Here is a 72089-nt window from a genome sequence, read left to right as displayed (position 1 = left end):
TAAGTTGATTGAGTGAGTGCGGGGTTCTCATGAGTGCACTGGCCAAGTTGAAGGAATGGCCTAGGGTATGCTTACTGTCTTGATTTCTAAGGATAACCATGTGCATCCCCTATGACCGAGGAGTTGTCAGATTGGCTGCTACATAATGTCAACTAGTCCATTCATTTGCCATCCACTGTTCCAGCCATTCACAATTTGTATGAACACTATCTTGGACAGGTAAGTATGGAACTTCAACTGTCATTGGTGGGGTCCTGCAGATACATTTTGGTAAGTGATAAGGTTATCTTCTTCTGTACAACACAAATGAGTTGTTCTGGTATTCGCATCTGGATATATTACCATTGACTTGGTTCTGAGCCATACATGCCATATATCAACTGCAAAGGATATCTGTTCAATATCTGTATAGAATACTCAGTGAGTTGAATCTAGCTGACAACACCATCGTTCACCTTTCTCATGTTAGGATCCTTGTGTCCACCAGTGATGCACTCAGGTAGTGATATCCTGTACTCATTGACATGGATTCACACAATACAATCATTTAGCTGAGTAGATGGATCACAATAAACATAGAAATTCTACATGTGTACAAGGTGCTTTATTGACAGGTGCAAGTGTATTTATGAATTCTATGCAATGTCCAGTTCACAGACCCCATGAGTGAACGTTACCGATATGTGGTACATTCAGAATCCAGGGTTGAAGGACATGTCATGAGACATGCTTAGGAGTAGTGCCCATTAGTGAGGAGTTAAACATTTTCTAATTGGTATGAAAGAGACAATGACAGTACATAGCAGACAAGTCAACAGTGGTTGGGTGAAGAGGACACATTTTCTACTGTCATAACACTGGCATGACCTTAAGTCTAGTACTAAGGTGAAACTGTCCATGTGGCACAGACTGGTGCTACCAGGTGGTTTTCCTCATGAATGGTATTCCTTCCACATCTTCATCCTCTGGTGTGTGTGGGGCCTCCTGAGCCATTGGTAGTGATGTTGTGAAGGTAGACAGGGCCACACACACTTCAGGGTCAAGAGATGTTGAGTCAAAGCTCCTGGCAGCTGCCATTTGTGGGTACACATAAGACATCACTGCAACAAGGAGGAACTGCTGATTAGTCAGAATTGCAGCAACATCACAGTGGTAGGCAGCCATGTTTTCCCTGAGGGAGACCACTTACCGCTGCATGGACTCCAGGGTATTCTGCATAGCCCCCAGCCTTTTGTCTGTTATGCTGCTACCAGTTTGGGAGGGCAATTGTTGTAGCCTCTGCCTCATGACAGTAGCTATGTCAGCCAGGGACTGCAGAAGTCCACATATCGGGTAGTGGGTGCCTCTGATGGCAGCTGAGTTGTTCTTATTTGGACTGAGGCACATCTACACTCCCTCTAGGCAGCCTGCTATGGTCTCTATCCCCACCCACACTTGATTGGCATGCTCCCGCTGGACTCCTACCACTGTCCTCTGAAATGTGATCTTTGGGTCCTCGGAGTCCAGGGCTATGTCAGTACTGGCTGGTGGTGTTTGTTGGTAGCTGGGTGGTTCATGTGGAGACCCTGCTACTCTGTGTGTCCTCCTTGCGACTGGAGGTGGTGTCTGGAGGGATCCTAGGACATCCTGGAGAGTCTGTTCATTGATGGCTAGCAGCTGGTCATCCATGGCATTTGAATAATCCAGGACAGGCAGCTGGGCAGGAGGTAAGCTATCATCCTCGGCAATGAGATAGTGTAAAGTCAATCTTAGATTGTTGTGGCTGTTGACATGGCACATCATTTATTTGTTACTGGAGGCTCAGTGACATATTATTGACCCAACGTTGTAGTTGCACATTTTGGCCCTCATTACGAGTTTGGCAGTCATTGGACCGCCATGCCGGCGTCGGACCACCACCAGGCTGGCGGTGCAGACTGCCATAATGCGACTGTGGCGGTGATTTGACAGTAACACAGCCAATTCACTGCCAGTACTACCAGTTCCATCCAATCACCAACAACAGTGGTTGCCGTCTCCAGGCTGGCGAAAAGTATTTAACCCCCCACCATATTACAAATTAGCAGACCACCAGGATTTAGGGGACAGTCCAACCGCCACAAAAAGCCTGGCAGAAAAGACAAGTATTTAAGGAGACACTTACCTCCAGGGACACAAATGAGCCCGCGGTCGCCATGGAACTTGAATGCTGTTTCTCGCCATTCACCTACAGGACCAGCAACGGCGTCGAAGACGACAACCCTAAGTACACCCGCCTAGCACACACTGGAGGGAAGAGGAGAGCTACACACACAACACACACCTCCGGCACAGACTGCGACGGTGGCACACTCACACAAACACACACCCATACGGATACACACCAACATATCGACATGCATACAAACTACACACATGCACAACCAAAACACACACACCACGCCCAACAAACACACACCCAGATGCATAACAAATCTACGTCACCTCACATACAAACCACAATCAATAGACCACAAAAGTTCTGCAAACATCCAAGCACATTTGCAGAAAGGCCCATAAACCATTTACACTTGTCCACACAAACTGAATGGAAAAGGCAATATCCAAAACAACAACCAATTTGGAGGACTTAAACATCAATGCAAAGGCACACTTCAAATGCCATGTACACACAGCATACAAAGCTCTGCACATGTGCATCACAATACACACTGACACAAACAACACAACGAGCAATTACACAGCAATCCAAACACATAACAATAATTACACTGCCCAAGTCATGGATCCAGCCAATGCAGCTAAACAGTTACATAGCATATACCTGGCTAAAAACTGCACTAAATACATGAGTAAAATAAGCATGTAGATTGAAAGGCGGAAGAAAGATCTGTAATTGTCACCAACTTTGGTTGTTGGGCAGACGGATTGGAAAATTTTGAAGAAATAAATAACTATATGCAAAATAGAGCCATTGGCCAGTCCAAATAAACACAAGTGCCACACCCACGCAGGGCCAGGCAATTGGCCCAACTTGACTCCTGACAGCCTCATGGCCTCCACAGGGCAGGGACATCAATGGTGCAGGCAGGCACCTCATGGGTCAGGGGGTAGTGGTGGTGGCGGAAGTTTTGGTTTGGAAGGGGGGTCCTTGGGCTTTAGTTTGGGAGGGGGTGGGTGTTTGGGCTTAGGTTTTGATGGAGGGGGAGTGGGTTTGGATCTGGGGGTGGGAGTGAGTAAAAGTTTTTTGGAAGAGGGAGGCTTTTTGGCTGGGGTGGGGTATGGGAAACAGTAGTGGGTCATGGGAGGACTGAGAGCTGGAGGGACAGGACTTGAGAAGGGTAACATGATGCTTAGGGACAACATGGGGTGGGACTGGATCAGGGAACAGGTCAAGGCAGGCAAGGCAAAGTTTCTTAGGCTCTTAGGAGCAGGAGGGAGGTTCCTGGGAGCAGGTTGGGGAGTGGAGGTAGAGGGAGTTGTTGTAGGACGTGTAGGTGTGCTGGACTTGGATGCAGGGGTATGTAAAGTTTGCTTGTGTGAAGTGGATGACTGTTGGGTTGCTGAGTGGGGGTGTTTTTGTGTTTTTGGAGGAGGGGAAGAGAGGTCATGTGCGTGTATGTTGGGTTGATATCTGCTAGAAAGGTGGGTGTGCTGCATGTGGTCGTTATGGTGGTTGTGGTGAGTGCAGATGTGGTATATGGGGTGCATGTCTGTGGTGGCAGGATCTGGGAGTGAGGATGCAATGCTGTCAGGTGTGAGTGGTAATGTGACTGTGCTGTGGCTGTGAGGCAGGAGGTGGTGGGGAGACAGTCGAGGGACTGGCTGTTGTTTTGTTAAAGGATGCAATGCTGTCAGGTGTGAGTGGTAATGTGACTGTGCTGTGGCTGTGAGGCAGGAGGTGGTGGGGAGACAGTCGAGGGACTGGCTGTTGTTTTGTTTACTGGTGTGTGTTGAGTGTGTGCATGTTTGTGGTGTGACTTGTGGTGCCTGTGTTTGTCTTTGTGTACCTTGTCTGTTATACTGGGTGAATGCTGGTCTGATTGTGTGCTTGGGATGGATGAAGGGACAGGGGTCTGGGATTGGGCACAGGTAGCTGGAGGGGGCGATGGCAGAAGTAGGGACACTGGCTGCCATCGAAGAGGAGGCCAGAGCCTGAAACAATCTCTGTAGACCAGTCAAGGCACTGTGAATGTCTTCTAGGTAGGCATTTGTTTGCTGCACCAAGGATGCCAGACCCTGGATGGCATTCACAATGGTTGACTGCCCCAAAGAGATGGATTTCAGGAGATCAATAGCCTCCTCGTTGAGGGCAGCAGGGCTGACTGGAGCAGGGGCAGAGGTCCCTGCAGCGAAGGAGATGTCCACCTTCCTGAGTGATCAGGCATGGGTAACTGGGTGGGGAGATACTGGAAGGGCGGTGCTGGTAAGGGGGTGGCATACAAGGATTGTGCTGGGCTAGTCTCAGATGGGTCCTCCACCGCCAGGGAGCATCCATCAGAGGAGGAATCAGATTCAGATATAGCAGTTCCTGTCTCCCCCGTGGTGCTCCCCTCGCCCTCCAATCAACTAGTCTCTATCTCCTGGTTCCCATGGGTTGCAGCCTCCCTATTCGCCGGTGCCCCTACTCCTTCACCTGATGATGCTAATGTACACAAGGACAGAAGGGGACAAGGAGGGAGGGTGGGGGAGAAAGAAAGGGAGCATAGGGCCAATTCCAACACATCTATCACATATGACAATCATTTTACACAATTTAAAAAAGGTCCTCACAGAATGCAGAGCCTACTACCTGAACAAACGATTGCCTAATCATCACAGGGGACCCTGTAATACAAAGGCACCACTATTGCCTATCAACAACACTACACCAGACCCGCTGCAAACTGTCATGATTTACAAAACCATGGTTGGAAGTGTACTAAAGGACACCTACACTTACTCCATTACAGTGTCTGACCAACCTGCATTTGCCTCTACACACCACATAGAAATAGACTAACCTCTTTCATATTGTAACATGTCATGATTTTTTTGCACCGTGGAATGAAACTGTTACATGAAAGGAATTATTTACTGCTCTGCTCACAGGTATTGCTAACCTATAACATTTTGGGACTGCAGCCAAAACAAAACTTCATCAGAGTCTGGGGCAGTGAAAGTGCTAGAGGAAACAGCTCTACATGAGTTTCACTAGGTACAGTTTATTCCTAGGATGTAGCCCTCTACATATGCAGGCATCCATTGTTTTTCATAGCTACCTATGTAACATACAAATAAGCCTTAAAACAATGACGTTAGCTACATACCCTTGCATCGATTTCTTAGGCATTCTCCACTCATTGCCAACCTATCCAATCACTATATAAGTCAATACAACATAAAGAACACTCTGAGTATTCACCACCTTGTGGCAGCTGTGCTGCCCTCAATCGCCCATCCAAACCTGGGTAGGCCACTGCCAGTTTGAGGGTCATTAGAGGGGTCAGGGTCCAACGGGCACCCCTCCCTCGTTGGGAAGACGTCCCCAGCTGCGCTTCCACGATCTTCCAGACCCAGTGTAACAGGTCCTCCCACAGCTTTCTGCAGTGGGTCCTCTACCGGCTACGGATCCCCAGGGTCCACATTTCCTTGGCGATGGCACCCCATAGTCCCTTCTTCTGATGGGCGCTGAAATGCATGGGAGACACAGAGAGAAGGACACATTTATGTAGACTTTTCACCCAGTTACTGTCATGGACAACATACTGTATACATATCGCATTCATGCTAGAAAAGACACGTACCTATTTGCACATCATGCTTGTCTAACACAACACTCTCTAAAGGGCTTATAGCATACACACACATTCACCTACATGCAAACAAATCACCTCACCTATAGACATATGTTTCTCACCTGCTGATCTGGAGCCCCATAAAACTGTCCATGTCAAGTTACTCTGGTGTAAAGGCTGTGGCTGTATACTCTGTAGGACATTCCATTGTGACTTCCAGATACAGGACACAGCAGCTCATGCAGTGGAGGTTTTGATGGCTGAATTGTCAGGAGTGAAGTGAAATAGACTGTAGGAAATGGCGGTCACGGACGCGGTGGTCAACACTGTCACTGCGGTGATGATCATCACTGTTCCAAGTTCCCCATAGACATCAATGTTATCCACTGAGGAGTTACACAGCTGTTCCGACTGCCCACTGCCATGATGTCTAACGTCGGTGGAATGAGATCACTTCCATGTGTCCTCAGCATGCAGGACAGGCATCTGCCATTTTACACATCTAGTTAACATCGTACTGTATTTTATGTGAATCACTGCTCAATTTGTCAAAGTACATGCCAAGCACCAGACAGTGAATGTTGTTATTAGCAATTGTTTTGAGTTCTACCAATTGTTTTATAAACATTACTCTAGTCCAACATCTCACTGCTTAGGAACACAAAAACTCTATATGGTGTCACTAGATTTCCAATACTTGCTCCCTGAGTAGTAACGCTATGATGTGGTTAATGATGAATAGTAAACAGGATGTGTTAGATGTCAGATTTTTATTTAGTAGTATTTCATGTCAGGGAAGCCAAATAGGTAGCATATGAAGTGGAAATAACAGCATTAATGTCACAATAGGGGGCTTACAAAGTATATGTATTGTCTCACTTGTATTGTTTGCTATGTTTATATACCAACCAATGAGGAGGCTGAGGATAGCACCGGTGTACTGGCCCCTAGTCAACTTTGCAACCATGGAAGAACAACATATTTTACTCACGTACCATCTGAACCATTCGACAATCAGAGAACCGTGTACCCAATTGGAGCCAGATCTACTGCCTGCTATATGTCATCCTTATGCTATTCCGTCAACTGTGCAGGTGCTTTCAGTGCTCCACGTTCTGGCCACAGGCTCATTTCAGGTGACAGTGGGCTTGGCAGCAGGTATGTCTCAGCAAATGTTCAGTAATGGGATGAAGGATGAGCTGTCTGCCTTGCTAAAACATCTTGCCAGCTACATAAAATGTCCCTATAGTTCTGAATTGCCCACTGTGAAGGCAGATTTCTATGGAATGGGAAATATCACTCATGTGATGGGGCCATTGATGGCACCCATATTGCTTTGGTTCCTCCCAGGATAAATGAATAAGTGTACAGAAACAGGAAATGTTTTCATTCTATTAATGTTCAAGTGGTGTGTCTTGCAGACCAGTACATCGCCAAGGTGACTGCCAAGTTTCCAGGATCTGTGTATGACTCTTACATTCTGAGGAACAAGTGTAGCACACATGATGGCACAACTACAGAGAGAGAGGGCCTGGCTCATTGGTGAGTAATATTTGTGTGTTTAGTCACTGTCACTTCATCTATCCTTTCCCTTATCCTCTGACTATAGCATATATGCAATGGATGCTTCCACTATTCCTAGGTGCCTCAGGCTATCCTAACCTATCCTAGCTGTTGACACAGGTGAAATATCCCAGGACAGAGGCTGACAATCACTACAATGAGGCATATGGCAGGACTAGAAGAGTGATAGAAAGAACGTTAAGACTTCTGAAAGCAAGATTTGGGTGTCTGCACATCTCGGGTGGTTCCTTAGTCTACTCCCCTCAAAAGGTCTGCCAGATAGTTGTGGCCTGCTGCATGCTGCACAATTTGGCTCTGAGAAGAAATTTCCCATTACTTGAAGAGGAGAGAGTATCCAATGCACCAGTGGCAGAAGAAGGAACACAAGGCAGTGATGAAGATGGGGAGGAGGATGATGTGAACTCAGGAACTCAGACGATTCAGCAGTACATCCAATGACAGTCAGGTAGGTTTGATGGCATAGCTGATGATATCCTGAACTACACTGTGGCTGATAGTAGTAACCTTTCTGTAATGTGAGCACTGTTCAGTCTCAGTTAGTTACATCAGTACACTTTAGTGTACAGATAGAAATTTTTGAGCTAAAGTACTCCTGCCTTTGCTATGTTTATTCTGTATGAGTGTGTTTTTTTTTATAGTTGATCCAAAATGTTGTTTTGCTATGAATTCTTTGTAGTTACAAAGTGATGTTTGTGATGTACCTTCAGAACTCATTCCCTTACACGTCCCCTGAGTGAATTGACTATCCCTGACTGTTCCCCCAGCACTGGATGTCATTCAGGAGAGTGTAGTATAGAGAAAAAATAGCAAGGCTGTAACACTAGCATGTGTTTTGAGGCCAATACAGGGGTTGCGTGATGTGAGTAGTCCTGTGAAAAGTAGTGCATTGTGTATTATTTTGTTGATATGATCCCTGTTTTTGTAGATGGGGATAATATACAGGATCATGGAGTATAGCATTACTATGGTAGTAATGTGTATGTCATGTCTATTTTACACTTTTCCCAGGTGTTGTAGTGGTGACTACGGAGTTCCTATGCCTTTCTGCTGGCTGATTTCACAAAGATTGGTGGATAGGGAATAGTGACAAGCAGTTACACAGAGGAAGAGAACCCCAACCTGACAGAACAATTGATGAAATCTGATGTTTATTATCATTTACAGTGTCACACTGTAGTACAAACATTACAATGACAGATAATAAGTGTACAGATAACATAACTGTGTTAAAGTGTGTTTATTGTGATCACAAAAAGGAAGAGATGGTTCAAATGAGTGGGGTCATGGTGGTCAAAATCATCAGTGTAGTAGCCCAAGTGGTTGGTAGCACAGGTCTAGTATCCAGGGGCCATAGGAAAATGGAGCAATGACAGTAGAAAGTCAACAAGGTGTCTCAGTGGCACACAAGGGAGAAAGTTTAGGAGAGGCTCACTTCCTGGCAGTGGGGTTGGTTTTGGCTTCAGTCCCTGCAGGATGTCTGGTTCACCGGCCACATTTACGTGGGGGTTCCTCAGCTACAAGGGGAGGGGTGCTAGTGGCCTGTGAGTCCTCTGGCAGGGCCTCCATTCCACTAGCTGCAGCAGATATAGAGGGCTGGGCAGGACAGTGGCTAATGGAAGGGGCCTGTGATGATACATCAGTTGTTTTGCATTACTGACATTTCCATGTCCTGGTTTGCTGTTGACACATGCTTAATCAGTGGTATTTGGCATGCTTCTGAATGCAGGGGGACCTATGTGAAGGGTAATGTGCATTGTTAGGTTAGAAAACAGTGATGCATTGTGGGAATAGTAGTGCTCCGTGCTCAACATGCTTTAAGTGTACTTGTGAGTGAAGACATTGAGATGGTGTTACGGGACGGTGTGGGCATACAGGGGCACGGTATAGGTGGTTCGATGGTGGGAATTAGTGTGGGATGGGGTGAGTTAGGGGGATAGGGACGCATGCGATACAGGTGTACTTAGTGCCAGGGGAGTGTTAATGACTTACCAGTCTTCAGTCTTCCGGTGATTCCAGTGAGGCCCTCATGGTGCAGGATAGCCAACACCTCCTCCCATGATGTAAACTCCAGGGGAGGAGGTGGGGGTCCACTGCCAGTCTTGTGAATAGCAATCTGATGAAGTGATGCCATTGAACGCACCTTCCCCCGTAGATCGTTCCACCTCTTCCTGATGTCCTCCCTTGTACGTGGATGGTTTCCCACTGAGTTCACCTTGTCGGCGATCCTCTGCCACAACTCTATTTTCCTGGTAATGGATGTCTGCTAGACCTGTGCACTGAACAGCTGTGGCTCTCCCCTGACCATTTCGTTCACCATGGCCCACGACTCATCATCTGTGAAACGGGGCTGCTTTTGTGATGACATGGTGATAGTGATACTGCGGATGGTTTTTCATCTGCGTGGCGGTCTTTTGGTGGCCACCAGAAAGGTGGTCTTCGAAAAAGACTGCCAAACTCGTAATGACATCCTAAGTGTTGCATTGTGCATCACACATGTCTGGAGCTCACAAGGTATTTTGAGGCAGATTTAGGTGGCCCGAGTGCCACCTGAGTCTCACATTGATGATGCTCTGGTGGCGCAATGCCTTGTGCTGTATTTTCAAGATGGTGAAAAGCCACTTTTTGTGGCTTAACGCCACCTTCTCTATATAGCCCCTTCACACGAAGCACTTTGCAGGGAAGGTGCATGCAATGGTTGTTGCTGTGGACGTGAAACAGCAACACCCATTGCATTTTGACACTGCCTCAGATTTATGAGTTTTCCAAAACTGGAAGTAGGGCCAAAATCTAACACAAGTCCAGGAGTGGCATTAGCAGGGCAAAACAAGGAGAAATGCCTTTATTTCTCACCAGTTTATGCTGTTTCAATGCGTGCTGCATTCTGCTGGAAGAAACATTGCATGCCTAAAATAACTAGTGGTAAAATTACACTCATGGTTTGTGAATACAAAAGCAGTAGTAAATTTACTAAAACTAGTGTAAATTTACACAAACATGTATGGTTACCTTTGTGAATGGGGTCCCCATTTAAGACTTAAGTAAAGTAACGGCTGCCAGGTTTCCATATTTGCGTTCATGGTGGATGTTTGACAGATTTAGACTTTGATTTTTCAAGAAATTCACCCAAATTATTGGATCGCCCGATTTCTATCTCACTTCCCAAAATGCTTAATCTGGTGGCTTTTTATGCATAGTGCTATTTTATCAAATGACTTAGTCATGCTGATATTATTGGGGCGGTCGAAGACTACATTCGAAGTTTGTCAATCCCAAAACAGCAGTAAAGTTACTACAGCAAATGTCAAATTATAAAAAAGTATGTGTTTGCATACTTTACTACTGTTTTGGAATTCATAAGCTATGAGTGCAATTTAATTCTGAGCACTTTTACGAGCATAATTTTACTGCTAGTAAAATTACTAATAGTTAAATTACACTCATAGTTGGTGAGCAACAAAAAAGTTACTATCACAAGTGTAATCTTATACAAAATTGTCAGTTTACTTTTGTGAATCAGACCTTGAAACTGTAAATGCAGGTCGTCATACAACAGGTGAGGTACTATTAATTGGGTAATTGATTTAAAAATCTAAAACAATTGCCACTAAAAAGTAATTCCATCTCACCATGTACGATAACACGGACAAAAAGGATCGTTAGCTACTTGTCAACAATGGGCCTTATTCACAAAGTTAAACTTACAATTTGATGTAAATTTAAAAAAATTGCTACTCACAAACAACACGTGTAGTTTTACGTGTAGTGTCTTTATGACTGCGGAGAAATCTGCATATAAATAGACAGGACGGTATCTGCAGTAGTAAAGATACAACACATAAAAATACACCCGTAGTTTGTAAAATGCAAAAAAATAGTAGACTGACACCAAAAGTGGTGTTCACCTTTTGAATAAGGCCTAATGTTTCTTTTTGTTCTTTTTTCTTCTCTGTTTTGCTTCAGTGTTGTAATATGTAATGGTATTACTTTCATATAATTTAATGTAGTTGTGTGAATATTGGTGAGATACGAGGAATGTACCACTGTAGGGTATAATAACAAGATGGAGGAGAATACAAGAAAAAAGGTATACTGAAATCTAGAATTAGATTAGCCTGTCCAGCCCTTTGTTGGGCATCTTTTGGTGAAGTAGCTCAATATAAGCAAACCATAGCCATAAAAGACAGGAGAGCATGTTTAAGAGCCCCTAGCGTCATTAGAATGCCACTAATCATTAGTGTAATTTTTTTAGCTAATGGGGCACCAGAAGGCCAAAAACAGTGCGCCATATTTACAAAGTGGCGCCATCCATGCATGCATTGTGTCATTTTCTAACCCTTTGTGCTACATTATGCCTGCACCAGGCACAATGTATGCAAAGGGAGCGTTCCCCCGTTATGGGGGCAACAAAACAGCGTAAGAAAATCTAAGAGATTTACTTGCGCCATTTTTTTCGACACTTTTAATGCCTGCTCAGAGCAGGCATTAAAAGGAGGCTTTGCTTTCTAACAATGGGCCTCTGGGTGCTTTGCAGGATTAGCGTCAGCATTTTTTATACTAATCCTGCAAAGCGCTGGACTACCGTAAAATAATTCTGACCCTAGTTCCCTAACTACCGCCATGGTGCGCTGCATTTTAAATACGGCACAGACATGGTGGTGTTAGGGGGTGTTAATGGGCGCAAGAATATATGTCCCAGAATATATCAGACCGTAACACAGAAACTCAAGGACTGGTTCATAGTTGGGCTTTATGAAATGCCCTTTGTTGTGATGAAGGAAGTGCTTGGTGAAAACAACCTTTACCGACATATTATTGTGGGATATAAGTGGGAGGTTAGGGGAAACGCATCTACCACGTGTGGTAAATACCTCATCCTTGCAATGAAAGTCGGAAAGGCGAAGGCTGAAATCCTTAATCCTCTCACAAACTGTTAACTGATTTCAATGCTATGAAGATAGTTCTTAGAAGCCTTGAAGCTTTTTTGTCACAAGTCATTTTAACATTCCCCATTGATCAGGCCATTTTCTTCATCGTATTGTGAATTTCTCTTCCTTACAAAAAGGAAGCAAACATTTCAGATTTATAAAAGATTTCTTGGTAGTTTAGCAGTAAGAACCCCAAGCCTGAGGTACTGGTCCTGTTCGTAAATCAAGGTTGTGCAATTTGCACATCAATAGTTGTGCAAATGGAAATGCAATTTGCGGTGCAACTTATGGCCTAATATATCGCCTCCCAAATTGTTCATGTGCACAGTGTCTCAAAATGATCTGTAAAATGAATAATATTTAAGCAGGTCGCATTGTGACTCCTTGTCATTACCTGTAAGTTAAGGGACGGAGGTCTACATTGTACAGCAGGCCTCCTCACAAATACTTGCATTCCCCATGAGGAAACATTGGCCTATGTTTATGAAAAGTTTGTGCTGTATTTGCCTCATTTTTTGACACAAAAGGCATGCAAACTTACAAAATATAGGCCCGTATGTTTAGTTTTTTAGCGCCACATTTCCACCACCTTTTGACGCAAAAGCGGCACAAACTTACAAAATATAACTGTATTTTGTAAGTTTGTGCCGCTTTTGCGTTACAAAAATGATGCAAATGGGGCGCCAAAAAAAGTATAAATATGGGTCATAATTATAATTTGTAAGTTTGCGCCACTTTTGCATCAAACAATGGCCTAAATGTGGCATAAACGTTTCATAAATATGGCCTTTTTTTTAAATAGCCCAGGTCTAATAAAGAGACCAACGCTGCCTTTAGAGAAAAGGGTTTTTCATACAATAACGCATCAAGGGTAGCCAGCATTGCTTGTCTGAACCCCTGACCTCTACCCAACAGGATTTCCATTGGAGACACAGACTCATGCCGGCTGCTTGCCTCTTGAAAATAAGATACCACCCCCTTTGTGATGTTGGGAACCGGTCAATGTTTACATCTGCAACCGTGGTCCCAAACCCCTGGTAAATCCATTCTATAAGAGCAAAATGAAGGAGGATCCCCACTCTAATTTGCAATTAGCAAAGGATCTCAAATATCCTTTTGCGAGTTTCACAGAGCTTTCTCAATCATAAAATGGCTGTTTGTAAATAATAAAAAGGTATCATATCTCTACAAACCCTGTTAGTATTCAAATTTCAGGTTTTGTGACCGCAAAATAACATACACAAGGCCCCAAGCGCTCATATGTGAGCCTTACTATCCATTATTCATTATGTACTCATTTCATTCTGACACACATAAGTTATATATTTATTTTGCTGAATTGTCCTCGGGGTCATTCATCTAGATGCGATATTTGCCTGCTCTGGTTTGAGTAGCATTGAGTTTGCTGATCACTAGAAAAGCACCTACACGGGGATTAATCATTTACAACACATACTGGTGCTGATTATGTGATTGTAAATAGGCCAGTTTGCTCATAAGCTTACTAAAGAAACCATGCGTTCCTGTGACTTCATTGCAGAAAACATATTTTGATATTGATTGGGAGCTTATTGTATGCCAGACATGTTCGAACTTGGTTAAAGAGGGACAGATGCCTTTAATTATATGCAAAAATACATGTACATTCATTAAATCAAAATGAAAATTAAATACATAATTAGTAGTTGTCCTAAACCATGGAACAGATTACGTCCTTTTAGACCTACACTGGGTACACTGTTATTTGCATTGTATGTTATTAAAATCAGTTCAGAGCTGGACATATGACAATCTCAGCCCCACAACTACTGAGGATGTTACTGAATGCAATAGTCAAACACACTTTCTCTGACAGTGTAGAAACTCATCCTTTTGGGCTCTCTCTTGATGTTCTTCTGCCAGCTGTGCAATGGCAAACAATGCTTGGAAGAAGTTTGAGATTTCTTGGGCCAAGACGCTTCAGAGCAGCAGATAAATGTATCATAGGTAAACAGGTGCAGGTGCAAATCTGAATATTATAGAAAAGAAGGGTCCTATCATGGTCTTCATTCTCCTCAGATATTCAGAATATCCACATAAAACCACATAAGATAAATTTAAATACATTTAATCTAAATGAAAAACATGTATATTGTGTTTATGCCAGAAATCCCAAATTAATGCAGCATTCCTGGACCTACAGTTGGTATCCCCGGTTTGTAACCGTGAATGAGTAAACATTGGCAAAGCTAATAGTTATCACCATTTTTGTAACTGCTTCTTCATTGATAGGTGAGTTTGTGAATATTTATGTTTATAGATTTGAGAATGTTGAAGAAGGGATGAAATGGATGAAGGATTGGATGATTCGCTAAAAGCAGGGGTCGATGAATCATAAACACACTCAGTAAGGATTCATCCATCCACCCTTCTATGTACAGTCCTTTTTTATCCATGAACACATCTTTTCAGGCAGCCATCAATCCATGAACTGAGTAATTCATTAAACCTTCCATCTCTCAATCAGCATTGCCCCAAAATCACCATGTACCACCAATTTGGGTCATCCCCATATCATATGGCCCCTACATCACCCATATCTGGGCACCAACATCACCCAAAACTGGGTGACACAGACTAGGGACCTGGTGGCATCAATCCACAAACAAGGCCTAGACACTGAACAATGGACGATTATTTATTTTATTTAGTCATTCAAAAATTTATAGAGGGCACAGTTACCCAAAGGGGTGTCCTGACCTGGTCATTGAGCTAGCTCAAAGAGAGTGATGAAAACACAATTGATCATCAACATGATGGGGTTGGGCAAAAACAGATTTTTAAGGTTGAGAAACTAGGAGAAGACTATGATCAAGGGCTCAGGGTATTTAAGGTAGGGAATTCCACTATAAGGTTACCAGTATGATGATGACATGGTGCACATACATCAGCTGAAAAACTGGGGATGTTTTAGTAGACCTGCAGAGGAAGACTTGAGAAAATAAGATGGAGTTTGTGAAGTTTTTCCCACTCTATGCTTCGCTTACAGCACGTAGTTCTGAAAAACCCCAGGTAGCCGAGCTTCTTCCTCATTCGCACTTGCCAATATTAATTTGGCGAGCATCAACAAGGAAAATTACCACCTCCCAGCAAGGTTTCTCAACGTGGGCGGTCGTGGATGGTTGCTACCGCCCGCATTCTGATATTTCCATTCGCATTGAGGAAGTTGCCCCTCGAGTAGAAAATCTACTTGAGCAGCAGAGAAGAAGCTGCGCCCTCTTTCGCTGTGCGTGGTGCCAGTCGCACTGATTTTTCAGCGTGGGACAAATACCTGGCACTAAAAATTAGTGTGAACAGCGTGACCTACCTTAGTCCACAGAACTCCACGTAATACAGATCCTTCAAAAGGGCATTGTTAAAATGTGGAGTCAAGAAGAGTTCATTTCCCACTAATTTTGACATCTTCTGACAAATTTACACACAATTTGACATGAGTTTACATGTTTCATTTCCCGTTGGTTTGTCAAGTTACACCCATTGCACTGATCCAAGTTTTGATGCAGGACAGAGAAGGGCTGTGCAGTTAAAATGGGGTGAAAATACTATGCGCCTCATTTACAAGAAACTGACGCATCAGCTCTGATGGGTCATTTTTTCTGCGCTGCTTAACGATTCCCTAACTACACCATGGATGTGCTGTATTTATGATACAGAGCTCCATTGCACATGTTTTTACAGATGTGTAAGAAATGTTGACGCATCTGTGGTGCTAAGCCAATGCATTGCTGGACTAACGTAAAAAAAATTACGTTACTCCAGCAATGTGAGGAAGGCTCCCATAAGAAAATGTCCTGTGTGAATTTTAACGTCTAAAATTCTCATACCTGCCAAGGTTTCATATTGCTGTGTGACATTTTCAAAATTTCAGTTTAATTATAAGTGACATTTCAACGACTATGAGTGGCACTTTCTTGCAAGCAAAATCAATCGATGAAGATGAGGGAACAAAATAAATATCGTAATACATCGAGAATCGTATACCTCCTGTTGTACACCAGTGCCACATTGTGGAATTTGTTAAACACTACTCTGAGCTTACCTAGCAATGCGAGAAACTGGAATAAGAAAGTTTACCACACTTCAGGACTTGTGTGACAATCTCAGGTATTGCGGTAATGCAGGAAAATGACCGGAATTTTGTTATTCTAAAGAGAGATGCATTTCGGTTGGCACTGCCAGATGTGTGACGCAGTGACATCACAGAACAATGCAGTGAAATGTTGCAAATTTCACTGCTTCAGTTCTGCGTGGCTTTTACTGAGGGGAAGCCTACCTTGCATACACTGTACCAAGCAGAGGTATAATGTGACACAAGGCTTTACAATCCGACGCACTTGGCCCAAAGTGTCAGTTTGTAAATATGGATCAGCGTAACGCACTTCTTAGCACTGCCGCTGCATTAAAAAAATTACACAACTGCAGCGCAAGGGGCTTGTAAATAAGCCCCTCTTATTTGTAAATAAATTTGGCGCCATTTGATGAATTTACACAAATGTGGAGATACAAAATTGGATTTAACTTTCATGTGCACCTGGCGGTTGCCCCCATGGCAGCTTGGTTGCACAAAGCAAACCACCGTTACACATGAATAAACGCTGTGTGCGGCTGTGGTTTGCCCCAAAGTGTGTTCGTTTTTCAAGTTCTGGCCTGCGGCTAGAAGCTGCAGTCAATGCCCGCTGCACACAGCTAAACTGCTATGCAGCACAGGAGGGGGCCTGCTGCATGATGCACGATGCAGAGCCTATATCAATAACTGCCATCTCTAACACACCCACCTTATATCCACACGACCACTCGTAAAACACTCTTACCTTGTCATATAACAAATATCGTTAATGTGAAGTTATGCTACACAGGAATGCATTTAAAAATAAACTCAGAAACTCACTTGAAAAAACAGCGTTAAAGATTAGTTATAGTTTAAAAATTAGATCGAAAAAGCGATGAAATTCTAATTATGCTAAGCATATGCTGTGCTAATTATGCTATGGAAAACCATAGTTTATCACTCAAATCATAACTCACACGCAAAATTCAATTGTTGTGACCTCACAATGTTTAGATCAATTATTAAGGAGATCTCATATTCACCCCGAAAGCTAACTGTGAGGCATTATGTCTTCTTGGTAATCAGGTCCGTTATTTCACTTAGGAAGTTACCTGTTATCTCAAGGTGACGTCTTGAACACTACATTCTTCTTGGAGTTCTAATGTTTCCTTTTTAAATCAAGTGTCTCCTCTTGTCAAATAATAAAGGAGGCACCTTAGTTTTCCTTTATTATATATTTCCATGATAAGAAAGCAACATATTTTGTTGTTTTTACTTTTGAAGCAACATTTTCCCTCGTTTCTGGTCTTCGGGGAGTGGTTGAGGTGTAGCAGCCCCTTTTTGGCAGCCTGCCCTGAGAGGCCTGGATTCTGCCCTCTGCTGCCCCACCTCATTATACAGTATGAACCCGGTCCAATGGCATCACTACTTCCCAGTGTGAGCTGCCCCCTCTTCCACAGATGGGGTTGAAGCCGAGACCACTATTAAACACTATGAGGCAGATTTAAGAGCCCCTAGCGCCACCCTAGCGCCGCCATGGCATCATTTTTTTACGCTAAGGTGGCGCTAAAGAGGTATTATCCCTGCTCCATATTTACAAAGTCGTTCAACGCATGCATTGCGCCACTGTGTTACTCCTGGCGCCACATTATGCTTGCACCAGGCATAATGTATGCAAGGGGGCATTCTAGCGCTGGGGGGGGCATATAAATTGCGCAAAGGAATATGTGAGATTCCTTTGCACCATTTTTATCAGCATTTTTTAATACCTGCTAAGTGCAGGCATTAAAAAGAGGCTCCCGTTGATTGCAATGGGTCTCAGGATGCTCTGCAGGATTAGTGACATCAGTTTTTACAGTAATCCTGCAAAGTGCCGGACTAGCGCCAAAAATTATGACAGTAGTCACCCTAACTACAGCCATGGTGGGTCGAATTTTAAATACGGTGCTACCATGGTGGCGTTAGGGGGCGCTAAGGGGTGCAAGAAAAGCTGGTGCCTAGTGTTGCTGCACTAGGTGCAGAGCCACTTTTCATAAATCTGCCCCTATGTGACACAGACGTATTTCTTCTCAGTTGGGGTAGATGTCCTTCTTGAGAATGGTTCCGTTACTTTTGCCTGAGTCTGGGAAGGACACAGGTTGTTGCTTGGATCAGAGACAAATGGCATTGATCGTATGGGTGCAGCGCTGGTGTCCCACGTCACATGCTGAATTTCTCTTTGCACTGGACCTTACCTGTAAGGAGGAGCATCACAGTCTACCCCAGCAGTGGTCAGTGCAAGCACCAGGTGTCTGTGGTGCAATATCATCTACAGCCGCCAGCCCTCCTGTTGCTTTGGTGACTGCTGCCACCATATCAGACCGCCTTCCAAAACAACTGGCAAAGGCAACAGGTCTGGCATTAATGAGATAATGTACCAAAGCATGGGCGTGCACGAATGAACTCAGTGCTGACTCTGGGAAACCTGTGCAATTCTGTGCTTGCTAGGTTCACCTGCTTGGGATGGTGTCAATGTTATTTTTATAGCTCTTTCTACCTGGATGGAGACTTGTTAATGCCCTCAATGACTGAAGGAAATAAAGAGAGAAGGAGGTTGTAAATCCTGTTCTGTGCTTGGATCAGCAGGTGGTTAGTGGGCAGTGTTCATGGCGGATGCTGACATTTTCCATTGATGCACCAGGGACCAAGATACTGTTTCATTTCAATTCAATACCCAAATCACTCCCTTGACTCTAAGGGTAAGACAAATATATTTTAAGCAGAATATGAGCCGGATTTAGAAGAAGGTGTTAAAGAATGAAATCCTACAAATGCTCTCACTGACTCATCTACCCCACAAGTGTTCTGATGACTCTGTGTGCACCAAGTGTCACCAAGAGCACACAGTGACCCTGCGGGCAAAGTGTCCGATGAACGGTTCTGGAAAGGTGGCCACCTTATAAACCATGCGGTCTTCTAATGTCAGGATTTAAACGTTTTTAAACTTCAAATTTAAGTTTCTGTTAACCTAGTATGACACAATATAAATGTTAAAAACAAAACAGGCATAGATAGCACTTCCCCCCTGGGGTTGGGTGAACCGGACCCTTATTTCATATAATACTTGGAACAACCTCCCACCGAGGTCAGGATCTCAGTCTGTGCAGCTAGTAGTGCAAGGGGCCTCACACTTCACCACTTCCTGCTGAGCCACATCCATCTACATCCAGGAACTTCTTTGTCACAACCTCAGCACATTGGACACGGATAGTTTATTCACACTTGTGTCTTTGAGAATGTATTCTGCCTGCCTGGAAAGAAGTGCTTATATTTGCATTAATTATCTTTTTCAGGGAATGCTTAGAGGCTGGTTATATTAGAGCGTTACTAAATATTCAACAGGAGGGGTGATTACCTATGGAAAATGCTGCCCCGGAGGCTTAGGAGGGGCAGAAACCTGGTCCTATATAACCAGGGTGTCTGGTAGGCAAGTGCAAGGAGAGGAGGAAGAGGGAAGACCTGCTGGTGAGTAATGTGCATGGATCCTTGCATAGTCTGAGAGAGGGAATAGATAGAATTAGATGTGCTGCTCCTATGTTCATGGCGTTGGTAGTGCCCTGCCACTCTGACTACACTGGGGCACAAACACACATAAATCAGGCACATCACATTAATGCATTTCACACACATCCACATAAGCCTAACTCACATTCAACCATGCTGAAATAAATCACACTAATGCAGACAGACAGGCACATAAGTATTTGTAAACAAACACACACACACACACCACATATATATGGAATCGAATTACACAGATACACGAGTGCGTGCAACCCACACACACAACCCACACCCACACATACAGACACGCACATATACTGGGAGCCCGATTTAACTCACGTTTTTACTCAGTGCTTAATTTGTAAATAAAAACGTGCCGGTGTCCGAAGCCCTCCTTTTAAACACGCGGCTGCTGCAATTAAATGTGCGAGCACAGAACACTGAGGGAGCATAATCCTGAAGCCATATTAGGCCTCTTCAATCCATTTACAGCCCTTCCCTGCCCCCTCAGCTCACTCTTGCAGCTTTTTGCTTTCTTCCTTTGTGGCGCGTTTTCGTTTTTTTTCTTCCTCCGTCATCCCCATTTATGTCTTTTGCTCGCAATAAATGCTGGAGGAAGAAAATTAAGCGCCGGCCCTCAAAAATGAGTGCCGGTGCTCCGCACCGGAAACAAGAAGCACAAATTAAGCACTGTTTTTACTCCATTTACTCCTGTCAGGTATGCACAAAATGTTGCATAGTGAGTGTATGCACAAGTATGTATATTCTACGGTAGTAATCGCTGAGCAATGATGGAAAGGGGCAAACCGATACATTGTTTTCCCTGAGATTTTGTGAAGACCCACAAATGTATGAGTTTGTGGGCATTCAGTATTCCTCTACAACCCGTTCTCACCCTGGAAGTGGTTAGCGAAGGGTTGAAATAAATTCTTCTCGAGGGTGGGATGGACAATGGGAATATCAACAAAACCCCATGAACGATGTAGGGAAAGAGATTTATCCACTTAGAAAATGCTTTGAACATGGATATAAAGGACGGTTTAAACAAGCATTGCAAAGCCAACAGGTCTGTCTATAAAGTGCCGAAAGTTGCAAACAGCTTTTATCATGCCAGTGTTTGCATGTGTTAGTGTATTAATGACAGATAGACATTGAGCTGCAGATTCTGTGCCATTTACTTTGTTGTGCACACTGACATTAGTGCAGTTTATCAAACTAACAACTACTTGGTGATACAGACAGAGTAACACAACACAGTGTGACCCACAAGTATTAAGTGACACACACACACACACACCCAGAGTTACATTAACATACACTTGGACACCAACACATGATGTTTATAACAGTAATAATAATAATTGTGCTGGAGGAGGGAGAGTGGGACAACTGAATAGGTGAGAGAGGTGCTTTGGACCTCCACCCCCTAAAACATGGTGAAAGTATGGGAATTGGTGGCTGGGAGGGAGGGAGCTTTAACTGTGTGTGTGTGTGTGTGTGTGTGTGTGTATATATACAAGAGAACACGCAGGTGGGTACGTGCCCAATTTTGTGACATTGAAGGGCCACACCAGTCTCAATGCATGTGTGTATGTGATTGACCAGGGATGATTGTATGGATTGAGACTGAGTGTGGAAAAGTGTAGGTGTTTTCGTGTGTTAGTGTGTAAAGCAACGTTGGGAGCGCATATGTTGGAATTAGGCGATTGTTTGATTTGTGAATAAGCTTCATGAACACGGGAGGTGTGCCTGAGTAACCAAAGGTGTCAGTGAGTGTAAGTGAAAGTACAGTTGAGTGTCTATGAGCGAGTGACTTTGGTTTCAGGTTGATTCCACAGACTGAAGGTTCCCACCTGCTGATCTGTCGCTTCATTTCGCCTTGTAGGACAGAAAGACAAACAAGAAAGGCAGATTTCCACTTCCTTCAGAGAAAAAGAGCTGAACTGAAGGTACATTTATTTTACACATGCTTCCTTTTTATGCCTTTATGCAACTGAGACATAAAATAAATAAATGGACCCATTTTTTGCTTTTCCTGTTTTATTTACAAGTCACAGCGCATGATCAGTTTTTGCTGAAAGACAGAAATAATGGCCCATATTTAAGAACAAGCATTTGCAATGTAATAGGTCTCGCATTTGCTCGACTTAGAGCTATTAGCATTGGAAAGTCCAAACTGGACTTTTATTGCCACATAAATTGAAAATGAAAAGTAATACAGTTTTACATAACCAAGCCGATTTAAAGCGCCACGCCATGAGCGTGAAGGAGCACACAAAAGGAAACAGAAGTTTGCTCGCAATCAAACATATCGGCAATTATTAATGTAACAGGGTCGATGCCATGTAAAGCACTCAACTACTGCCCAGCGAGATCACGCTGGGTAGGAAATAAAAAGAAAAAAGTAGTCCAGAAGCCATGCCAAAAACATGGAGCCTTGTATGTTTTCAGTAGGTGGCCGGTGCTCTTGAGGAGGGCTAAACCCTGGAAAAGGCATGATGTATAAATGGCTTTCACAAATGAAATCAAGCGATTTTCAAAAGGCAAGCCCACAAGCCAACGAAACTGATGGGGGTGCGGTAGGAGTGGTTAAAAGCCCACAGAGATTACAGCAGGCTAGATCGCCTGCATGCGCGACCCTAAAAAAATGCAACAGTCGCCAATCGTTGACTAACAGAACTTGGGCATCGTGAGAAGATTATCTGCAGGACAGTATCTTCTTAATCAGGCAGGGAACACACCTGTAAGTGCCTTATATACCAGGCAAAAGGACTTCAATACGGCGCTCGCTTGTCAACCAGTGCAGTTGCTGGATAGGAGCATCACAAGTTGTACATGGTGCATTAAAAACAATGCAAACAGTTCTATTCCGAACTACCTGTAGGTTTTGAAAACAAGGGAAGGGGTAGGTTGGGGGACGAGGGGACAGAGAAATGGTTCAAGGGAGAATAAAGAGGAGAGTAGAAAGAGAATCGATGGATGGAAAGAGACTGCACAAGGAGCTGGAAGGTTTCAGCATTTTTGCCAAAGTAGGTTTTGATTTTCAGTCCAGCTCAGGGTGCACTCGAAAAGTTATGCAAGATACTGCATGGAAGATACAGCGAACTATATTACGCTCTGAAATTATAGTTTTACAAGTTTCATAGAATTTCGTGAAAAGAACATCACACAAATTTGCACGTCTGTACTTTGAATATGGAAGGTAAAGAAATCTCAAAAATCTCTAAAGACAATTATCCAAAAACATAGCCAACATCCATGCCTCGCCCTTACCCGAGGACCACGATGCTAACCCACATGCAAAGCATTCCCTTCTTTACTTCACAGATATGTCACCATATTATTAGAAATTCCCGTGAAATGCTGTGGTAGAACCAGGCTCAACGTTTCTCAAAATGATAGCTGTCCTGCCAACTTGGTATTCCATTTATTCGCAAGATCAGAGTCGCGCCGTTCCCCTTTGAATTTTGCCTTTACTTATTTTCACTTCCTACAGTCAACATTTTTCCATAGCCGAAGGGTGAGCACTTTACAGCATATAGCTAAAAGGAATCATTTCTCTGGATGGCGTCCAAGTGTTTAGTACCCTCACACTGGATTATTCAGGCTGACAAAAGCACGTTTCCATAGAAAATAGCCCTGCAGCGCTGTTAATATCAAAGCCGTTGGCACTGGAAGGGGCCGAACAAAGCTTCTAGAAATGAAAAATGCATATTATGGCTCCTAGGTGAACTGAAAGGTTATGTGCATGGCAAATCCCTTGGGCGGGGTACAAATTCATACCTAGGGGCTTGATGCAAAGAACTGCGTTCTTTTAAGCTAAAATCTCTGTAAATGCAACCCATTCATTAAGCTGAGTGCAGCTGTGGCTCACCAACGGCTGCAACAAAGGATGCTGGGAGGGTTTTCACACAGCTGTACTGTATGGGCTGCTCTTACCTTCACACTGACCTCATTGTAGGAGAGAAGCTTCAGCTGAATGGAGCCAACTAAAGCCCCTGATTTCTAAAACCCGTTGCTTGCTTACTGCCGGGCATACAGGCAGAATGCCGTCAGAAGAAAAGCTAATAGCTCTAACTCGAGCAAATGCGAGACCATTTTCTCCGAAAATGCAAATGCCTCGGTGAAATGTGGGAATGTCCCTGGCATGATGCAGTAGTCTTGTGTTTGCTCGAGTTAGAGCTCATAGCGTTGTAAATTACTGACTGGACTTTTATTGCCACACAGACTGAAAATAACAAAAGGAAAAGAGCGAGGGTGAGCTGGCCCTGGAAAAGCCCCCCTCTGCTGTTGGTTTATGTTTACAGAGGGAGCTGGTGGGGAGGAGGGACTGAACAAGCACCCACACTGTTGCGGTGAAACAGGCAAATGCCAAAAAACATCCTTTACAGAAGAGATAAACAGGACATAGCGTAATTACACAGTACCTTGTGCTGCTCCCAAAGTGAAAAAAGGCAGGACAAAGAGGCAGAACTGACCACTAGCAAGCAAGGAATTTTGAAGGACACTGCAACTAACAAATGGAAACGCTGAAACTCACACTATAGTATACTCAAAGTATACAGCAGGCAGAACGCTAATGCTCGACCTAAAAAGGGGTGCCTCTGCTATGGTGCAGCACTTTTCTTGCACTTCCCCTACCGGCACGTAGCAACACCAGGGTTGCACCAGATTTATAATTAGTGCATCATGGCGTTCGTTACTGCAATAGTGTCAAACACTATTGTGGTGCTTTCCTGCACTAGTGTAAAAATGTTTGACACTAGTGCAGCAAAGTGCAAGAAGGCCCTTATGTTACTATGGGAGCGCCATTTTAACCTCTTCTCTTGCAGGTGTTAAAAATTGCACCAAAAATGGTGCAGTGAAACCTTTTAAATTTCACTGCGCCATTCTTGCAGGCCTCCTAGCACCGGAAAGCCCCCCTTGCATGTGGTGCAAGAGGTCACAAAGTAGCGCAATGCATGCATTGTGCCACTTTGTAAATATGATGTGGCAGAAAAGCCAATTTAGCACCGCCTTAGTGTAAAGAAAATTATTCTATGGCGGCGCTAGGGGCTCTTAAATATGCCCCAATATGTATAAAAATAGCACTTTCATATATTTAACGAGGGACACATAACCTCCTCCTACTCGTCCCATTCCTCAGTTACATGAGTGATATGCTAGCTTTACACCCCCTTGTTCACCCATCCCTAAGCCTTTTTCAGTTCGAATAAATTTATGGTAGCTCTTCCCATTAACCCTTCTCATTCAGTTGCACGTCCAGTTAATTTTTGTGCTCTTCTAATTCTGGGCTTTTCAGGAATGCAGCAAGGGCGATCCCCCTCCTCAGTGGGGATGCTGGAGCCCCCTTTCCAGCAATTGTTTGAGCGAGAACTCGTTCTTTTCAGGTTGTGAAATTTATTTATGTTATCAGCAGGAGCTAAGTATTATTGCACTCTTCACTCTGGGTCATATTTAAGAGCCACATTGCATCACTTTTCCTCCACGCAATGTGGTGTTGCATGTTGACGCAAGCCCTAAGTCAGATTTATGAAGCCACTCAAAGCACACTGTGCAGTTTTGCGTGACCTCACAAATTGCTGCATTGCCTTACTCTGCAAAAGGGAGGTGTTCCGTGGACATTGAGGTAGGTGTCCCCACACATCTCCCATGGGCTTTGATGCATTCCCAGATTTACAAAGACTTGTAAACCTGGGAATGCATCAGAATCATATAGCCCCCCCCCCTTAGGGCAGACATAACGATGAGAAACATCTTTATTTCATCTGTTTTTTCCAATTTCCATGTGTGCTGCATTATGCAGCACACATAGAAAGAGGAAAACACCTTCATGGATTGTTTCTGTGCAGGAGAGTGCCCCTTCTTGCACAAAAACAATCCTTTATGCAACGGAGGCACCCTTGCACTATGGTGCAAGGGTACCTGGATTGCGGCTAGGTTGCAAAAACAGCACCAGCAAAGGTGGAAAGGACAGGAATGCACTGTATTTCAAAAATACATTGTATTCCTACCCTTCCCCTGTGGCTCAGGGGAGCAGAGCAAGGTAGCTTGCTGCGTTACCTTTCTCCACTACTCCATAAATATTCCCTTCTGTTTGACTGGGGACATACCCCCTGTGAACAATTCTCTGGTCCATTTATTTCTACCAGATTTGGTACTGGGGTCCGTTTCTTTGCCCTTGAAAAATGTTGCATTGGCCCACCTTTGTTCTCTAGCTTCAGTCAGTGCCCCAGCCTGCTCTTGTATTAGCCACAAGCATTTGCCCACTTTTGTTCTATTAGCCGTGGGCTGAACCCCGCAATGAACACGTTTTGTGACACAGACCTTGAACTCATATCTCTGAGGCCACTGCAGCACACATAGAAAGAAGAAAAAGCCTCCCAGGATTATTTTTGTGCAGGAAGGTGTCCATTCCTGCACAAACAACAATTGTGCTAACACAGACACAGGCGTTAGGGTGCCAAAATGGTGCCAGCGCAGTGGGAAAGGACAGGAATGTGTCATATTGCTTAAATTATGCACATTCCTGACCTTACCCTTTGACGGAGGGCAGCGCAGCAAGGTGAGGGGCAGAAGATCTAGGTCCCCTTTATTCTATGGGAAGGAGCTGCAAAACATTGTCAGGTCACTGCCTGACATTTATAACCACCAACTGAAGAAGTTCTTTCCTGTCCCTGCATCGCCTCCTTTTTCATACTGGCAATTTTTCTCAGTTTCCTCTGCATACTGTATCTCTTCTTGGGTGTCTTTTGAGTATGATGATGAAGAGACTGGGTTTGCCATAGAGTCTCCCACACCTAAGGGGAAATAACTTTCAGAAGGAGGATCTCAAACCAAAAATTCCTTAACTTTCCTCAAAACTGCAATTGTCAAGGTTTATGGAGAGACTATGTCCCTCATTACCATTACCGCTGTGGGCCTGGTGGTAAAGACCGCCGTATTACGAGTTTGGCTGAAGCCATGCTGCCACAACACTGTCAGTACCACCAGGGCTTCAGACCGCCGGACCGAAGGTAAGCACCTTCGGCCTGGTGGCAGACGTAAGCCTGCCGGCAGTATTCCAACCCACCAAACCGCCAAGCTTTTTGTGGCAGAAGCTCCTCCATGAAAACCCCGGTGGAAACGCACCACGTGACCGGAATTTTCATTCCTGTCGCCGTCACACGCACCTCCCAGCCCCCTATACATACACACTACCCCCACACCCCCTTACATACACTCATCCCCTTCACATATGGCCCCCACCCCCTTTACATATACACTCCCTCACCTCCCTTCACAATCACTCACACCCTACCCCCCTTTACATACACACTCCCCCCACCCCCCTTTACATACACGTACCCCCTAGCCCCCCCCCCCTTTCAGGCAGTCCACTTACCTGTCTTGGTGAGGTAGTCCTCTGGGAGGGGATGGGTCTTTGTGCTTCCACCGCCAGCACCGCACCGCTATGCAAGGACCGTCGTGTCGTATAACATATTGTAATATGGTGGGCGGAGTCCTTGCTGCATGAAGGTGCTGGCAGTGGAATGAATCTCAGCTGCCGTCAGCCAGGCCGATGGTGTCGGATTTCCGCCTGTAAATGGGCAGAAATCCAGACCTGGTCAAAACACAGCAGTCTTTGGACCGCTAACACTGGTGGTCTTTTGGTGGTCTTGACAAAAGACTGCCAATGCCATAATGACCACCTATATCCTTTGGGTAAGGGGGCAATAGAGCTACATCAGAATGTAACAGTGGATCACTTAGCAAGTCTCCTAGAAGAAACCTTCCCTGCTTTCAGTGGATTTGATATTGTCAGACCCAGTCGACAAGAAGGTAGAGAATGCCCTTAAAAGATCAAATTCAGGTATTACTCTTGCAATGAGGTTCAATATGTATGCAGTCTTTTCCTCCCAGTCACTTGTTAAAGACTTCCAGGCTCTATCCCCTAACATTCAGGAAGGTGAGGATTACTCTCAACTGATGGGGAGGATGAAGATCAAGTCAAGTATTTCTCTGATCTGATGTTGGACAACTTATGAATCTCAGCACTGTATCAGTAGGGGCAGTAGCTGTGAGACACCATCTATATTTCAGAAGCTGGAAAGTGGGTACCATCTAGAAGAATTGTTTTTAAGGATGTCTTATCCTGGCAACAAGCTGCTTGAAGAGGAACTAGAGGAGATATTGTGGACTCGCAGAAGTACACTCAACCATTTCACTACACACAGACATCTGGTGAGAGTGGTAGGAAGAGATATGGCAAATATAAGAAGAAGAGATCTAACATTTACAACAAGTCAGGGTTCCAAACCAAGGGTGCCCAAATTCCTACCTCCTCTTGTCAATAAAGAAGTAGGGGTGGATCTAAACAGAGCTCCTGACAAAGTCATGATCCTCCAGAAAAACCAATGGAGGCCAGCGTTTTCTTTTTCAGCAGGCAGCTAGGTTCTCCAAATCATTTAAGTACTTCCACAGAGGGATTTCTTAAATTTCCATTCCCTCATTTTGTGAAGACATTCTGGCCACTGGACAGTGAGAAGAGCAAATCTTTTTGCAACAGCATTGCCTTATTAAATGAGAAAAATGCCAGCATTCCAGTACCCTGCAAAGGATAGAGTAAAGGGATGCTGCTCCCGAGGGTTTCTGAAAAGGAAGGAACCTAGGGACTACAGAATGATAAAAAGAGCTCAGGTTTCTCGACACCTTCAATCCCAGGTTACACTTCAAGATGTATACCTTTCAACTGGTAATTCTTTTGAATACCAGAGGGTTTTCTTGACCAAGCTAGATCCTCAGGATACGTACCTTCACATTCTGGTCTCTCTTACCTACTAGAGGAATCTTTGTTTTGTGATCAATAACCAACGTTGGCAATTTTGAGTTCTACCTGTTTGATGTAAGGCCACCCCCATAGTTTTTTACAAAAGCTATAGCTTAAGTCCTGAGAGGGTTACATTCTCAAACGATAATAATCCACCCTTACCTGGATGATCTATTGATCCATGCTCCATCCAGGGAAGAGGCTTTCGAAAGTACACAGATCACAATTCAGGTGCTTTAGGGCTTGGAATTTCTTATGAACTGGGGAAATCCCATCTGACTCTATGTCAGAAATTTGAATATATTAAAGCAGTATTCAACACCAGTTTCAGAGTGGTCGCTTTACTAGAGATGAGAATGTAGAAGATCCAGCAAAGCCTAGCAGCATTGCTGGGCAGGTTGCTGACTCCATGGAGACAATAGTAACATATCGAGGGAGACATGGTAAACAATGTCTTTTTTCCTTTGGTCTCCAGTTTTCTCACATTCATTTTTCTGTGCAGCATATTGGATTTAGTTTACCTTCTTCCCTTTAAGCAGCAACTTTGAGTTTCATCCCTTGCATACTCATACAATTGGACTATTGGACCCCCTCAATAGGAGGGTTACAAAGATCTGATTCATGTGACCTCTATGGTTCAGGAAGACTTAGGGCCAGATGTACATAGCCTTTGCGCCTCCTTGCCAGTGCCACACTAGTGTCATTTTCTTTACGCTAATGTGGCATTAAGGAGGCCATTTCCCTGAGACGTATTTACAAAGTGGCACAATGCTAGCAATGTGCCACTTTGTAACCCCTTGTGCCACATTATACCTGCGCCAGGTATAATGTATGCAAGGGGGGCGTTCCCACGCAGGAAGGCTGCAAAAATGGAGCTGTGAAATCTATAAGATTTAACTGAGACATTTTTCCATAATGTTTACCGCCTGCCTGGGGCAGGCATTAAAGTGACTGGCCCATAGTAACCAATGGGCCTCCCTAGTGCTTTGCTGCACTAGTGGCATAATTTATGGAGCTAATCCAGCAAAGTGCCACAATTGCGTCATAAATTATGATGCTATTGTGGAAACAAGCACCATGGTGTGCCGCATTGTAAATGCGGTACAACCATGGTGTCGTTAGGTGGGGCAGGGGTGGCGCAAGAAAAGTGGGGCTCCGGGACTGAATCGCCACTTTCTTATAGATCTGGCCCTTAGCTTGGTAGATGGCTCCAGCCTCTGTAACCCTGGGGACTATATTTGCTCACCTCAGTCCAGTAATTATTTGGACTGATGTCAGTGGTAAGGGTTGAGGTGAACTTATGTGCAACCAAACCACTCAGGGTCCTTGGAGTGCTTTAGAGAGGACAGGTCATCCAACTGAATGGAGCTAATAGAAATCTGGAGAGTGATGCAAGTTCAAATAACCTGCAGAGGAGGGCTTTAGTGGAAAGGACAGACAATAGGGTAACTATGCCCTACCTAAATCACAAGTTTGGGACAGGCTCCTCCTCTCTAAATAAACTGACTCATCAGATTTGCCTTTAGAGTGAGAACAATTTATTATATCAAGGACAGTCGTCCTCATCTGTGAATTCACAGGCAGATTTCCTGAGCAAGGTATTTCCATGTTCCCAGGACTTTGTATTGAGCCCTACATTTTTGTTGAAACATTTGTGAATGTCCACTATAGTTAACTCAAGGAGCTTCTCTTGAGCTTACATGTGCCTTGTGCAGCGGGGGACAATGCTATTTCCAGGCCTTTGCCGGACTGCTTCATTTATGTTTTTCCCTCTATTTCTTTGATCCCCAGTATCCAGCAAGATCACAGAGGGAGTTGGTGGAGGCAGTGATTGCAATCCACACTGGAAGATTAGACCATGTTTCCTTTCTTTCTTTATTTCTTTCTTTCTTTCTTTCCTTTATTTCTTTAGTGATGAAGCAGGAGTGGATCCTTCTGCTATCTCTCTCTCCCCTGAGCAATCTTCCTCATCCCATGGAGGCCCTGACCCACTAAGACTGCTGGTCTGGAGATCGAGAGGGAGCGGTTACTGGGTAGAGGTCTGTCCATCACAGATTCAACGTCTTTTCAACTTCTAGGAGGGGACCAAAACCCAAGCCTTTTATCATTAATGGTCTTCCTTTAATAGATGGTGTACATCTCACCAATTTTGACTTCAACTTAGCAGGAAGTCCTAGAGAAGGAATTAGCTTTAGCCACCCTCAAATTGCAATATGTAGTTGTTAGGTATTTTGTAAGACCATAGGGAAAACTATCCGCTATTTGAAATTAGAATTTCAAAACTGATTAAGGGAGGTACTGACATTTGGAATATCTATGTCCTAATTGCAAATTTCTGTGATTCACAGTTAGCAAACTGCTATTTCTAAGGTATGAATCTTTTATTTTTAAAATAGCTATTCCTAGTGGGTTACAAATCCACCTACTTCATGATTATTAATGTGGTAGGTACCAATTTGCGAACCATCACAGGGAACAGCTCAGGTCGGGGTACCACCATGTCTGTGATTGCTTTTAAATTAAGCAATGTTTGTTTTTTGTTAAAATGCAGACTGTTTTCCTTAAAAAGATTAATAGGATATTATAAACATTTTTAGAGTAGGCAGTGTTCTGTAGGACCACTGCCTGCTCTTTAAAACATATAGGGGGTTATTCTAACTTTGGAGGAGTGTTAATCCGTCCCAAAAGTGACGGTAAAGTGACGGATATACCACCAGCCGTATTACGAGTTCCATAGGATATAATGGACTCGTAATACGGCTGGTGGTAAATCTGTCACTTTTCCGTCACTTTTGGGATGGATTAACACCTCCTCCAAAGTTAGAATAACCCCCATAGGGTCTGATTACAACTTTGGAGGAGGTGTTAATCCGTCCCAAAAGTGACGGTAAAGTGACGGATATACCACCAGCCATATTTCGAGTCCATTATTTCCTATGGAACTCATAATACGGCTGGTGGTATATCCGTCACATTTGGGACGGATTAACACCTCCTCCAAAGTTGTAATCAGGCCCATATTTTTTAACATTCACAAAGGTAATAGGGCTCATTGGGGACCCCTGCCCGTTTGTGAATGGGCTACCACCTCCTTTTGGTAAAATATTAAGGGTTTGCAATTGCATTTCAGTTGCAGAACATGAAGTCATAGCACTATTGCTTGGTGTTTGGAAGGGATGCCCTAAACACACCCCTTCCAAATACCGAATCGGAATTGCGTTGCAAATGTAAACTGCAATTCAGTAACAAGTTACTGAATCTCATTTTCATGTTTGTACATTTAAAAAAAAAACATTTTTGTGATCGTAAATGACCCAATTCTGTGAAGTGGTCAATTTGGTCCTTGAAAATACCTTAAACATTTGGCCCTTATCCTTTTACATCAAAAGGTTAGAAACATGTTTCCCTCATGGATCTCCTATTAATGTTGGAGCCTTTTGACTCAATTTCTGAAACCTTTCTTTCTATGAAAGTTGTTTTTTTTGGCAATGATTATGGATGTTGATGCATTAACACATCATCATCCTTATCTAAGAATGTTTTAAGATTGGGAAGCTCTTTCCATGGAGCCTAGGTTCCCTCCTAAGGTGAGATCTAGATTTCATGGAGAGCAACAGATTGTTCTCCACACCGTGGACCTCAAGCAAGTTCTCAATATGAACCCTCTCATCCACTAAATGGAGTAAGGGCTGCGACAGTCTACCTAAAGAGATCTGCAGAATATAGAAGATTGGATAGTCTATTTGTTAATTTTGTCCCGATAAAAAGGAAAGAGAAGCCATCCTTATTCACCATGGCAAGGTGGATCAAGTCGATAACGTCTATAGCCTATCAAGGCAGGCGTAATAAGATTAGTAGTTCAGTGATAGACCATTCTGCTAGGGTAATGGTTACCTCGAGGGCAGAATTGGCTTCAGTCTTGATAGCTTACGTATGTAAAGCAGCCACTTGGGCTACCCCTTTCTGATTTATTATTCATTATAGAGTGAATGTGAAGTAAGGCTCAGTGTTGTCTTTTGCTTCTTCATTGATTAAAGGACCCACATTATTAGATAGGGAGGTTAAAATGCTGATTTGTTAATTCGAATGATTGCACTCAGTGATACAAATCATTGAAGGTTTTCTGTGAGTCATATTTGGCTGAAGAGGGGTGTTTGCTTAGGAATATCTCATGTGAGTAATGAATTAGACAAATAAGGGGAAGAAGCGGTAATGCTAATATTATTTACCTGTACTCATCATTACTCCGATTCTTCCTTCCTCGTCCCAGTTCTTACGAAGCTCCCTCCTTCCCTACTTCCATCATCAGCCTTCAAACAAGGCTGTTTATGGGAAATGAAAAAAAAGCCAATGGAATGAGTGAACAAGGGGTAGGGATGCTAGCACATTATTCGTGTATCCATTGCTCTTCTATTTGAAACAGATTCCTTCTTACACTTCTGGATTTTGAAAAACATAGCCCTCCTTTGCTATTCCACACTACTTCAACGAATCAGTGACTGTCAATCCACCCCGTAGTATCGCTAGTGTATGGTAGTGAGCTTGAAGGCAATGAACAGTCCATCCGACAGCAGCAAATTAGAAATAAATACAATCATAACAAGGCATTGCAACACATATTAAAATCAACAAATAACAAATGAGATCACACATGGTAGGTAGAAGGGCTGTCTGAGGTTTGAGAATGTGCTAGCTAATATCCTGCCCTGCCATGAGAGGGAGCAGTGCAATGGCACTTGGGCACCGTCATCAAAGAGGGGTGAAAGTTCCTCAATGGGAAGGATACATCAAAGGGATGTGTGATGGAACAACGCATGCGTATATCACGCATGCCTTTACGATGCAGTCTCTACAATGACTGAGTCTTTACCACGCATGCCTTTACCATGCATGCCTTTACAACGAATTTCATTGTAAAAGCGGGTTTGGTAAAGGAACATGTGTGATAAGTTCTCCCCCACCCTGCCCCCTACACCTGACACCATACTCTACCCACCCAAGCCCTTAAAACTGCCCCTTCCACCACCTGCCCTGAGCCCTAACCTCCCCCCAGATCCCTGCCCTACCTTGCCCTGTCCTAAAACCTACCCCTCCCTGACCTAAAAACTACCCCAAACCCCCACCCGCCCTAAACCCTAAAACCTACCCTTTCCTAAAAACTACCCTGCCCTAAACCCTAAAACCTACTCTGCCCTGTCCTAAAAACTACCCCGCCCAGTCCTAAAAATGACTCCGACCCCCCACCCTAAACCGAAAAACCTACCCTATCCTAAAAACTAATGTACCCCCCAAGACCTATAACCTACTGCATCCTGTCCTAAAAACTATCCTGACCCCTCCATAAACCTTAAATGCTATCCTGCCCTGTCCTCCAACCTTACCCCTCCCTGCCTAAAAACGATCCTGTCCCCCCGCCCTTAACCTTAATAGCTACTGTGTCCTGTCCTAGTACCTACCCCACCCTGACCTAAAAACTACCCCGACTCCCGACTCTCCAATCCCCACCCCGCCCTAAACCCTAAAACCTACCCTGTCCTAAAATCAACCCCACCCTGTCCTAAACACGACCCCAACCCACCACCCTAAACCCTAAAACCTCTCCTGCCCTGTCCTAAAAACTACCCCTCCCCACCCTAAATGCTAAACGCTACCCTGCTTTGTCTTAAAAATTATCCCACTGTGTCCTAAAAACTACCTCGACCCCCGCCTTAAACCGTTAAAAACTACCCTGTCCTAAAAACTACCCTTCGCTGTCTTAAAAAGTACCCCGACCACCTGCCCTGAACCTAAAACCTACCCTGCCCTGTCCTAAAAACTACCTCGGCCACCCACCCTAAACTGTAAAAGCTACCCTGCCCTGTCGTAAAACCTACCCCGCTCTGTCCTAAAACTAATCTGACCCCTCGTCCTAAAAGTTGCCCTGCTTTGATCTAAAACCTACACCGTCCTGTCCTAAAAACAACCTCACACCACCCTAAACCCTAAAACCTACCCTGTCCCAAAAACTACTGCACCCTGTCCTACAAATTACCACGACTCCCACCTTAAACCCTAAAATCTATCCTGCCCTGTCATAAAAACTACTCGACCCGACCCTAAAACCTAAAAGCTACCCTGCCCTGTCCTAAAACCTACCCCACCCTGTCCTAAACACTACCGACCCCCCACCGTAAACACTAAAACCTATTCTGTCCTAAAAACTGCCCCGCCCTATCCTAAACACGACCCCGACCACCTGACATCACCCGAAACCCTAAAACGCATCCCACCCTATCCTAAAAACTATCCTGACCCCCGCCTTTGCCCTAAACCCTACAAGCAACCCTGGCCTGTCTTAAAACTTACCCCACCCTGTCCTATAAACTACCTCTACCCCCCACACTAAACCCTAAAACCTACCCTGTCCTAAAACCTAACCAGCCCTGTCCTAAAAACTTCCTCAACCCTGCCCTGAATCCTAAAACCAACCCTGCCCAGTCTTAAAAACAACCCCACCCCTGCCCTAAACCCAAAAAGCTATCCTCCCTGTCCTAAAGCCTACCCGCTCTGTCCTAAAAACTACCCGAACCCCCTACCATGCCCTAAACCCTAAAACTTAAAACCTACCCTGTCCTAAAAACTACTACAACCCCTGACCCCCCCCCCACCCTGAACCCTAAAACCTTCCCTACCCTGTCCTAAAATCTACCCCGACCCTGTCCTGAAAACACCCTACCCCCAAACCCTGCCCCACTTACCTCCCTCTTCTCTGGTCGCTTCTCCTTCCTGTCCCGCTCGCACTTCTCTCTCTCTTCCATTCCCATGCATAAGCGTGCCAAATGCATGCGTGCCAAACACATGTGTAGTAAATGCATAGGAGTGGTAACGGCAGCGTGGTCAATGCATGGCATTGCATTGACCGCGTTGTTAGTGATGTTTACCTCATTAAAGGGGAAAAAAACAATATGAATGCCAATATTACGAATGGAAGTCTCTTTTGAGTCACTGATGTGTTAAGGCAATCCATAAGTCATCATACTTGCATTCTGCCAGTCATTCTTGCACTCATGCATTCATCCATCAATCCACTGACTCATTCTTTCATTCAAATTCTGGCACAACTGCAATGAAACACACACAAACTCAACAACTTATACAAGACAAATTAAAAGAATGCAAGCAGAAAAAAGAAAACGCGCACCAATCAAATGCAGCAGACAGATGCTTGCAAAAACAAAACTAAACATAGCAGCAAGTGTTTGTCTTGCAAAGGTATGCTAAATAGTATATTGTTGTTTTAAAGTTCCAGCATGACCACCACATTTGCAACAAATGCACTGGCCCTTTTTGAATGGTAAATCAATTATATACTATGAACAATAGCATTCCTGAGTGTAAATAACACTGCAGACCAATGGCAGAATAGAGCTGACGCAAAGGTCCTCTATACTGTATATCTCTAAGGGTATATAGTTATACATTTAGATGTTTGTATTATTTAATTATATTCACATTACAAGATCCTGACAGACAGCTAAGACGAGATTGAAGCTAGTATTATTACAGTGCAAATCTTATTATTTTAGGGTTTGTCAGTGGCAGTACACAACACCAAAATCATTCACCCCCAAGGTAATCTGTGACGTTTCACGTAACACAGTACCTATGTGTAGGCTTAACAAATGATTTCCCAAGCAATATGCCGGGTCTAATGCATTTCTTTTAACTTTTCATAGTAAGCAGATCAGACATAAGGAACCAGAAATATTTGTCCTAGTGACTCAATCAGGTCTGTAGCTGTTATCAGTGGTTTATCACGTAAACTACCGAGGCCTTCTGTACTGAGGATAAGCTTTCTCTCAAGGGAAAGATCATGTGTTTATCATAATGTTTCATAATAAACAGATCAGATCTATGACAACAGACATATTTGTTTTACTAGTAAATCAATCATGCCTGTTAACAGTAGTTTATTGCTATAATCAACTAAGGCCTCTTGTACCAACAATAAGCTGTCCATCAAAGCAACTATACAGTTATACAGGTACATAGTAAACACAATTACAGTTGACAAAGCAAAATACTATCTCTCCTAGGAGGGCTTAAAAGAGATTCTGACTGTATAAATCTGTTATACCTACAGTTTGGGAGGAGCTGATGGCAGCTGAGACAGCTCATCAAGCCGTACCAAGAAATGGGCACAGTAGTATTCTTGCTTAGTCTGGCACATCTAAAGAATGTCTTAAATAATTGTGATTGGGTTCGTACCTCAGAGATTAAAGCCAAGGAATATCTGGAGAGCTGTCAGGCAGGCCTTGATTTGTTCTATCTGGAGTGTAGTAAGTATGTTTCCCTGGCTAATGGCTCATACTGTCCACTGTGTTCTTACTGTCAAATGCTATCATTCCGAAAGGGGGGTGGGCTTGTGCTCTTTAGCTTTGCTATGTATTGCTTTGCTATGCTTCCTGATGTTTGACACCTTTTTTTGGTTAGCAGCGCTAGTGTTTGTTAACAAGGGGATGGAGAGGAGATTGAACATGGGAGTCACTAACCAGGCCACCATGCAGTCCAGTGATGGACTGATTGCCTCACGCTATGGGCTAAGAGGGCCGGAGAGGGAAGTTGGGGAAGCGGACACTTTAGATAAGAGGGGTTAGATGAAGGGGGGCACTTTGGAAGGGGTTGCACTACATAAGAGGAGGAAAGTAATTTGAAAGAACTTAAACAGGGAGGCTCGGTCAAATTGAAGGATAGGTTGATGTCTTTGAGGTGGTTGGTTATCTAGTCCTTCTATATGGCTCCCTTATCTAGTATCCGTATTACCTCTGTTAATATATTTTGGTTGAATGACAATGTCAAAGGACGGAACACAGCAGAAAATCTTCGAGTGGACATTTTGGGGGTCATTTTGACCTCGGCGGTCTTTTGTAAAGACCGCCGAGGGACCGCTGTGCTGAAGACCGCCAGTGGTGGCGGTTTTCCGCTCGGCGTATTATGACTGTTGGCAGCTCTCCGTCCTTTTTCAGACAGAGAGCCGCCAACAGCCATACTGGCGGGCGGCGGGGAAGTGGAGGTTACTCCACCTCCACAGGCACGTCAACAGAACACCGCCCACCGAATCACGTCCTGTGATTCGGCGTGGTGGTGTTCTGTTGGCAGTGTGGTGTCGGCGGAGCAGCCCCCATGGATCCCGTCCCCTCCCGGAGGATCGACTGACCAGGTAAGTCGATCGTCCGTTAGGGGAGGGGGGTGGGGGTGGCGTTGTGTGTTGTGTGCGTGCATGGGGGTGTGCGTGTGTGTATGTAGAGGGGGTGTGTGAGTGCGTGTATGCTTGTGCGTGTTTGCTTGCGGGAGCGTTGTGTGTTTGGGAATGAGTGCGTGTATGTCTGTAGGTATGTCTGTATGGATGTGTGCGTGTATGTTTGAATGTGGGTGTGCGTGTCTGACTGTGTGTGTGGATGTTGGCATGTATGTCGGTGTGTGTGCGTGTATGTGTGTTGGTGGTGCCTGCATGCGTGTCGTGTGTGAATGAGTGATGTGATGTTGGGGGTCGGGGTGGGGAGGGGGGTCCTGCCACCTTTGGGGGTTGGCAGGGGTGGTGGGGGGTGTAGGGGAGGGAGTCGGGGTGGAGGGTGGGGGAAACCCCTATCAGTGCCAGGGAAGGAATTCCCTGCCACTGATAGTGCTTACCGCCATGGATTTCATGGCGGTTCCAAACCGCATGAAATCCATGGCAGTCAGAGGGGTCCAAATACTGCCGGCGGTATAGTGACAACTGCCGGGCTGGAGACCCAGCGGTCGTCTCCGCCCTGGCGGGCGGAACGGAGAAGCGGCGGATGATCATGGCGGTAACTGCCATGGTCATAATTTTAAAAAAAAGACCGCCAGCCTGTTGGCGGTCTTACCGCCGCTTCTCCGCCGTCCGCCAGGGTCGTAATGACCCCATTTGTGTCTGCAAGAGATGCACATAGGAGGCTTGAAGGCAAACCACTCAAGTCACTTGGTTTCAAGCTAGGTGCTTGTACCACAACCAGGAGAAATTTAAAAGGGATAAAATGATCCCCTTCTGACAAATTTAGTAGGAGGCGATCATTCAATGTCAAATCGCAGGGCACATAGTGACACTATGCTCTGTGAATGGGCCAAATCTGGATGACTGCATGCTGTATAACATGCTAAATTATGTATTAGCTTTGTGGCCAACTCCTAATATAATGTGAGGGGATGTGAACATTAGCATTCCTGGGGGGCTTCTGGAAGCCGAATAGGGTGGCATTAATAGCTACAGTGGCGGGAAGTCCAGAGTCTTTAGGGCACTGCAGAACCTGGATGTTTGCACAAAAATAAAATACCTGACCTGGAATACACTTTTTTCTCAGCCCCTCACAAAAAGCATGCCCACCTGGAGTCTCTGCAGCCTGTGTCTTCACTGAAAAAAACAAAGGTTACAGGGACACTATAGCTCTAAATTTACTCATACAAAACCATAGAAATTCAGCTGTCATAGTTAGAGTTCACTCAAGTAAATAGAACTCGCGCCCTAAGGTAACTATAACCTGCGTCCTTGTCATGCACAGTTTTCTTAGCAATAATTGTATTACAAATGTTGCAGTGGTAATGTCAAAGATGCCATACAAGATCTCATCTATAATATAATATGTGAAGTAATTAGCTGTGCATGGCAAAGGCACAAGTTACCTTAGCGCGCAAGTTGTGGAGGATTCTCAAAGTGGTGGGGTGGAAATTTTATACCCGAGTAAAATGAATGAGCGAGCCTGAAGTGGAAAAGGAGGGTGCAGAGATGAGGTTCTTCCCCCGCAAGAACATTTTGAATTTTCTTTTATTGAAATTGTGAATTTTACACCACATATTTACTGCAAATTGCTGAAAAAATGGGGTCCAAATATAGCATTTTAAAAGCATGAATGAGCCAAGGCCCTGTCCTTGATGGGGCAGGCTAGTGAGTCTGAGAGTTGGTGTTAATGCTGGTGTGTGTGCGTCGCCCAGTGTTTACAAGTAGGTGAATTCTACAGTAGTCGGTGCCTCTCAGATCATAGCCCTTCAGTAGCGCGGAGGTGTCTGTCCAGACCTTCTCCTAGAGGACAGAGGCCAGAGAGCCTGAGGGGTAGTTGGTGTTCACCAGGTGTATTCCACTGTGATTGGTCTCGCTCCTTCAGATCTATGATGTCTCCAGAGCGCCATCTGTAGCCTAGGGGTCCTTGAGGGTGGACACTGGGGAGTGTGAAAGCTCGTGCAGGACTGTAAGTGAGATGAAAAGCCTTGGGGGGGGTCTCTCAAAGGGGTGTGGTCCAATATAATTAAAGGTGTGGCTCAAACATTTAAGTTAAAAATCTGTGCTTACCATAGCATGCAACCCGACTATTTTTCTGTGTCTTTCTGTTATAATACAACAACTGACATTATTACACATACAGCAAGCCAGGGACTACCTTCACCACAGACCATGAAGACCTCATGGAGACATCAGTCTGACACGTGATTGACTGTGCCCTAGCCCATGAAGCCCTGAGGAGACAGCAGCCTCACACTCTGCCCTGGCCTTAACACTCCTCCAAAGCACTGGCATGTCTTGAAGCGTTTCTGTTTGTTTGCGTTCCCTACTATACAGCAGCCCGCTGCACACCAGACAGAAGGACCCCTGTTGCTCAAGGTCGCAAGCCTGTGTGAAAGCGCAGGGACACCTGCAAGGTTTAAGGGTTGCGTTATCATTCTGTAAAACACACTAATTCCTTCATCTGTTTCACTCTACTTCTACTGTAGAAGTGATTATTTGGGGTGAGGGCAAAGCACTCCGTCTCCTGTTGTAGTCTCTCTGTGGGTTTCTAACCATGCTCATTTTACATCAGTCACTTTCATTGGTTTGTGGGCTTGCCTTTTAAAATCTGCTTGTTTTTATTGGTGCGTTTTGTGAAATGTCCCTCCTTTGTGTGCTGAGTTCCCTCCCAAGGCGTTTTCACTAAGTGAACATTTTAATTCCCCCCCTTCAGTTTTGGTTCGCCTTTGATCACAGCCATGATCCTTTCTAGACATTCAAGCAGGGAGCCAATAACTTTAACGGCAGTGGTAGCAATTTGAATCTGTTTGACTTGGTGTTGTTTAAAACGTCTTTTTCCCTGAAAGTAACAATGCACCCAAGAAAAGTCCAGTTAGGAGTTTACAATGCTAATAGCTCTAACTCAAGAAAATGTGACACCTGTTGCATTGCAAATGTTTGTTTTTAATAGTCACATCTACTCATTTGTTAGTGTAAACTTACATACGGGTTATTTAAAAATAACAAGCAAAGAGCATGCGGGACAACAACACATGCTTGTGTGTGGAGATGTGTGGAGTATGTTTCTTGGGTAATGTGCCTCTAGGCACAGAGAGAGCGAGCTGCCTGGGACGTTACATCAGGGACCATCTGAGAGAACCCCTTTGATTAAAGTTGTGAATACCCATCAGACAAAAAAAAACTAATTGCACACTAGACAAAGAGGGATACATGTGGAGAGAAGGCTTGTTTGAGATAAAAAAAAAAAAAACATACAAATCCACACAACAACGTTGACAGCCTTTGTGAGACAGTAACAAAAGACACAGGGTTTGCCGGCGCACGAGGTTCGGGGTAGGCTGCTGGTGTGTTTGTGGTCACCAGGGGACAGAACAGTTTTCCAGCACTGCCTGAAGTCAAGGGAAAGACACATGTAGTCATCAAAGCCCAAACTGCCTGCTCTTTTTTCCTGGTTCCTACCTCCACACTTCATCATCGGGACATAGACTCCGACACCCGTTTACTAGTGTAAATGGCCATTTATTAGGACAGGCTTGCTCATTGTAATAATACATTAACATAACTGAAACTTTAAATGAACAACTTCTCATCTTTAACCTTTGGAACTCCCCCTTCTTCCATTTTCACTTCATTGCCCCACTTATCCTTCGTTCACCCATCCTCCACTTCCATTCTCCCACACATCCCCCTTTTCCTTTTGACCCGTGTCTGAATCGGGAATCCCCCAATCTGTCATCCTTCACCTGCTTCTTTTTCCCCCCTGGAAGAGTGGACAGGCCCGCATCTGACTCTCCACACTACCCCACCTACTGCCACCCAGCAAAAAACCCTTTTGGCGTTTTGCTGCCCCACCAGCGAACCCACTGCAACACCTCATGCCCTTCCAACAGGCTCATTCTGCCCAAAAATTTCCCCCGCAGATTGGTCAGCAAGAAATGCAACTCCAACATGTAATGGGCATTTCCCATCTCTGAGAGATGCACACTGTCATCCCTGAAAAGCACCTGCCCATCCTCTTTTATCCCATTGTTCGTCAGTACTTTAATGTCATGCGCCCAGCAGAAAACCCGCATAGCGCTACTGAGCTTTTTCCAAGCCCTTTCAGTAGCCCTATGTTTTAGTGCTCCTCTCCATTTCCTCCTGGGCACAAATTGAGTCTATACTAAACAGGTCCCATGCATGTTATGCTGCAGCAGTGCCAGATCCTGTTGCATGTGTTGTAGTAGGGTGAGCCCAGAGAGACGGACCAGATCATTCTCCTAAAGGTGTAACACCAATACATCAGGACAGCCCCATGTTGGCAAAATCGATGTGATAAAAGGAAGCAAATTGCCCCACCTCATTCTGCTCTTTCCCCACCACAACACCTCATGCCTGTTACTCAGAAGTCCCCGAGATCGTCTATAAACTTGCTTCTCCGCATATTTAGCCGCCCAATGAATGAAAGAGTGTCCGACCAACCAGGTGACCACCTTATCTTTCTCTGGGCCACGCAAACGCAACCTGGAAGGAGAAACAAATGTCAGAGTGCAACAATATCTCCCCCCATCTCAGAAACCCAACACCTGAAGAACGAACCCCAGCCCCAAACTGGACACACCTACCACTTCCCTGAAAAGCCTCAAATCAGGCCCTTACATATCTTTCGCAACATTTGGACCGCCACCGCCCAATACGCCTAATTTGATCCCAATACCAACCCAACTGGGCCGCTTCAGTCGCCGCGCCAATCTTGAAGGTGTCAGTACTAAAGTTACCCGCCTGCCTCCCCAGGTGTCTCAAAACCATTCTCAAAACGGACAACAACTGGAAAGCTGTAAGCTTCTTACCATTCTCATGACAAAACACACTCTCCTAACGACCCACCCTGTGCACCTTGAAATTGTCCCATTCCTGCACTGGGTATGCCTACAGCACACACCCCTTGTCCAACCATATCCATTTCCCCTTTCTCAGTTGACCCATCTTAGATTGCCTCAACCAGATCCCCAAGCGTTCACCCTGCCTTTGCACATCTACCACTTCTAAACCACAAGCTTTTCCCACACCCAATAATTCAGACACACGAAATACCCCAAAAAACATCCATATCATACACAAATGAAAAAGAGCCACCTCATGGGCATTCACACAACAAACAGGCAAGACATGCAAAATGTCCAAAAGCAACTCAAACATAATAACCTCACGCACCACACTGGACCCCGCTCGCATTCTCCCCCAACCTGTCAGTATTTTTCCCAAAATTCCATCCTTCGCCGGGTCCCCCCCAATCATGGCTGGCGATAAACCCATCTGATTCAAAAATATAATAATACTCAGCACCCAAACCTCAAGCATTCCTTGCTCATGCCTCCAAAACTGCCCTCCAAAACTTAAAAATCCTGAAATTCCACCATGCAAGGCGATAACTCCTGAGGGTTGATTCAGCTAGCGACATCTCCACCAGTCTCATGACCATCATTGGCGGCCAGGAGTACCAGCATCCAATGGTGAATTGTGCCCGCCGACTTCTTTGCGGGAGACCTAGTGCCCTCATGTGCTAGACGTTGAAGCCTGCAAAACAGTAAGAGAAGAGGGTGTTGTGCCGCTCCTGTGCCCCTTCCCTTATTGCCCGCTCATCGCTTTGCTGTGAATCTCCCCATCCTCCCAGTCATCCAGGTCATCCTCATAATCCAACTCAAACACATCCTCCTCGTCCACACCACATATTTCATCAGCACCTGCTGCATCAACCATGTTGTGTTCTTCATCCAGCCCGAGTCCCCCATGGCGTAAGCCAGGTGTGTGCTTCATGCGTTCCTGTGGTGTAGAGAAGGCCGCCAAAGACCCCTCTACGGCTTCCGACCAACGTCCTGGGGCCGTGTTGCACCCCGTTGGCTTTGCCACCCTTCTTCCAACCTCCGACGCTGGCATTGACTCCCCGCACCACACTGGGCCGAGTGCGCCCTGTGTTGCCGTCACGCTGCCTGTCCCACCAGCCGCACCAGCCTCCTGAACCTTCCCCCGCTCCTCATGAGGGACCCACACCCAGATGCCCTGCCCTGAAACATGCCCTTCTTTGTGGCCCCCACTAACCCCTACTGACTTCATCTTCGCCTGCCGTGACCTCCCCTCCACCTCCCCCCTCTCCTTGCGTAACTTGGCCCACCTTTCCTCCGTCTCTGCGACTAGCTTCCTCTGCTCTTGAATCCGGGCCTCAATGTCCACTGCCGACCAGTCAGTGGATGGGTGCTGCTGTGACTCCACCCTACCCAGTCCTTGCCCACACACCTCCAACTGTTCCCCTGTATGCCTCAAATCAGCCTTCCCCCAACTACCAACCTGTGGGGCCCCCCAGGGCCCCACTTACAGCTGCGCTGACCTTCTTCCCCTTCCCTTTTCTGCCACTCAGCCCCTGTCCCTTGCCTTTCCTATGTACTGTGGCTGGCAAACCAGCCACAGAGAGGTCCATGGGCTGCTCCAGACCACCTGGCCCACTGGGCTCTAGCCCTGCCTGGTGAGTATCCATACTCTGTAGCAGGCTCTGCTCAGAGGGGCCTGCTGTGCTCCCAACGTGCCCACTACGCTCAGGCTCTGTCCCCCCCTGCCCTGCATCTATTAGGGGCTCCCACTACTTCCCCTCTGTCACCCGATGAGAAGGAGAGGTGGATGCCCTGCACCCGCCCCCTTTTGGCCTTTTTTTCCCACCCCCTTTAATGGGGAGCGGCATGCGGCAACCACCACTCCCTGTACCGCCGCGCGCGGCACACGTGACAACCCTACCCATGCCTGGTCTAAGATGCCAGGCCTGATCAGGTCACTACGGCCGGCTTCACCCAAAATGCAAAGCGCGACCCCAACCGCTGCTGAATCATGGCTCCCGGCCATGATTAATAAAACTACACGCATCTGTCACTCCCTAACGGATCAGCCAACCTCAGTGCAGCACGACAAGCTGGTGCAGAAGATGCCGATCCCTTCTCCAGCCCCTCCCTAAATACCCTCACCCTAGACCCTCCCTTGAAACTTCCCCCAGCCTATCCTAGCTCCGGGCATCTACTTCCAGCCCGAATGCTCCTGTGGAAAGACTGGACTGCATCCAGCTCTCCACGGGGCTCTACAATGTCAGCCAAGCTAAATCCTCTTTCACTTAATCAGCAGTCTGTGCTGTAGGTTGTAACCACATGTTTACATACAAGGGAATGCATCTGGATACTGTGTCGTTTTCAGTTTTATCTACCTAGAAAGGATGAAAGGCTGAGACAACCCAACTAGGCGTTCCAATCAATGATCTCTGCATTAAACGGGGACTCATCCCACTGAGTTACCCTTACCTTCCCAGTGCAGAACAATCAGCATCTCAATCTGCCCCTCCCCCTTTCTCCCCGCTCACCAGTGACTGTGGACCGCACCCAATAGTCAAGATGGCTGCAGGCCAGGAAATAACTGATTCCGCATTTTATTTAGCACCTAAACTCTGGACTCCACCCCCTTCTTCCACCTGTGGACTTCAGATAACTATGAAACAACAAAAGAGTCTGTTGGAAGGCAGGTGATGTCTGATACTGCCTGACCGTGAAATATTTTTTTCACGCTGAAGGCAAAATGGAGAGCTCAACAGGGACCCGTCTCATCACCATTGGTGCTCAAAACTGCCAGTGCAGAGCACCCGCAGGAGTCAGGACTTGGTCCACTTACAGCCCTGCTGTCGTGTGAGGAGTGGTGATTGCTGGGTGTGGTTCACAAGAAGGTGTAAGGTTTACTTAGTCCTCACTTGATGAACATGAAACAGCTCATCATCATCCCCCGACGGCCTAGCGCCTGGTTGACATGAACAAGGCAGTGCTTAATTTGTGCTTGTTGTTTCCGGTGCGGGGCAATTATTTCTGAGGGTCGGCACTTATTTTTCTGTCTAAAGCTTTTACTGCGAGCAAAAGACACATATGGGAAAGACAGAGGAAGAGAAAAACAAAATAGCATCAGAAAGGGGAAAAGCAGAAAGCTGCAAGAGTGAGCAGAAGGGGCAGGAGTGGCTGTAAATGGATTAATGAGGCCCGAGATGGCTTCAGGATTACGCTGCTTCAGTATTCCGTGCTCTCACATTTAATTGCAGCAGCCACGTGTTTCAGAGGAGATCTTTGAGCACCGGCATGTTTTTATTTAGAAATTAAGCACTGGCTCAAGGCCTCCTTTGAACTAAATTAAGAGCGCACTGTCTCTACTTCAACTGAACTTGACACATGGGCATTTTTCCACATCATCTGCAGACAGGGCTGAAAGAGAGAGCAGGACCTTCCTGCCCTCTCACTGCTCCCGAATGCCCAGTATGCCCTTTTGGGGTGAAAGTCAGTGTCAGCAGGAGGCAATGAGAACCGGTGCTATGCTCCTAGTTGCTGAAAGAGGGTACTTCACCTTGTTGACCGGTAGTGCCGGAGTGGGAAAGGAGGGCGGTGATGGGAAGGAAGAAGAAAGAGGGCACAATAGAGCAGAGGGAAGAGAAGAGGGAGTGCAAGGGGACAGAACGAGCAACAGCATAAAGAGAAATATAAAAAGAGAAATAAATGGGAATTGATAGTAGAGAGAGATTATGGAGAGAGGAAAATGTGAGTGGATGGATGGGTGAGAGGAAGAGGAAGGAGAGAATTAGAAAGGGAGAAATAAAGCAAGAGCTTGGAAGAAATTAAGGGTGAGGTGGCAGAAATGGGGATGATCTGAGAGGGAAGCAGGGAGAGACTGAGTGAATCTAGGGGAGAAAGAGTAGACTGAAGGAAATTCAGAGGCGATAGGAAGGTTGGAGGAAGTGGGGAGAGAGGAAGCCCAAAGGGTGATAAAAATAGAAAGGTGGGAAAGGGCTGAAAGGGAAAGAGGAGTGGGAAGAACAGAAAGAAGGTGCTGAGGGGTCCCCAGTGAAAAGGCACATAGCACCATGGTGTGAGGAGGGATTATAAAGAAGGGGGGGCAGAGAGATAAAGGGTGCGAGAGGAAGGTAAGAGCGGAAGAGAAAGAACGAATGAGGAGGAATAAAAGGAGGAGACAACCAGAAAAGGGAAATAGGCGAGAAAAGCGAGAGAGAGAAACTAAAGTGGGCAAACAGGATAGAAGATGCTCCCACCCGACCCCGCACGTATTGGAAAAGTACCTATTCGCAACAGTTTTTTGCGTGCAAATCAGGGCCCATATTTATAGTTTTTGCTGCAAAACTGCGCTAACGCAATTTTGCGACAAAAACTTTAACGCCAGCTTGTGTCATTCACAGACGCATGCCGGGCGACATATTTATTGAATGGCGTAAGCCCGTGCATAACCTCGGCTAGCTTCCTAACAACGACACTAGCTGGGTGTGGGTGGCCGTAGGGAAGGTGGAGGTTGTGCATCAAAAATTACGCTAGTCTGGTTAGAGGCAGACTAGAGCCATTTCCTGGTGCACAACCCCCACAAAAATGACTCCTGTCTTTGAAAAGACATGAGACATGCCCCCCACCCCAATGGCCAGCCCGTGGGACAAACGTCACCTGGGCATTGCCACTGCACCCTGTGCCATGCATGGGGCCCCCACTTAGGGCCCGATGCAAAAAAAGTTAAAAAGTAAAAATACTCACCTCTACCTACCTGGGATGGTGTCCCCCATCCTGTGGTGTCCCTCTGGTGTGGGTGGGGCATCCCCGGGGCTTGGGGTGGGCACCTGTGGGCTCATTCCATGGGGTTAGACCATGGAAATGGGTCAATAAGTACCTGAACGCCTGATCAGACCCAGGCTTTATATAAAGGTGAAAAGCAAGCTTTGCACCATTACCTAGCCCCTCCGCCCACCCGTTGGTCATTTTAGCATTGGGGATAAATATGGCGCTAAGAGGTTAGCACCATTTTTTAGATGGGAACGCCTACCTTGCATCTCATTGACGCAAGGTAGTTTCACTCAACCAAAAAAGGGTGCTAACTCCAGTATTTTGACGCAAGATGTGTCTAGCGTCAAAATATAAATATGGACTTAAGTTTGTGCCACATTTGCATAAAAAAATGATGCAAAATCAGCGCGAACACAGCATAAATATGCCCCTATGTATTTCCATTGTAGCCTGGTAAAATCTGCCCTTCAGTTATGATAGCTTCCAACACCTGGCAGCGAACAGGTGAGGAATGTCAGAGGAGCTCCTGCTGTTATAGGCTCCCTAGACCAAGTTAGTTATAGGAAACTAAACCTTTCTGAGTGGCGGGGGGAGGTGGCTGCACTCCCACCACAAGAAGCAGTGTGTGTGTGTGTGTGTGCGTGCGTGCGTAAGGGATCGAGCTATGTAACATGCCCATCTGGCTTCATGAACATTCACAGCAATCCCTCCCCAGCTGGCACAGCTGCTGATCGTTGCTACAACTTCCACTTAGCATAAATTAATAAGCGCAAACTTAGGAAGTACCATCAGGGAGGCAGAGAAATCATTAAGAAATACACAAAATAAATCTTTAAATTCCGACAGTAACTGCAAAAGGGTCCCACGCCCAGAACAGTCTGGTCAATATATCTGACACACTGGTAAATAAACACAAAAATATGCAACTTGAATATTTGTGCATGTTAAACCACGAGAGACCTCCCCTCCCACAAGCCCTATACCACTGCTATTATGTTAGCAACCTCCTCCCCCGCTCCAAGTACCCCCAGTCCAGTAGTGTTAAGTAATATACAGAAGGCTTCCATATACCCACAGGCTGCTCCTGAAAAACGGTTTTCTTCTGCAGTAAAACATCAAAAGCAGGTCTGGTTTCTCTTCCTACCTCATCTCTCAGCAAAAAATGAATCCAAAATGTTATTTAAAAAATAAAAATCAATCCAAATTGGTGTTGTCCCTGCAGCACGGCTGTGCTCAGTATGCCCCCTTCCCCCTCCTCTCGGCCTCTTTCCTCATAGAGGAGAACTCCAAGGCGCTCAGCCAGGGTCTTAGATGAGAAGGGTCGAGGTAGGCCACATGGCCGAGCTAGCAGTCAAGGGCAGTTGGAGAATAAGTAAAAGGGAGGTGAAGGCCTTGGAGGGTGCTTGGTGTCTTAAAACTGTCTCTCCTAACAACTTCAGAAACCAGTGGCCCTGTACATAACTAAAGCACTTTCATTTACCTTCTTCCTCTATCTGCAGCAAAAAAATAAAAATGTTGCCATTTAGCATTCTAATTTAAATCAGCCATGCTAATTCCAATAGAATACCACTTTCTTCTCCCCACCGTCAGAGTTGCTCGCTGGCTAACACAATTCCCTAAAAAAAGACACAAGACTGTCACAGCCTCGAAGAGTGTTCAAATAGTCTGCAATAAAAAATAGTGAGAAAATAATACAGTGTGTAACCATATATTGAGCCCCAGAGAGCATAGTACATTACACATTTTCAAGGCTAGCACAACTATTACAGTGATATTAAGAACAACGTGCATAAAAAACATCTCTCAGTCAAGTTACAGCCTTGAGAAAAATTTAAAAGATAAAGAATGGTAGTATGGGTTATTATTTTGAAGTCCCCAGCAACATAGTGTGGGGATCCACAGATGATGCAGACAGAAAGAGCACATTGTGGTCAATGTTTTGAAGTTGGTCCCATTGCCATAGGATCACAACAGGCTGAGTTATGAGCAAAAATGTTTTGTAAAAGAAATGCCCTCCAAAGCATTATGGGGCAAGTTTTGTGCCACAAATATTTTAATATGTTGATATGACTGTAATGCTAGAACCGCCCCTGGAGGACACCAAAATGAAAATAGCATTTCTAAGAAAAAAGGTTATGTGACTATATAGTTAGCCCCTAGAGAACATAACCAAATATTTAGTCCCTAAAGAGCATAGTGCATTACTCATTTTCAGGGATAGCAGGCCTATAACAACAATATTAAAAACAAGGCCATTAAAACACAAGCTACTCCCATCCCAACTGTAAAATAAAAGTTCCAGCCATGAGAGAGCTTAAACGGACACTGAATGGTGGGAGGGGTTGTTATTTTGAGGTCCCCACTAACCTATTGTGGGTACCCACAGATGATGTTGACAGTAAGAGCACAGTTATCATGAACATTTTGGTGGTGGTCCCATTGTCCTAGGACCACCACAGCCTGAGATATGAGCAAAAATGTTTTGTAAAAGTAATGCCCTTCAAAGCATTATGGGGGAAGTTTCCAGAGTACAGTGAATATTATGTAGCATCGGCTCACCTCCTGTGCCAGGAGAGCCCCTTTTGCATTGAGTATTTCTGTTTTACTGTAAAGTATTCACTGATTTCAAGTGTTTTAAGGGCAGAGACACATTTGGAGTAACCTGCATTATAAAGAAACAGAGGTCTGTTCTCTCCAGAAAAGTCACCTCCTTACGATCGCCTCTTTCTTTTTGTTTTCATGCTCTAGAAAAAAAGGTTCCAAATTCATTTAATTCACATCTGTGTTTGTCTGTTGCTGTCAGTGGCACTATCCGTGTCTAGGCGCTGCACGTCTTCTCTTCCCACAAGTTTGGTTACATGGTGCTGTAGCTATATGGGTGTAGGGTGGCTGTGCACAATGGCCAGTGCACGTTGCCCGTGGATGTGCACACTTATGTGCACGTGGAAAATTAAAGTGTGAACATGTGTGGTGAACACAACTAGAAGTGAAGCTTAGGCCACGATTAAATGTTTTATTTCATGTGACTGATTCTGTAAAACAGCTGAAAGAGGTGTGCGTTTGTGTGTTGGCTGTACATGGCTATGTGCGTTTCTGAGTATAAGTTGTGTGTGCATGTTTCTGTGTGTGTGTGTGGGTGTGTGTGTGTTTATCTGATGTGTATGCATGTTTCTGTGTGTCTTCTCTTCCCACAAGCATTAGCACATGATGCTGTAGCTGTGGGAGCAGAGGTTGGCTATGCACAATGGCTAGTGTACACTACCCGTGGAAGTGCACACTTATGCGCACGTGGGAAATTGAAGTGTAAACATGTGTGGTGAGCACTACTAGAAGTGAAGCTAAGGCTGGGAATAAATATTTAATTACATGTGACTGATCCTGTAAAACAGCAGAGAGAGGTGTGTGCTGTCTGTGCTTTGCTATGTGCGTTTCTGGGTGTATGTTGTGTTTGCATGTTTCCGTGTGCGCAGACGTGTGCGTGTTTTTCTGCTGTGTGTGCATGTTTCCATGTGTGTGTGTGAAATAACCTGCATTATAAATGTAGGAAAGTCCTCCTTTTTGCCCTGGTCACCCCCACACTTTTTGGACAGGTACTGGTGGTTACTGACTCTTGGCTGTGCCCTGGGTACTGCTTACCAGTCCCAGGGCCAGTGCTCTGTGTAAAATGGATATGCAAATTAGGCTAATTATAATTGGCTAAGTTAACCTACCTATAAGTCCCTAGTATATGGTAGGGCATGTAGGTTTAGGGACCACAGCATAGGTGGTGCACACCTAGGTGCACTGCTGAGGTGCCCAGTGTCATTTTAAAGGCAGGCCTGCCTTGCTGGCTGCTTTTAAATTAACGTTATATGCAAATTCGACTTTGGAATTAAAAGTAGTTCCAAAGTCTTAAACTACCTTATTTTTACATATAAGTCACCCCTAAGGTGTGCCCTATGTGCCCCTAGGGCTGGGTGCCATGTAACTATAAGCAGGGACTTTATAAAAATAGATTTATAAACCCTGGTGAGGTAAAAACAGCCAAATTAGTTTTTCCCTCATTGAAGTAAATGGCCTTCATAGGCTAGAATGGGGAGACTTTATTTTAAATTTTAAACTCTCCTTAAATGTTGCATACCAAGAATTTGGTATCAAATTAATTGTTGTAATAAATCCCACAACTTCCAGTTGTTGGATTTAATATAACTTGTTCAGGTAAAAAGTTTTAGACTTTACCTAAAAAGTTGCCAATTTCAGCCCTGCATTGTTTTTGCTGCTGTTCTCTGATTGGCCAGCCTGCAGCAGCTTAGTCAAGCTGCCTTGATGAGGTGTGAAGTGGCCTGGCTTCACACAAAGGAATGTGCTTGTGGGAGAGAATCTCCCCTCAGCAGATGGTGAGGCAGGAAGGGGGAGGGCTGCCGAACTGGTCTTCAAAGGCAGAGAAGGACATTTGGAGCACCCAGCAACACCCCCACATCCTGCAACCCCAGACAACTAGGTGCCCCCTTGATTAGATTAGGAGAGGGCAGGAGAGGGGTGTGTTTATGATTTTTAGCCACACCAGTGGGTGGGCTCAGCCAGATGTAACCTCCAAAAATCAGATTCAGCCATGTTGGATTTTTTGAGAATGTTGCCTTTTGGGATGGATTTTTGCCACACTTCCCAGGAAGTGGTCATCACAGGGGGACGACCCTGTACCTGATTGGAGAACCAGGCCCCCCCGCTTTTCACCCAGGAGCAAGGATAAAACTGGCAGACCTGCCCCCACACCTCAGATCCCCACCAGATTTCAACAAGAAAAGAACTAAAGGAGAAGAAGGACTGCCCTGCTGGACCCCTGGCCTGCACCTGGAACCTGCACTCAGAAGGACTGCACCAGCTGCACACTTGGGCTTCACCACAAGAAGGACTTTGCCTGGCTTCAACTGGTTCAAGGAGGGACTCCCTGTTTGCTACAGGTGAAAAATTGCTATCCAGAGTGCCCTGCACCAACTCCTGAAGAAAGTGACCAGCTGACCACTGTCCAGTGGCCAAAAAGGAGTTTGCGCCAGGAGCATTCTGGGAGTTGTAGTCCGCACCCCCCGAGGACCATCACAGAACTTCTGGACCATTGGGGTGAGCTGTGGACCCCAAAAGAACCTTAAAAGAACATCTGGGTGAAGCCCCAGAAGTTTGGAGAAGATTTGAGAATTTTTTTAAAAAAGCTCCAGAGAGGGACCGACCCTCCGCGGAAATTCTAGCCAGCTTGCCTCAACCGCGACCCGGCCTAACTTGGTGGTTCATGGAAGTGCACACTTATGTGCAGGTGGTAAGTTAAAGTGTGAACATGTGTGGTGAGCACTGCCAAAAGTGAAGCTTAGGCCAGGACTAAATGTTTAATTATGTGCGACTGATTCTGTGAAACAGCAGGGAGAGGTGTGCATGCATGGCTATGTGCATATCTGGGTTTATGTTGTGTGTGCATGTTTCCATGTGTGTGTGTTGCATGTTTTCTTGTGCGTGTATGTGTGTGGAATAACCTGTATTGTAAAGAAACTGAGGTTTGTTCTCTCCAGAAAAGTCACCTTCTTCCTATCGCCTCATTTTTTTGTTTACATGCTCTAGAATACTTTTCTTGCCACACAACTGCAAACAAAAAGTAAAACAGTTGACATAAGTGAGCAGATTCAAAGTGCCATGGCCGCCATGAGCGTGAGTGCGAAGGAGAGACACAAAAGAAAAAAAGAAGTTCGCTTGCAGTCAAAGTTATCAGCAGAAATGCAATTATCCATGTCACAGGGTCGATGGCTAAGGCGGTAACAAAATCGCCCCAAGGAGTGACAAACGTAAAGCATTTACCAATGATAACAAAGGATTTTTGAAAGGCAAATCCATGAACTAGTGATTGTGATGGGCATGCGGTGGGTGTGACTAAAAGCCCAGATACAGAACAATAAGTCAGAAAAGCAGTTCTTCACGCTGCTATGAGCTAGCACTCAAGGGCAGACCAGTTAGATGATAAGTAAAAGGCATTGGAGGGTGCTGCTGGCAATGCTTGTGTTAAAACCGTCTCTCTTGAACAACTTACTTCAGACAAAACTTTTACTTTCTCATCTACGGAATGTTCTGCTCAGTCCTGGTTCTACTCTTCGTGACTGGACTGCAGTGCCACTGCACAAATTAACCCAAGAACCTGGAAGGAAACTGCTGGACTCCTCCCCAGGCATCAGCCCATCAGTCATAGGAAAATCAACAGGAGTTTCTGGGTCTGGGTGGAAGAAGCAGAGGCCACTGACCCACCCACTCCTGCATCATCTCAGATGGCCTGCCCTGCCCCCAGCCAGTAAGATTAATGGACGTCTTCTGACTCCTCCCTGGGCCATGTGACTAATGCCTAAAGTAAAATTCTAGTATATGCAGTAACACCCACCCCCACCCACCAGTGTGTCGTCAATGACCTGATTTATGCCTCCCGGTTAAATAAATTTTAGCCCAGCCAACACATGCACAGGCCAAGACCCATCCTCCTCCACCCCCCTCAAAAAACCCAGATTAACACATGTTTGGTCACCAAGCAGCCAGCACATTTTATTGCTAGCTGCTTGGTGATCTTCTTACACTTTTATTGCTCCCCGAGGGTGGTAGGGCAATGCCCATTTCGCCCATGAACACCAGCCATCCCTGATAAGCCCACTAAAAAACCCAAAGGTTACAGGGACATTATAGTTAGGTTCAGATTTTACATGTACAAAACCATAGAAATTCAGCTGTTGTAGTTAGAGTTATTTCAAGTAACTATAACTCGTTCAGTAGGGTACCTATAACTCACCCCTTCTTGCCACTCCTTGTCCCTGACTCACAGAATTTTGCCTCAGATGATGTCTCACTCGCTCTGAGTGTGGCTATATAGGACACTCCCTTCAGGATACCCTGCTAATACCCAGACACCAGCAGAGATCCAAAGTAGTTTTGACTGTTCAGAGACATTGGGCAAAGCTTTGATCCTAGGAAGCCGCCCTAGAGATGTCCCCTGGCAAATCCACAGGGAAACCAGCTAGACAACTCCTCCTCACAGAAGCTCTTCTCCAACCCCAGCCAAATGGCCACTTCCCAAAGATCACTGCCAACAGATCCCCTGATACCGCATCGGACCAAACGCCTGATGGAACCATGGAACGTATCCTTCAGGAAATATTTGGTCGCAGACTAGAAGGCATGGATTCCAACATCTCTGCACTGATGGCCGAGCCCAAATCTGTTCCCTTGGACATTGCAGGTTTCCAGACTCGCACGGTGGACCTGCAACTGCGTGTTGCTTCAGCAGAGGATTGCCTCAACACGCTCCTGGACAGGGACCAAGAACTACAATACTTCCGTAGTAGGGTAAGCGACCTGGAAGACAGGAGCCGCAGGGACAATGCCTGCTTCTTTGGACCCCAGAACACATGGAAGGGTCGGATATGATGAGATTTCTTAAGGACATTCTCCCACCTCTCACTGGCCTCATCTTTGAGTCTCCTATAGAATTCCAGCGAGTGTATTGCGTAGGGCCCCTGCGTCAAGACCGCTCAATGGAACCTCGCCCGATCATTGCTGGCCTCCTACGCCATGATCAGGCACAACAATTCCTCACCGCATGTTGCTCCCATAGCCCCTACTCAATGAAGGACATGAAATACGCATTGCTGTGCACTTTTCCTGGGAAACCAATGTTCGACGCAAAGCATTTTTATCCCTCTGGCCTTTGCTCTGCCAAATGGATTTAAATATGTTTTTTTAGAACCAGCCTAGATGTGGATAACCCAGATTAGCACATGTTGGTCACCAAGCAGCCAGCACATTTTATTGCAAATTGTAAATCTAAGGACTTCTTTGATCCAGAGAATCTTCGCCTCTTCCTGGATGGACTTTCACCTTAGACCAAAGATGTCGTAGTCGTACAGCCAGATGACAGACCTCAGACATCGCATCCTCTACACACTCTTCATAGTGACCACTGGCACCAGAAAAGGGGAGCGCATCACAGGGGTAGAGACCACGAGAGAACAACGTGATCCACAGGGGATAAAGTCCAGGCGCTCCAGGCTGTGGCACACCTCACCCAGACTCAGGACAGAGACAAATCACAATTACTTCTGAAATCAACCTCTCTGATGCAAAAAACAAACTGACTTTTCTGATCCCTAGTACATCCACCTCCCCCTTACATGCCTGGACTTAAGACACAAAGATCTGAGATCATTCCTCACTGGACAGCTGTGTATCTTGCTGAGTGCTTATGCATGCTAGTGTAGCTGGCTTTTGGGTGTGGCTTTGGATTGTTTTGCTAGTGGGAGAGGATAGTGGAATTTCATTTCATGGTGATTGTTGCAACATCCTGTTTTGACTCCGTACTTCCTGCAGCATCCCTACCTCCCACAAACCCATTACTCAAAGGGATATCAGTTTATTTGTTAGTTTGTGTGCAATGTTATGACCCACTGGGGTATGCGACAACTTTTAGTAGTGCTTAATGTTGTTGACATTATCATTGTTTTGGTATATCCAGGCAGCATAAATCCTACTCATATATTCCACCTGTGTTTAGTATCCTTAATTTGTTCTTTTTCTCATACGCACTGCCTGCTCTGCCTACCTGAAAGAGCCCTCCCAGCACAGTAGACCCACAAGCCTAGACCCATGGTTCACAGATCTGGGCCTTGAGGCCGAGTCCTAGCCTGGCCGGGTTTCTGCCCATCCCTACCCATACCACATTAGCCCTCTTTGCTTACCATCCTTACTAACCCGCTTTTTCTCACCTTAACTCTCACTTCCCCCCTACATGTATACCTCCCCCTTTTGTCCCCTGCCACAGGGTGCTCCCCGACCCACCCATATTGGATCCGAATGGTTGCACCTTCCTGGAACCTAGTCAACTTCTCCCTTCTCTCCCTGCTCCTTTGCTTCCCTCCTAACTGGTAACCCCTTCCTCTCCTGGTTTCCAGCCCCCAACCCTCACCCCCCTGCAAGGAACAGACACAGAGCCTACCTAAACTATCCTGCCATGTCATTGGCTGGCCTGTCGCCTGCCAACCCTGCCCTCTATGCCTTCTCTCGTGGAATGTTAATGGACTAACCCACTATGTGAAACAGAAAAAAGTTCTGTCGTATCTCGGGTCCAAAAAGACGGATGTGGCTTGCTTACAAAATACCCATTTTGATGGCCCTGAATAAACTACGCTGAGAGTGGGTGGCAAGGGTGATACACAGCTGATAACCTAAGATGATGGAAACCCCAGGAAGTGTGGAGTAGCGATCTTGCTGTGCAAAGCGCTACCTGCCACTGTCATTAAAACTTGGTCTGACCCTAAAAATAAGTTCATATTTGTAAAACTTAGAACTGGAGAGCTATTGATCTTTGTGGGCTCTGTATATGCACCCACAGGCTTCAAACGCGCTTTCCTCCTTCATCTCAACTGCCTCCTAACAGACATTGGTGCCTGGCAATACCTAATAGGTGGCGACTGGAACCTCACCAGAGACACAGTACTAGATAAGACTGGATCTATAGACACGAGCCATAACCTGGATAGATCACAGCTAGGAGATGTAGTTGTGGACCATGGCCTGGTGGACCACTGGAGACTTGTCCACCAGACTGATGGGGAGTATACATTCCTTTCATTAGCATATGGCACCCAAGCATGACTAGACTCCTTCCTAGTCTCTCAGAGAGCAGTGCCACAAATCCAGGACTCTAAAATCCTGGAACCTGCATTGTCTGACCATGCCCCCATATTGCTGTCTATAAAATTGTGCCTGACCTCTCCGGGCTGCAAACTGTGGCGCCTAGCCGTCCACCGTTATCATACCTGCCAAGGTAAATTATTACTGCGCTCACACGTGTCTACATACTTAACAGATAATAAGGGTTCAGTGACGTCCCATAGAGTACTTTGAGCAGTCGCTAAAGCTACCATCTGGGGACAAATGATGTGTGATGCAGCGATAGCCAACAGAAAAAAACAGCTGACAAAAAGAACTAGAAGACGACATTACTTCTTTTACCCGGCAATATACGACCTGCCCAACACCTCAGGTGCGGTGAGGGCTGGAATGGGTCCATACGGCCCTCAATAGCCTCTACATGTCCAAAGCAGAATATGCTCTACAATGATTAAAAGGCTGACACTATGAGCAGAGGGAGAAGGCCGGACTACTCCTGGCTGACCAAATAAGACAGTTAGAAGCGGCACAGGCTCTCACCGACATACACCCCTCAACCGGTGAGGTCCAGACCCAACCACAGGCCATTGTCAACAAATTCACAAAGTTTTACTAGACATTATATACGCCAGAGATGGTGGCTACCTCTGCTGAGGTGGAAAACTTCCTAGATGAGGTACGGCTACTCCGCTTGATAGACGAAGGATGAGAACTCCTGAAAGGCTCAATCAACGAACTGAGATCGTCCAAGCTATTGCCAAACTCCCGTATCACAAAGCACCTGGTGCGGATGGATTCCCTGAGGAATTCTACAAATGGGCCCAAGAGGAGGTAGTGGATACCCTCCATGCTGCCTTCCAGGAAGCCGAGCAATCAGGCTGCTTAGGCTTGATCTCCAATGGAGCTGTGATTATGGTCATCCCCACACCAGGGAGCGATCCCCATTTATGTGGCAATTACAGGCCAGTCTCCCTTCTTAAAGGAAATATCAAGATACTCGCAAGGGTCCTAGCAGTCCATCTATGTAAGGTTATTCCCTCCCTGATTCACAACGTACAGGTGGAGTTCGCACTGGGATGCACCTCTAGGAATCACCTCTGTACCCTATCTCACGCCATATGGGAGGCCAGGGACATGCCAGATAAGGCCTTGGCCCTATCCCTTGACCCCGAAAAGGCAATTGATCAAATCGAATAGGAATACCTATTCATTGTCTTACAGAGATTTGGACTAGGGGATCAATTCATAAGGTCCGATTGCTATACGATGACCTCACAGCCCGGGTCAACTGTGGAGGATTCTTGTCTGACCTCTTCCCAATTTGGAGAGGCATGCAGCAGGGCTACCCACTGTCACCACTCCTGTTCCTCCTGGCAGTGGAGCCCTTAGTGGCTATGCCACGTCAGTCATCGCTCCTATCTGGGATACCCCTTCGGGGAGGGGAATCAAGGCTGTATCTATAAGTGGATGACATCCTGTTGACCATAACAGACCTGGGCCATTCCATCCCAGCCCTGCTAGTGGTCATTAACAGAATTACAACCATCTCTGGCTATCGGGTGAATTTGGGATAAAAGTGAGGCTCCATCTCTGTCATCACACGAGCAGGCAACCTTTTCTCATGGGTACCATCATGCATCAAATATTTGGGGACTCTGGTCAAACGGGGCATGCAACTGATGATCTCTGATAACCTTGATCCCCTCATTAACCACTTGAAGCTGGACTTTGACAAGAGGTTGTCCCTGAGACTCTCCATGTCGGGCCGTATACAGGCAGTGAGAATGGTTACTTTACCATCTTTCACATATGTACTGTGCATGCTCCCCCTCCATGTACCCTTGGCATCCTTATGTCTCTTTGACACACAGATTCAGACCTCCCATAACTTGCAGCTTCTACACTTTTGGCTCACCGCTCATGTGGAGGCATGGTACTTCCATTGATGGTACTCTATGCTCTAGCCCTTCATCTCACAATGGCATTCCTGCTCCCCGAGGTATCTGATCCACCACAATGGGTTCCCACAGAATGACTGTTACTCTCCAGCAGCGCTTGTCTTGGTCCCTTGTACAAGAAACATCCCTCTCGAGCCCAGCTGGACAACCCGATCCTCCATATCATGCATAAAGCGTGGGACAGAGTGCACCAGCTTCACGGTATTCACCTGCGCCCACACAAACGTGCCCCCCAGTTGAACAATACCTGCCTACAAATTGAGAGGAAGACCCTACAATTGGAATAATGGCACTTGGCAGGCATTCTCTGTCTGAAGCAAGTCTTGGCCAAGGGAGATCTCCAACCTTTCGGGAAAACTACAGAATGGATTTGGTCTCCTGCTGCACCAGGAGTGGCAACACCTTCATCTCCATCATTGCCTACAGCGCTGTTTGGGGCCCCGACCATGGAACTTACAGACCTCCCCTGCGATGTCATATCTTAGGACCTAGGTCGATACAAGGACACGATGTTAGGTTTCTACCACTTCATTATGCGCCATCTTTACTCGCAACCTTTCCTCTCAGGCCCCTGCACCAAATGGCAGTCCTGTCTTCAGATTGAAATCGACAAAGAGGACTGGCCTGATATCATGGAAGCCCTAGATAGGGTCATGCAGGAAGTTCATCTGAAATTCTGTCTTTTCAAAACACTTCATAATTGGCACTGGACCATAGCGAGATTATACTGGGTGAGTCTCCTGCCCCATGTGAAATGCTGGCACTGCCCGGCCAACCATTTTGACCTAGTCCATGTATTGTGTGAATTCCCCTCGATACATCCCATCTGGGTAGCAGTGGAAAATACCCTGGAAACTATCATGACACTGAAAATACCCCTCCCACAGTCCTTAACACTTCTACATGACACAGGAGAATCCCAAGACCTTTCTTGTCCTCAAAGACACCTCTTGAAGTCAGCTCTAACAACTGCCAAAATATGTATCCTTCCTCACTGGAGCTCCCACCCTCACATGATGAATAGATGGTGCTTATGATTCAGACAGCAGCCCATGAACGTGTTATATATACCCTGCAAGACCAGTCGGAAATATTCCTGCAGGTATGGACACCATTACTCCGAGACAGTCCCTGACTGATTGACCACACTCTCCAACACCCACTCAAGGGCCCCCTTCCCTTTCCTGCTCTTTCTCACTCATACTAACTTCCCTTTGCTCCCCCCTCCCCAATTTCCTCCGCCCCCCTTCGGATCCCTGTTAACCCGCCCCGGTCTTGATCTTGGCCTTGACTCTGCATAACCACATGCTCCTGCCACGTTTTATTGTCGCTCTATATCTGCTCTCTTTTCCACCATGAGATTTTCCCCTGAAAACCCCCTCATCCCCTGTCCCTCTCACGCCCTTCTCAATACATCATCTAATGCCTGTGCTAGTGCCTCCACTCTTCTTTCCTCCATAGGGGTCTTGCCCACCCTCCTTGTTTGATGTATCAGGATGCCCCCCTTCCCACCGATCAGGATGTCCAGATCCTCCCCTTACCTGATGCAAAAACAATACGTATCTGTGATCACTGACAATGCTATTTGAGGGAAACCTGTCTCCATAGCCCTCAGTCTTTTGTTTCTAGCTGCCCCCCCTTTTTTTATTATTTGCCCCACAGCACCTCTAAAACTAGTAGCCATGACAGCCAATATTTGTTGTTATGATACCTTGGGGCCAGATGTAGCAAATTTAAAATTTGCGAGGTGCAAAGTGCGAGTCCCTGCGACTCGCACTTTGCACCTCGCAAATTGCTATGCAGTACGGTGTCTCAGACACCGACTGCGACTCACTATGGGGTCGCAATGACCCACCTCATGAATATTCATGAGGTGGGTCGCAAATTGCGGCCCCATAGCGAGTATAGGCACTCGCAAACATGGAGGCCTGCTGACGTCAACAGACCTCCATGTCCGTGACTGCTTTTAAATAAAGCAGTTTTTTTTTTTTTAAGTGTAGCCCGTTTTCCTTACAGGAAAACGAGCTGCACTTAAAAAAAAACCGAAACCTTTAGTTTCGGTATTTTTTCAGGGCAGGGAGTGGTCCCTTGGACCACTCCCTGCCCTGAAAAAATATTTGTGGGTCCAGTCACAAACTGGAAGGGGTCCCATGGGGACCCCTTCCAATTTGCGAGTGGGTTACCATCCACTTGAAGTGGATGGTAACTGCGATGCCATTTGCGACCGCGCACGCGGTCGCAAGTGGTATTGCATACCACTCAGACTCGCAAATAGGAAGGGAACACCCCTTCCTATTTGCGAGTCGGAAACGCATATTGCGAGTTGGTATCGACTCGCAATATGCATTTCTGCATAGCAAAGAGGCATTTGCACCTCGCAAACGGCGATTTTCGCCGTTTGCGACGTGCAAATACTTTGCTACATCTGGCCCCTTGTTTTGTCTTTTTGATAAAGAACTACGACCAAAAAAAAACACATAAGGGGACAGGAAACAGGTACACTGACTCTAGGAAAGTAGCCTCTTTCTAGCATGGTTAGCCCCACTTTTTGCCTGTTTGTCAGTGTGTTTTACTGTGTTTTACTGTGTCCACTGGGATCCTGCTAACCAGGACCCCAGTGATTATGCTCTCTCCTTTAAAACTTTTGGTAACTTTACTGTTTTCACCCCACATATTGTATACTAGTACCCCCATGTAAGTCCCTAGTACATGGTACCCAGTAACCCAGGGCATTGGGATACCAGGGGATGCCAATGGGCTGCATCATGTATTATGATACCCATAGAAAGCCCATGCAAAGTGGTCTACAGACCTGCCATTGCAGTCTGCGTGAAAGGGTGCAGGCACCCTTTCACTGCCAGCTCACTGCACCAGGTCACTGTAAGTCACCCTTATGGCAGACCCTCATAGCCCAGAGGGCAGGGTGCAAGTACCTCTGTGTGAGGGCACCTCTGCAATAGCAGAGGTGCCCCCACAAACTACAGTTCCATTGTCCTGGAGATCGTGCGTGCAGGGATGCCATTTTATGAGTGTGCTGGACATAGGTCACTACCTATGTCCAACTACATAATGGTAACTCCAAACCTGGGCATGTTTGGTATCAAACATGGCAGAATCATACCCCAGTACTTCTGCAAGTATTGCTGGTATGATTCCATGCCCTCTGGGGGCTCCTTAGAGGATCCCCAGCATTGCTACCACCAGTCTTCCGGGGTTTTCCGGGCAGCCCAAACTGCTGCTACCCCTCAAACAGGTTTCTTCCCTCCTGCTGCTTGAGCAGCTCAAGCCTAGGAAGGCAGAACAAAGGATTTCCTTTGGGAGAGGGGTGTTACACCCTCTCCCTTTGGAAATAGGTGTTACATGGGTTGGGAGGGGTAGCCTCCCCAAGCCACTGGTATGCTTTGAAGGGCACATTTTGTGCCCTCCGTGCATAAACCAGTCTACACTGGTTCAGGGACCCCCAGTCCCTGCTCTGGCACAAAACTGGACAATGGAAATAAGGGGAGTGACCACTCCCATGTCCATCACCACCCTAGGGGTGGTGCTCAGAGCTCCTCCAGAGGGTCCCTGGGTTCCGCTATCTTGATTCGAAGGTTGGCAGGGAACTCTGGGAGCATCTGAGTGGCCAGGTCAGGCAGGTGACGTCAGAGCCCCCTCTTGATAGGTGGTCACCTGGCTAGGTGACCAGTCCCCTTTTCAGGCCTATTTAGGGTCTTTCTCTGGGGTGGGTCCTCAGATTCGGCTAGCAAGATTCCAGCAGGACTCCTCTGCAACTGCCACCTCAACTTCTGACTGAAGAAACTGCAACTAGTTGACTCTGCCTGCAACATTGTTTCCACAGCTCCTTCCAGGCTCTGAAACATTTCCCTGGTTGTGCACCCTCTGAGGACAGCCCGTCTTCAGCCTGCATCAGAAGGAAGAAGGAATCTCCCTTGGAGTGAAGGAGTCCCTCCCCTGCATCTGTAGGCACCAACAGCAATGATGACTGGTTGCGTGGATCCCCCCTCCTGCTGAGCTGCGTGGATACTGCATCATGGGTGGTAGTCTGTAGTGGTCCCCTTGGTCCTCTCTACCAACTGTCCAATTTGGGTGGAGGTAAGCCTTTGCCTTCCCACACAGGACAGTACCCCCTTGCACCGCGTCTCTTGCAGCTGCAAAGGCTTGTTCGCATCTCCTCCAAGGGATCTTCAGGTGATGTGTAGCTCCAGTCCCCAGCACTCCTTCCTGCGACGCACAGCCCTCTGCATGGTTCTCCTGTGGTGTGGGATCACTTTCTGCAGTGCTGCCTGGGCACCTTCTACGTCTTCTGTGTCCTTGTGGGTGCTGTCTCTGCTCCTGTGAACTCTCTGCATCGCTGAGGGTCCCCTGTGACTTCCCCTCCTGGGTTGAGTCCTCCTGGGCCTTGCTGGTCCCCTGCAGCACCACTTTCCGCCAACCGTGAGTGAGTTTTGCCTGTGCCAAGGCTTGTTGGTGGAATCCAGATGTGCAATCTTCCATCTGGAGTGGGACATCACTTGCATCCTCTAGGAACTTGACTCCGAATCCAGGGCTGCAGTGCTGACCTTCCTTTCTTCACTGTTTACCCACTCCTGCATCCTCAGCGTGGTGGGTAGGGGCTCCTGCCCCCACTAGACTCTGCTGTGTCTTCTGTACTTGGTCCCGTCTTTACACAGGTCATCCTCTTCAGGAATCCACCATTAGTTTCTTGCAGACTTCCCTGGGTTTTGCATTTTTCTTCTTTTCTTCTTTTTGGGTGGTTTGGAGAAAATCCAGTGATTTACTCCTGCATTCCTGGTCGCTGGGGGGTATTGTAGTACTTACCTTTGTGGTATTCTGGTCACCTCAGCTACCCTTCGCACTCTTTACTTATCTAGGTGGGGGTCCTGCCTTTTCATTCAATTTTTTTTAGCGTATGGTTTGGGCTCCCCCTAATGTCACTATTCTATACTGTGTTTTGCACTGTTTTCTAACTATCCTTATGCCTATTTCTGACTGCTAGTGTACATAACTTGTGTGTTACTTACCCCCAAGGGAATATTGCCTCTTTAGTCATTTTTGGTATTGTGTTACTCTAATAAAGTACCTTTATTTTCGTAACACCAAGTGTTTTCTTTCACGTGTGTTAATGCTGTGTGACTACAGTGGTATTGCATGAGCTTTCTATGTCTCCTAGATAAGCTTTGGCTGCTCATCCACAGCTACCTCTAGAGAGCCTGGCTTCTAGACACTGACTACACTACAGGAGTAAGGGATACCTGTACCTGGTATAAGGTGTAAGTACATCAGGTACCCACCACACACCAGGCCAGCCTCCTACACTGACCCAATAGGATACATAGAGGAGTCCTTTAGAGACCCCTTTTGGGCAACAAATTGCCTAATTTTTTTGTTGTCTGATCCTTGGATCCACGCAGTGGAGCCGTGGTTCCAGAGAAATATTATATTGAAAAAAAACACCTACTACGTGCAACCTCATACTGCGCACAGCTGAAGTCCATGTGCTGCTTAGGTTTGGGTGCATGCAGGAGGGTTGGCAGGTGGGCCCGCTGCGCATGCCGAAGGCTTCGGCGGCGCCTGTTATATTTACATGTGTGCTTGTCAAAATAACCATAGAAATTCTCAGTAAAAACCAAAGGTTACATAGATGTTACAGTTAGGTTCTGAATTTGCTCAAACAAAACTATAGAAATTTAGCAGTTACAGCTATGGTTAACCCAAGTAACTATAACTCACGCCCTTAGGTAACTAAATCTCACCCCTTCACCATGCACAGAAAATTACTCCAGATATTACTGTATATCATTGATCACACTTTCTATCGCATCATTGATATTATTACTGCAACATTAGAAACAAAAATTATTGATGGGAAAACTGTGCATGGCAGGGGCGCAAGTGATAGTTACCTTAGGGCGCAAGTTGTAGTTACTTGAGTTAACGATAACTATAGTGAATTTCTATGGTTTTGGGCGAGTTAATTCAGAACCTAACTATAACATCCTTGTAACCTTTGTTACAGAGATGTTATTATTTTATATATATATATATATATATATATATATATATATATATATATATATATATATATATATATATAAATATATATAGAGAGAGAGAGAGAGAGAGAAAGAGAGAGAGAGAGAGGGAGAGAAAGAGAGATAGAGTGTGTGAGAGAGAGAAGGAGACTGTAAAGGTAGATAGATGTGGAGTCTGATGTTGAAAATCTGCATTACTTACCTGTCAATGTGTTGGTCCTCGATATTACACATTATTGTGGTAGCTGGATATTATATACTTGATATTCTGGATCTACATCCATGTTTGCCATGCAACAGAGTGCGGTGCTTTGGATCCCACTTTTCTTTTAACAAAATCTGGACAGGAAGTGTGGATCCACTGTCTCAAACTGTAGTTCTTTCTTAGTGTGTCTTTTCTTTTAAGTGTCCTTTTCAGGCTATTACCTATACAAGCCTTTCTGAAGAGTGAGGGATCTCACTGTAGGGTTGTCTCCATCCTGGGGCACCTACAACAGATGCACAAAAAGGTGTAGGGTTTCTGCACCTTAATGCCACCTGCCCATCTAAAGCATTATTCAGGGAAAGACAATTGGGTAGGCTTAACCTAGATACTTCATCACCTTTTACCCAGAATCCGCAGTTCCAGCCCTCACACCTACCATCAACCAAATGGCAGGATTCTGAAGGCTAAACAGCAGCAGCATCTAGCTATCCAAAAGACCTCATGGGACATCTAAAGGAGCGCTGTCTCCACACCCTTCTTCACTGTCGAGGCCTTATCATTCCAGCTGCAGGAATATAAGCTATACACTTCCACTGTCCTGGGGCGCAGTTGTCACCTTCCATCTTGTGCAAGGCCAGGCCGGGGTTATTCAAAAGGATTCCACTGACCTCTTATACTCTAGCTCACTCACATTCAACATGCGTGTGCTATGTTAGTTTCACACACCAACAAGCGGGATGTTAACGCAAGTCCTTGCAATTTTTTTGTTAAATCCGGCATCATACTCATATTTCCTTTCACAAAAAAAAAAAAGCAATCACTGGGGGATGGGTGGATTGATGGGTGAGCTGAAGGGACGGAGGGATGGGTGGACGAGAATAAAGGAGAGAATGAAAGAGGGGCAATAGCCAAGGTGGAGGAGGGAAGAGGTTAGTGACTAGGTAGGTTAGGAAGGTGGTGGAGGAGAGTTCGAGGGCCAATGAATGCATGTGTTTGTTTCCATCTCCCTAGTGAACGTTGGAGACTGAGCAAGTGTGAGCTAGATTGGGTGAGGTGGACGGCTCCAAAGTGCAGCTTAGTCACCTGACCTCAAGGCAGTGTTAATCTAACACCCTGGCTGAGAACCTGCAAAACCGAATTACACACAGATATTGGCAATGTGGCACAGTTCACGATCACAACCCAAGGCAGACGCCGGTTTTATTCTCAAATTGCTAGAGCAATAAGCAGTTGATGGAAGCAAATCCTGGGATACCGTCTTTGACAATTGTCACATGTTCAAAAGTAATTTTACGAAATCAGCAAAGTTGGTCGTTTTGTGGAAATAAAGTGTATGGATGAAAACACTGTAAGAACATACAGTTATACGTGAGCGAAAATTAAGTTGAAAGCTTGGGCAAGGTATTATGCTGGTGCAGGGCAAGTCTTCTCCCAAACACAACTAGGAGCTATATTTGGATGTGATCAATGTTTTAAAAGGAACACTTTCTTCTGTTACACATCTACATTTGACGATTTGGGTTTAACTAGCGTTAAATTCCAGGAGTGCACGTTTAGGAATTTTCCAGTGGTCTTGTCACTTTAAAATTGATGCCACATATGGATCTTGTCCTATCCTGCCACTTCATCATACTATTCCTTATGGGCTCTTTGTAGCCAACATGTTTAATAAACCCTGAGCCATCTAGTTAAACTGTTAAAGAAAACAACTTTATGTGTGAGGGCTTTCACTTATTAGGAAAGTAGTCTGAAAAGCTATTGTCTAAACAAAAACATTAAAATATGCCTTCTTTCCGCTTAAAAGAGAGGACCAAGTGCTGTGACTTTTCACACAATCATGCATGATGGTTCTCCACTGACTATTTGTTGTTTTATATTACAGGGTCAGCTACAGAAAACACATTGAATGATGACCATGAACACCATCACTGTCTATGAACATCCCAATTTCCAGGGACTACGTAGGACATATCGGGCAGATGTTCCTAATCTTGCAGATGAGAACTTCGGAGACTGCATCTCATCTATGAAGGTGGTGGGGCAGCCATGGCTAATATACGAGCATCCAAACTACCAGGGATGGTGCATTGCCCTGGAGGAGGGCGACCACCCTGCCACTGAAATAAATGACAAGGCATCTTCTCTGAAGCTGATCACTGAAGACCTGACCAATCCAAAGATCACAGTCTATGAGCATCCCAATGCCTCTGGTAATCAAACAGTTCTGACTCAAGAGACCAATCTAATATTTGGAAACATGGGTGATAAGATATCTTCTCACAGAGTCCAGAAAGGAACATGGCTTTTATACGAGCATCCAAATAGAGGGGGGAGGTTTATTGTAGCCAAGACTGGTGAATATCTGGCAAACTACTGTGACGTTGGTATGAACGATCAAGTCTCCCACGTCTATCCTCTACGCCCCGGAAAAGAGTCTGTGATCGCCACACTTCTGTGGGATAAGAAAAAGATAGAGAGTGAAAAGAACATCCAGGTAGATCAGTATGTTTACATCAACAACACAGACATCGAGCAGGAGTACACTGCTACTTCTTGCAAAGAGTATGAGAAATATGTCTCCCATAGCTTTGAATTCAGCAATGAGACATCAATCAAGGTGGGTCTCTCATTTGCCTTGAAAGGAGTAGTCAATATTGAGGCAGAGGCGTCCAATACCTTTAAAGTGAAGAAGGATCAGGCTGAGTCATTCACCACGAGGAAAAAGGCAGAGTTAAGTTTGCCGGTGAAGGTACCGCCACGCACAAAAACGACCATCAGTTTCATGTGCAAGGAGATTATGTTCTCAGTACCAGTGGAGCTAAAAATCTTACGGGGTAGTAAGACTGTGATTGAATATGGCACATACCACTGCGAGTCTGGCACAGACATCAGTATTGATTTGCAATCTGACACCATTGGTAAATTGTAGTACGAGCCACATGTCTTGGTAGGGGCTGTGCCTCAACATTGATTTGCTATCATTTGAATGAGTGCTTTTCTTAAAACTGAAAAATCTTCGAATGTTTTTTTTTTAGAACTTCCATTTTCACACACTATTGCCCGTATTTATACTCTGTTTGCTCCATCTTTGCGTCATTGTTTTACACAAATGTGGCACAAACTTACAAAATATAATTATATTTTATAAGTTTGCAGTGCTTTTGCATCAAAATATGGCACTAAGGCGGCGCAAACAGAGTATAAATACGGGCCTACATTTCACAAGATATCCTTAGCCAGCAGGCTGTCATCCTGGGACCCAGCTGAAGCTGAATGCCATCTAAATGGGTTTTCCTGTAGCTTAGCAATGTACGTTGACCTCTTACCAATCAATCAATGCCAAATTTGGAATGGATAACTGGTTGTCTTGGCTACATAGCAATGTAACTGTTACCTCGAGTTAGAGAGGCAAGGCGATGCTCTAACCACTCAATGGATGTCACCGAGGCACTGGTGTACGACTGTATGCGTTATGACTTCAGCCACTGCTGTACTGTGATTGGCCAGTGTGCATATCTGCTGCACTTCAAGCTCTCTGTTCTCTTCAAGTGCTTGGCGACAATTATTCATTTGTGTCTGCACGTGACAATGCTTCAGCTATTGCTGGACCCTACCGTCATATTTATGTTTACATCTGCACCAGACTGCTAAGACTATACTCTGGACACTTTGGGCCTGATTTATACTTTTTTAGTGCTGCATTTGTGTCATTTTTTGACGCAAGAGTGGCGCAAACTTACAAAATCGAACTGAATTTTGTAAGGTTGAGCAACTTTTGCATCAAAAAATGACACACATGCAGTGCTAAAAAAGTATAAATATGGGCCTTTGTATCACTGCAGGAACAATGTCTGCTTTGTAAAAAACCTAAGAGAATTCCACACTGTGGGCCCTACGTATCAAGTAGTTGTGTGGCACTTGCACCACGCAGTGGGTGCATGCGCAAAACAGCTACTAAATGCGATTTATCAAGCCATGCAAGGCCACCTTGTGTGGTGAGTTGCTTGATAAATATAAACTAATGCAGTGCAGCACAAATCACTGCACTGCGTTACTCTTCCCCAGGGAGGCGCTCCATGTGTGGTGCCTGGGTGTTCCCACACAACTCCCACGGATGCTATCGTGTTCCCAGATTTACCATAAGTGGTAGACCTGGGAATGCGCCAGAACTGTTACTCCTCCACAGGTGAGGTGTGAAAAGGAGTGATATGTTTATTTCTCCTTGTTTTTAGCCTCTTTCTATTTGGTCTCCATTCTGCAGCTCACATAGAAAGAGGAATATGCCTCAGGGGATTGTTGTTGTACAGGAAGTTGCTGTTGCTGCCACTCAGTCATCACTGATTTGCATCACATGCTTTGGTCATGCTCGACCCTTTCTGCATATTGGGCTCAGATATACAAGGTTCTATGTGAAGTCACTGAACTGCCTGCCATATATACATGAGAGGTCTGTGCCCTGATCATTTCAGGGGCAGAAAACCCTGCAGCTCCTGGACACACTTCACCAGTTTGGCTTTCACTTTGAGCATGCACTTGAGGGCATCACGAGTGCCACCGATTACAGCATGGCGGGGGCTATGTCTAAATGGGAGAGGGAAAAGGATGCTGTCCTTCATCACGAGGAGGCCCTCCAGGTCCATAAATACTCTCTGCCTGCTGCCTGGGATACCCTCCTAGAACAGTTCAAGCAGTGCACCAAGGCTGTTGTCTTGAACCCATGACCATGTAAGGGCCCTGCATACTTTTCCTCTTACACAGCCAAACTATGACCTGATTGTCTGACCCACCCTCCGGTATTCTGTATTTCTTTTTCTACTCAGGTATCCTCTCACCTTTGCACTCGTCAGCCTAGACTCCAGGCTACCTTTCTCGGCTGTGCCCCTACCCAAACCCCCAGTGCTCCTGCCCCCCATGTTTACCCTAAGTTTAAAGGCATCAACAGCTTGCAGGAGGACAATCCTAACCATACATGATCAATGAGAGCAAACACTCTAGTGGTCCCTAGATAGGAGTCCACTTACATGATGTCACAAGATAGCAACAACTATGTACTAACGCCAATGTTCTTCATTTGTACTCTGTTGTGCTTCAGTACCGTGTTAACTACCCCCAACTAGGGGACCTTTATTGCTGTAACCTTATGTTTATTTGCAAAATCCAATACAAACATTTTAAAAATGAATAGTTGTGGTGCAGAATCGCCTGCATGACTTTATTCCCAGGTGCTATTACAACTGCCACACCATTGATAGCTATGACCCTGAAAGGAGAAAAATGTATGTGTCGCCATACTGGATTTTAGATTCCTTTTACAACATTCTTTTCTCATTATATGACAACTTTGTTGGTGTAAGTAGAATATCTATGTGTTTTTTTAATCGAAAAAAATAATTTGAACTGCTGATTTCTTATCAAACTCTCCATGAGATAAAATTAATAAAGTTAACTTTTGTGTCTGTGTATGAATTACCGACTACTTTTGGCTGTGTGGTTTTCTTCAGTATGGGAAACGAGTCAATGATCAGTTGTTTGCCTTTCCTGTATTTATGTTTGTGTCTTGTCAAGAACAAATAGATATATGTTCTCAGCAGTTCAAACATGCATTTTTGTGATCATTTTATTTGCAATGCAAAACCGTAATTGTTACCAAAGCAGCACCAATATAATACATTTTACCAAAGCACCAAAGGTAGCAGAAGTGACATCAGCTATTTTGACGCCTTTCCCCATTAAATCAGAAGAAATTACGCCATATGACCTTTGACCTGATGACCTCACATGAAATTGCTGTCTGCCGAGAGGAACAGTGGTGTAACTGAACTTGAGGCACCCCCCCCCCCCCGAAAAAACAAGGAGGCGCCCCCCCTCGCACTCTGGACCCAGGCAGGTCTCAGGCCCTCCACCCTCACCCCACCCCGCACCACGTAAGAGGAGCAGTTGCCCAACTCACACCAGATGAACTTGCTAGGTGGCCATAAAACCAAAGTAACACTATGAGAACAGTCCAGCCCAAACTGCCAGGTCCTCCATGGACTGGAAACAAGCACCCTGGGACCTGTTTCAGGTATCATCCCCCTTCATCTAGGCTAGCTTGAATCCAGTGGCACAGTGAGCCAAGGACCCACATCTGGGCATACCCTGGCCACTTAGGGCAACTTTAGCAACACAAAAGAATGATGGACAGAGTGTTGAAACTTTTCAAACACTCACCCCCCCAGTCACAGACCTGGATTTAATCCATCGTTTATTTGCTCACCACGCTACCCCGGGCTGTACCCAGCCATATACAAATCAATATTGACTCTGCTCCCTAGTGGAACAGTCCAGCCTGAACTGTCAGGCCAAGTCCTTCATAACGATAGACTAAACCCAGATCTGTGACTGGAGGTGAGTGTTTGAAAAGTTTCAACACTCCGTTCATTATTTTATTTTGTTTTGTGATATTGCTTTGTGGGCCCTAAGTGGCTAGGGTAAGGCCAGATGTGGGTCCCTTGCTCGCAGCACCACTAGATTCAAGTTAGCCTGGATGATGAAGGGTAATACCCTGGAACCGGTCCCAGGATGCTTGTTTCTGGTCCAGGGAGCACCTGGCCTAGTAGCTCAGACTGGACTGTTCCCATTGGGAACAGGGGAAAGACT

General features: G+C 45.6%; 1 protein-coding gene across 1 annotated transcript; it reads left to right on the top strand.

Annotated features, from left to right (window-relative positions):
• The first annotated feature begins 19829 nt into the window (after nt 1-19829).
• Nucleotides 19830-70920, top strand: LOC138303661 (epidermal differentiation-specific protein-like). Its single transcript, XM_069242966.1, has 3 exons — nt 19830-19856; nt 21781-21844; nt 67333-70920. Exon 3 carries the CDS (start codon nt 67357-67359, stop codon nt 68377-68379), a length of 1023 nt encoding a protein of 340 aa, XP_069099067.1. The 5' UTR covers nt 19830-19856; nt 21781-21844; nt 67333-67356; the 3' UTR covers nt 68380-70920.
• The last annotated feature ends 1169 nt before the right edge of the window (nt 70921-72089 follow it).

The sequence above is a fragment of the Pleurodeles waltl genome, chromosome 7, assembly GCF_031143425.1.
Source record: "Pleurodeles waltl isolate 20211129_DDA chromosome 7, aPleWal1.hap1.20221129, whole genome shotgun sequence".
NCBI lineage: Eukaryota > Metazoa > Chordata > Amphibia > Caudata > Salamandridae > Pleurodeles > Pleurodeles waltl.
Note: the sequence above shows the minus strand (reverse complement) of the source record. Positions and strands in the feature narration are given on the sequence as shown.

Excerpts from the sequence above, each read along its gene's own strand:
- LOC138303661 (XM_069242966.1), top strand. The coding sequence starts at position 67,357 with ATGATGACCATGAACACCATCACTGTCTATGAACATCCCAATTTCCAG.